General features: G+C 42.2%; 2 protein-coding genes across 3 annotated transcripts; both read right to left on the minus strand.

The window, feature by feature from the left end:
* Positions 1 to 1,931: 1,931 nt before the first annotated feature.
* POU4F1 (POU class 4 homeobox 1) lies at positions 1,932 to 3,904 on the minus strand. Of its 2 annotated transcripts, XM_073326726.1 has the most exons (3): positions 3,782 to 3,904; positions 2,687 to 2,954; positions 1,932 to 2,617 (listed from the first exon to the last, which is right to left on the minus strand). In XM_073326726.1, the coding sequence occupies exons 1-3, from the start codon at positions 3,902 to 3,904 to the stop codon at positions 1,932 to 1,934; spliced, it is 1,077 nt and encodes a 358-aa protein (XP_073182827.1). The 2 variants fall into 2 exon arrangements, with proteins under 2 accessions (XP_073182827.1, XP_073182741.1); XM_073326640.1 differs by having other exon boundaries at positions 1,932 to 2,954.
* An 11,003-nt stretch (positions 3,905 to 14,907) lies between these two features.
* On the minus strand, positions 14,908 to 47,562 carry OBI1 (ORC ubiquitin ligase 1). The gene is made up of 6 exons (XM_073326799.2): positions 47,424 to 47,562; positions 35,274 to 35,409; positions 34,454 to 34,545; positions 32,042 to 32,290; positions 29,474 to 29,562; positions 14,908 to 17,670 (listed from the first exon to the last, which is right to left on the minus strand). The coding sequence occupies exons 1-6, from the start codon at positions 47,493 to 47,495 to the stop codon at positions 16,113 to 16,115; spliced, it is 2,196 nt and encodes a 731-aa protein (XP_073182900.1). The 5' UTR covers positions 47,496 to 47,562; the 3' UTR covers positions 14,908 to 16,112.
* Positions 47,563 to 72,089: the final 24,527 nt, after the last annotated feature.

Genomic DNA, 72,089 nt, shown 5'->3' on the forward strand with positions numbered 1-72,089 from the left:
CAAACATACATGGACAGGTAGATAATTCAGTGAGACATTTCAGGATCCACACGTGGTTGCAGTTTGTAACCATTTTTTGTGTATGTGTGTGTTGCATTAACGAAAATATTTACAATCTTCTTCCTTTTAAAAAAAATCTAAATACAAGAACGGTGACAAGAATGTTTGTGTTTTCGGTGAAAACAGGCAGTAAACTGTGAAATTACACCATCCACAAAAGGTTCTACCAGAAGCTACTCTATTTTTAGTGCTCAGTTTCAAAATGCATAGAATGTTTGCGCTGCAAACAATGATACACAAAATAATTAAATAATCAAATAAATAAATAAATAAATAAATAAATAATAGCGAGACCTTATCAGGGATCTTTCTGTGCCTTTTTTAGGTCATGCATGGTTTCAGTCTTTGTTTGTTTGTTTTAAACAGCAGGGTGTTTTCTTTTCAGAAATGCCTTGTTTTTAAAGCCTTTCCAATAACACCAGACCCAGTGAATGTCTTTTGCACACAGCTGGTATTTTATCCAACGAGCTCTGGCCATCTCTCTTTCCCCCCTCGCCCCCCAATCTCCGAGATATAATGCACCTTTATCTTTAATAATACGGAATAATTGTTTTGCTTTCCAATTTGGGAGACCGTGAATAGTGCAAATGTAACCATACAAAACAATTCCTCTACCTAACGTTTATTATTTACAATAAACGATTTTTAAACCCAAACGTTTTCCCCCTCAACATGCAGACCCCGCAGAAATAAATGTCGTTTCATATCCTGCCTCTTTATAATGGTGATTTCGCTTGCCTACTTAGTAAAATAAACCCTGTTACTAACAGGAAACCTTCTACCACCGCAATCCGCTAAACCTCTCCAACAGATTTGGAAGAGATGCCAGAGGGGAAGGACACATTTAACCCCGAGACTTAATGACTCAGCGCATGTTTTCTTCTAACGTTAACAGGGCAGCCAGTGCAGTATAACAGCTAACGTCTGCATTGTATCTCTAGCTAGATGTATCTCTATAGAGATATGGATCTCTCTCTAGACATAAACACAAAGCACATACAGGGAGGAAAAGGAACAAAGGAGCAAGTAACTTTTTATATAGCTCGTTATAAAAATGGTTGGCTTCCCTAGCAGAGGGAGGGCAGAAGAAGGGGGAAATTTCCCGGAGTATAAAGCCAGTGATTGAGCATTCACTCTTAGCTAGCTAATGTTTGTGAAACAAGGGCCAGAATCTCTTTCTCTTTCCCCCTACCACATCCCCCCAGGCACCGAACCGACTTGGGAACTGCAAAAACACCCCTCTCCAAACCCGCAGTCACACAGAGAAGAACCATCACGAAGCCTCATAAAAAACATAGTTAAAAACAAAAGAACAAAAAGAGACCCAAACAAAAACAACGAGCATCATCACCAATAGTTTCACCTTCTGGGTTGTGGTTTGGTTTTTTTCCTTTTAAAATTGGTGACTTAGGGTTTGTTTGTTTTTTTTAAATCTATTTATTTGTAAGTTTTGTGTGTGTCTCTGTGTGTTTACGCTTGGGTTGTTCTCGCGCTCTCTTCCTGTAAAGGGGGCGATCAGCCTGCAGAAGTGCCCCCCATGGATTTCTAGAGCATTTACTTTTGCTCTTCTTCTTGTTGTTCTCGTTTCTTTTCCTTTAGAAGTTTGTTGTTTTTGTTGTTGTTGTTTTCTCTCCCCAACATTGTTCCTTGGTCCCCAGGAGATTTTGAGAGTGTCTCTGGTCAAACAAGAAGTCCACTGGTTCCTCCAGCCCGCTCGTCCTTTCCACAATCTCCCCTCCCACTCGCACCCCCCCCCGCCCCGCAATCTCCCTCCCTTCACTCCCAGCCCCCCAACAGTCCCCCCCTCGGTCCCCTCCCTTGGCCCACACTCCAGGGGATGGAAACTTGGCGCGTTGGTTTTGTTGGTTTGCTTAGTAGGTGGCGGAAAATTTCATCCTTTTTTGCTTCTGTCTCTGGTTGCAAAACCAAACCCGCACCACGTTCTTTTTCAGGTCCAATTTCTCGGCGATGGCGGCGATCTTCTCGGAGGAGGGCCGGGGCTGCACGGCGAAGTACGCCTCCAGGGAGCGCTTCTCCGGGGCGGCGATGGAAGTCCGCTTGCGCTTCTTCTCGCCCCCGTTGAAGAGCTCGGGCTTGTTCATTTTCTCGCGCTGGGCGCCCTCGGCCTCCTCCAGCCAGGCCTGCAGGATGGGCTTGAGCGCGATCATGTTGTTGTGGGACAGGGTGAGCGACTCGAAGCGGCAGATGGTGCTCTGGCTCAGCGAGCCCACGCCGGGGATCTTCAGGTTGGCCAGGGCCGAGCCCACGTCGGCCTGGGTCACGCCCAGCTTGATCCGCCGCTGCTTGAAGCGCTCGGCGAAGGCCTCCAGCTCGCGGGGGTCCGTGTCCGAGTCGCAGATGGAGGCCAGGCCGGCCGCCCCCACCACCGCCGAGGCCACCTGCCCCGCCGCGCCGTGGTGAGCGGCCACCAGCCCCGGGTGGGGCAGGCCCGAGGGCATGTTCATGGCGGCCGGGTGCGACAGGTGGCCCAGGCCGTGCATGTGCGAGTGGGGGTGGGCCGAGGTGGAGATCAACCCCCCCCCGCCGCCGCCGCCGCCTCCCCCTCCACCTCCGCCGCCGCCGCCACCGCCTCCGCCCCCGCCGGCCCCTTCGTGCCCCCCGCCGCCGGCCATGAGCGCCAGCGACGGGGAGGTGATGTGGTCCAGCAGGTCCCCGGGCTCCAGCGCCTGGTGGTGGTGGTGGTGGTGGTGGTGGTGGTGCGCCAGCGGCACGGTGGAGGTGGAAGTGCACGGCACGCTGTTCATGGTGTGGTAGGTGGCGTCCGGCTTGAAGGGGTGGCTCTTGCCCTGGGACACGGCGATGTCGACGGCCGCCAGAGCCTCGGCCCGGGCCAGCAGGGTCTCATCCAGGCTGGCGAAGATATTGCTCTGCAACTGCAATCGACAGAAAAGGGGGGGCATAGGGGGGCAGAAAGGGGGGCAGAGAGGAGGGGAGTGGGGTGGGAGAGAGACGCGGGAGGGGGTAAACGCCGAGGAGAGAGGGGAGGCGAAGTGGGGCAGAGAGAAGAGAGGAAAGTGGAGGGTGGGGAAAGCAGGGGCAGATGGGGGGATATAGTGGGGGAAGACCGGGCAGGAGGGAACGGAAAGGGGGGAGCAAGCCAGGGAGGGAGGGAGAAGAGAGGGGAGCCCACAGGGGAGCCCAAGGAGAGGGGGAGTGAGGAAATGGGGGAGCCGAGAGAGGGGCGAATAAAAGGGAGCAGACCCGGGAGTGGGAGTAGAAGAGAAAATAAAGAGAGGAGGAAGGTGGGAAAAAAGAGAGGAGGAAGCCGGGCAAGGAGTGGAGGAGAGCAGCAAAGAAGGGAGCAGAGAGAGGAGGGAACCAGAAAGCGGGGGGAGGGGGCAAAGAAAAAGAAAAGAAGGGAGAAGAAGAAATGGATATGTAACTCTCAGCTGGGGAATTGTGTCAAACACCAGCGCGCATACAGAACATTCCTTTCAGAGGCCGAGTCATAAAAATTAATACCGAAAGTGGAGGAAGTCGGAGACTCGTGTGAACACCGCTTTCAAAAAAGATCACAGGCGCTCAGATGATTGCAGAGGAGGACATGAAAAAAACATTAAGCGCCGCTTGTCAAAATGTGCCTCGCAGCGGTTTTTTTATTAGTGCACATACATGCAGTGTACAGGGGGAGAGAGAGAGAGAGAGAGAGAGAAAGAGACAGAGAGAGAGAGAGAGAGAGATGCAGCGGCTTGCCCCTTACCGGCGGAGTTGGTAGACAGGCTCTTCTTATTGCTTCCGAGCTGGAGTGCAGCGAGGGGTACTTGTGTTCGGGGAGGGTGGGATGCATGGCAAAATGCGGCTGTTTGCTGTTCATGGACATCATCTTGAAGGCTTGGCATGTAAATCCACAAACACTCCTGAAGTAAGGGGAAAAGTGCTCTCCGGGCGCTCTCCTCCTGCGGGGGATGAGGGTGCAGCGGCAGCTCCCACTGCTGGTACCGCTGTTTCTTGGAGCTCCCTAGGACCGCGCAGTGAGACTCCCTCCAGCCCTCTCGGTCTCACTTATCTGTCTGCTCTATCCTAGCGCTGGGCTGAGATGCGCTCCGCTTACACCTGAGCCCCACATCTCGTGGCTACGGACCCTCTCGCGAGAGCTGGGCGCTCCGGCTTTGAGAGACATCAGCTGTCTCCCCCTGCCTCCTCCTCCTCCCCCCCCCCTCCTCCCGCCCTCCCGCTCTCTCCCTCCCTGCGCCTTGTTGCATCTCCTTGCGCGCCTGCACGGCGAGGCGGTGCCGGAGTTTGAGAGCTGCTCTTATAATGACCACCAGGATGGAAGGGCAGTGCAGGTGCTACACCTGTAGCTGCAACACACGCGCATTGCTCGCCTTTCTAATCGGACACAGGGCCACCAACGCGCGCATCTGCGTACTCTGGGCCTGCACGTGCACCTGCGTCTAATGCACGTACATGTATACACGCCCAGATCTCACACGCAGTACAATGCAGTGTGCATGGCTATACAGCTCTCTCTGGGTTTGTGCATGCTTAGGTGCTGGTACTTGTAATGCCCATATCTGATTTCCTACTTGGCTTATACATGGTGTCTAGTTACATATAGTTATCATTATTTAAAATAATAACTGGATTGTAGCGAAAGAGGTGTTAATTCCCTGTGCTCCTGTGTAGTCCTTCAGAGAGACGTGTGTGTCCCTGTGCTGAGGATTCTCAACACAGAAAGGGACAGTTTTCCAGCCTAAGCCTGTTACTTTTAAGAATTCTAAATAGGCTCCTTGAGAATAATCATTGTGACAGACATTGGTTTGAAGCAGTCAGGGTCTATTGATTTCCATATAATTTCATTCCCCCCTCCCCATCTAGTTTTGTTGCAAATATTATTGTGTCAGGCACCGCTAGTGACAGCCACTTAGCCCACAAGGAGCAGGTGCTTTCTACATGGGAAACACTGTTGAAATGAAATTGTGCGTTTCCTTTTTTGCAGCCTGTAAAATCTCTCTTCTTAGTCGTGTGAAAACCCACGTCTCACTCCGGCATGACTTGAAGCATCAAATAATCACAAAGCCTTTTTATTTTTAAAACTACGGGTAGTTTGGTTTCTTTTATGAAGAGAGAACACAGGGAAGCTAGTCTGAATCGCCTTTATAGACATTACTGCAGAAAGGAAAAGGAGGAAGAGGCTGGAAAATAACATTGTTGCAATTATTTTTGTCTGTGTTTCTTCCCAGTTTTAGTGTTGCATTTAGATGAAACGGTTAGGAAGAAAGAATAGAGTAAAGATTCACAAATATATTGATGACTAATATTTTGGGTTATGGCCCGATCTTTTTTAGAGTGGAATTCTCAAATTAACTGCATGTAGTTAAAACCGGTGGCAGCCAAACCCCTTAATTAATCAACCTGTAAATGTGTCTCTCACGTTTATGATCAACAACTGGGATTAATTTGAATCCGAAGGGAACAACACAGGTGAAGCCAGTCCACTGGGGCACTCTAATGATAACCCTGGGTGATAGCCCAGATGTTATCACGTCTGCTCCAGGAGTGCTAAAGACAGGCACCAGGAAAAAGCAGCCGGGTGTTTGTTTGAGGCAGTGATCTGATAACCGATCTGCCATGTGCCACCCTTAAAGAGTGTCGGAATAGCTGTATCTCTCATTCATTGAGATTCGTCTATGTACATATATACATATTCATATACTATGCATATATACATATACCCCCCTCAAACACACACATATACAAAGTACTTATTAAAATCCCAAGTAAAGTCCACATTTGTCATCATATGGCTTTCTCCAGTTTCTCATCCAGCCAGGAAGGAAGGAAGAAAGAAAGAAAGAAAGAAAGAAAGAAAGAAAGAAAGAAAGAAAGAAAGAAAGAAAGAAAGAAAGAAAGAAAGAAAGAAAGAAAGAAAGAAAGAAAGAAAGAAAAGGATGCGAGAGGGAGCCGGTCTCCATCCATTATTGTCTCCCCAGGGATTGCTGAATGCAACTTTATCTAGGAGGGGGATGAACTAGAAACTGACACATTCTGGTTTTAAGGGGGGAAACCTGTATCGAAATCATTGTTTAAGAGGAACAAAATGATAACTAACATGCTTTTATTAACGATTCATGAATTACCGTAGCTTTTTGAGCTGCTATGTTTTATAAATTGAGGATCAGCACCCGGGGAAATGGTGCATTTGATACATTGTTTTGAGGTGAAAATGCGTGCTGGAGCCTGATGCAAAACAACCCACATTCCTTTGCCAATAGAATAGATATAACGGTAAACCAATCAGCCATACAAAGACAATGGGCTTCTGACCTGACGCTGAAGATGGAGACACTCAGAGCTGGACAAATGTATCTGGTTAGCCAGAACGCTGGCCAAGTAAACTCACCAGTGTACATTGGTAGATGGAAGGCTCAGTGTTAATGAAGATTGTTAAAGTGATGATAAAAGAAGGAGAAAATGGCATGTTTTGTCTATGGATTATTCCATGGGCTTACTTTTTCCCCTTCTCGCAAGCCAAGATATCATGTAGTATGTTCTCCAGATCCGACCGCATACACAAATGGATATAGTGACAAACAGGTAGATATGCTTGGCCCACACGTGTTTAGTGGTTCTATTTCTTATACTCATCAGTTACAGTGGCTTTTTTTAAGGGCGTGCAGGAGAAAGGAGAGAACCTGTGCCTAGAGGAAGGTGGTGGTGGCGGTTAGGAATTGGCACACTAGGCGAGAGTCCACTAGAAATGATGAAATCTGTACATGAGCCAGAGCCACGGACTCTCCTCTCTCCGGCTACAAATTCTGAGGCTGCTCATCACACCGCGGATTCCGGGCTCCTCTTTGTAAACCCTTAACTTCTTACCTCTACAGCAGCCTTTCGTGAGCTTTCGACCTTTAGTCAGAAGGCCCGTAGTGTCAATAATATCACCCTTCGGTTTTAGCTGGTTGGGAAAGACTGACACGTGGTAGCGATTGCACCACTTCTAGATGGCGCCTGCATTGTAGCAGGCCAACTTGGGTTGCCACAAACCAATACGTTTATTCCCAGTTATAAGTAGAGAATGTAGCCTTGGGTATATCTGCCCTGGGTGAAAAAGTATATAGAAGACGTTGATTTAGGGCAGCCTTTGCTTTAAAGTTTACCAGGTAGACCAGCAATTCAAGTTCCTTTTGGTTCATTTATTTCCCTTTACTTTGGAAAGCTCAGCCTTGACTTTGTATTCCTGCAACTTCATCATCTCACTCTTTTTAGCCCCAGAGGAATATTATTAAGGGTTTTAATGTTAGGATTGGTTTTCATAGACTCATAGAATATCAGTGTTGGAAGGGACCTCAGGAGGTCATCTAGTCCTATACCCTGCTCAAACCAGGGCCAATCCCCAATTTTTGCCCCAGATCCCTAAATGGCCCCCTCAAGGATTGAACTCACAACCCTGGGTTTAGCAGGCCAATGCTCAAACCACTGAGCTATTCCTCCGCCACCGCTGCCATCGCCACCTGTAACATCTGTTGGAAGCCAATGGTTTGTGTTCTCCCTGTAACAGGTCTTCCTGGAGCGGTAACAACCTAGCGCAGGAGCAGGGGAAATGGACAGTATGTCTGGGCAGTATGTCAGTATAACGCCTGTTGGTTTACTCAGATTGGCAAACACCAATGGAAGTACAACTTCTACCTGGCTGTAGATGTATCCACATGCATTGCAGGCTAGTTATAGTGCACTCTTTTGTTACAAATAGTCTTGGGCATATTTATTGTGCAAAAATCCCATGCAGTAGGTGGGGAGTGTGTTAAGAGCAAATATCTCGCAGGTACTCGACATCATGTTTTTCAGGAGCTTTTTTGTGCTGGACAGTTCCCCATTGATACGGGGCCCCATGCTGCCTCATGCCCCATTCACTCAAGTTTGTCGGTTCCCGAATCTGTAAAAGACCATTGAATTTAGGACTGATACCCCGGCCCTGCCTGCTAATGTACATTCGGTAACTCGGGTTTGGATAATGTTCTGTGGCCAGTTTTTTGTCCTGCCCTTCTTTTTATTCTGTTGGAGTCTTCAGGCATTGAACATAGTTTCAAAGTTTAAGACTCAATCAACTCTTTCTTCTCTGATCTTTCTCTAACAGAGGCCAAGAACGGGAGTGGAAGGTAGAGAGAGGCGAGGACTTTCACACTTGTTTTAGTCTCAGCAATTATTTGAGTCTCCGGGGCTCCTCGGGTATAATCAAAAAACAAATGGCTGACTCAAAAGATAAACCAAACCTCGTTCGCAGTACTTTGGACACGTTTGTGAAGAGCGGGGCGGGGGGTGGAGGGCGGGGAGGAAGAGAAAACGTTTCAAAGGGATGGTTTTAAAGCACAATCCTCTTTCGGTCCTTCAGATACTTTTTAAAAGAGAAAGCCTGTAATGAGCCCGATCCTGCTTCCACTGAGATAAATGGCAAAAACTATCATTTTTTTCAGTGGGCGCAGGATCCAGCCGACTGTGGTGTTTTGCACTTCAGATTTCACTCCTCTCTCTGCTGGCTTTGTGAGCAAATACGTCTAGGCTGAGTTGTTGTTCAGTCCTCAGTGCACCTCTTTCTCTTCTTCGTTTTCCAGTTTCTCTGACAGTCACCAATACAGCCCCAGGCTACACCTGCAAATACACATACCTAACCACACACAAAGTCAGTCAGTCAGTCAGTCTCTCTCGGGTCGCAGAGGTATGGACATCTCAGGGGCCTGGCAATATATTTTATTTTATTGTAATATTCGCTGTTATTCCTATTCCTAGTGGGTACTTCCAGTCTCATGAATACTGATGGTAATAAACTTGCAAGCTCCGAGCATGAGTTCACTGGCGATATGACCATGTTGTAGCTCCACTTTTATGGACAAACATACTCGCTAAAGGGACGCACATATATCTATCTATAGCTATAGAATGCATTGACTTGTCTCCGGTAGTTTTCTCCTGTTTCAAAAGTAAGAAATAGGCAGATTTCATTAATTGACTCCACTGCCTATCACGAGAGCTAATAAAGTAAACCCCTTATTCCCACAGTAAAACGATTGATAAATTAATTACTGTAACCCATTGTGTTTGATTTCCCTTTTTAGGATTCCCAAAAGATGAATATACTAAAGCTTGGGATATTAAACTGTAACGTCGCATCATACTTTGCTGTATATTCTGACTTTTTAAAAAAGTCATTTAGGGGTTTATAGAGCAGCCTGTATTAATCTCTGGTGTAGTTTTACTTCAAGAATTAGACTGACTTTTTATTTGGTCCCCCCTAAAATTTCCCTGCGTGTTGGTGGTAGCACTAAAAGAAAGCCCAGGGCACCTGTTTTTTGGTAAAGTTTACTGAAAGTCAATATCCCATTTAGTAGAAAAGCTATTCTCCCTTTAGACGATTAAACTAACCTACCTTTCTTTTAAAAAAAGCCCTATGGGTGGATGCACAAAAAGTATTTCCATGTCCTAATGAGGATTTTTCTTACATCAGCAAAGACCTGCTAATTACTGATGTACAAGCTGCCGTAATTGCTTTTGCAGCCAAAGTGTAGAATGTTGTCATATTAAAAATGGAAACTCTTGATTATGAGTTAGGTCCCGAGGTAATTCAGAACGTCCCCTTTCGGGAGAACAACGGGGCTGGAGCAGCGAGCTCGGGGTCCAGTAGCAAATACTGCCGTTCTAGCTGACTCTGGCAAAGTTTCTGGTTCCTATTCTTAAGTGATATACGCTAATTCAAAAGCACACCGGGAAGGGCCTGCAGCAGAAGTCTCCAGATCACATTACACTTCAGCATCATTTAAGCACCGTCGGTAAATGTATTGCTAATTTTTTAATATATATATTACATACACATATATAATACATACAGACAATGGAACACTGTCTGCTCCATCTCCCTTTGATTGCGCTCCCTGACAGCATACCTACTGTGTCTGTCCCTAGCTACCCTTACATAAGAAACGACCCAGAGAGGGGCTTGTAGCGGAGGAGAAGGTCGATCGGAAGTTAAATCTAAAGGCGCTCTGAGATCTGTTCAATTGCCAAAATACAGAGCGATGCGCTCGCCTCCCAGTCTCTGCACAAATCAAAGCACGTTCCGAAGGGCTGGGAAATAGTTGCCTTGTCATGTAACACATTGCCCTGATTTATTATAAAATTTTAACGAAATCATGCATATTTTAACAGCCTTTAATCACTGCATGAAAATTTAATTCATGAACTGGAGCGCGTTTAAATAAATGAAGTGTTAATTCATTAGGATTAATTAATTTGTTAAAGGTTTGTGTGCAAGGTTAAGGTGGAAGAAAAACTCTTTGTTAGTTTCGTGTCTTAATCACCAGGTTTTGTTAGCAGTTAAAAAAAAAAACGGTTTCTGTGCTGCTCATGAGGCTGGGGAGGGATGGGGACCAGAGGCGAAAGAACCGAGGTCTCATTGAGTCAGTGAAAGCATCCTACAGAGGGAAGTTTACTGCAAATACAAGGGGTGAAGAGTGTAACTTTCAGCCCAAACCTAGACATGGCGGGACTATAAGGTGTAGACAGCTGGGCTGGCTTTAGTGACATTATTGGTTTGGGGATGGGGACGGAGAATAAAGGAACTCCTTCCTATTTGCCTGAGTGCTGATGAAAGAATCTACTCCAGACTAGTCCAAGGCTACAGCTAGACCAGCTTTGATGTCCTGTTTTGAAGGGAGAAACTAAATACCAGGAACAGTACTCAAGGAAAGGGGAAATTATATTTAAAAGACAGAGAGCTATGGCCCTACCGGCATTCATCCTTGATCCCTGTTAGTTCTTTCAAAAGAAACACCCCTGTAATTTTAGGGGGCACATTTAAAAGGGCTTATTTAAAATTGTGTTTTTACACAATTTAAGCTCATTGGAAAATATTACCAAAGCTTTTGGCTTTGCAGTTCTAAGGGAATTAAAATACCCCAACAAATTTCTTGAGGGGCTGTAACCCAGATTAAGGCACTAAAATGTGTGTAAAAATAAAACTGACTAGAAATAAAAGTGAACCCTACTCCTCTCTCTTCATTCTAGCCCAGGTGTTAAACAAACAAACAAACAAACAAAAAAAAAAGGGGAAACACTGCCCTCAGTTTAAGCTAATAGGAAGTTATTACAATTGACATTTGATTGTCCTATAATTTGCTGCTCTCCTTAAGCATTCTGGTATTTGCTAGGCAGCAGGCACACAGCCACCTGAAAGCAACCTGCTAAAGTAGGAGGTACCAGAATCCTGAAAATAATTCTAATAAACTTCATTTGCTTCTCTGGGGTTGCTCTCTCCCAGCACCTCTCTCCCCACCCCACTCCCTTTTCCACCATACCCAACCCTATCTCACACACAGGTCTTGCCCAGCTATCTTTCTCCCCTCCCTTCCATCACTAAAACTCTTTATCTGAAGAGCCGTCTGTAAAAATGTATTCAAGTGAAGGGCTTGATACAACCACCCCAACAGTGGAGGGAAATCTATAATTTATTAAACTGTTTGAATTACATCACTTGTACTGTATATTAGTGTACTCACTCTTTTGCGCAGGCCTATAACAGTATGTAGGCCAAGAGAACAATTGGGACCTTGCCCGTGAAGTTCTTTGGTTTTGGTTTTTTTTTACACTGAAGTTACAGCCCTACACGAGGAGTTTAGGTCACCAAGTTTCTAACACACCCTGCCCTTCACCAAGATTATCTGTGCAGGTGTTCTAAAGTGCTTCTGGGCATATAGCAGATATTTGAAGGCTGCACTTTTGACCCTAATGTTAAGAAGCCAGTTGGGCAACTCTCATCCCCAGCCAACACCATCTTTTAATCTACTACTCTGACTGGTACAAATTATTTTAAAGAATCTTATTTTATAAGCGAAACACTTGCAAAATTAAACAAAACAAAATTTTTTTTAAAAAAACCTTGGAGAGCGCTTCCCCCAGTAGCAGGACATAGTGTAAGCAGTTGACTACAGGAGTCAATGTGCAGCTTTGATTTAGTGATAAGTAGCAGTAAAAGCAGGTTCCCTTAGGTACAGGGGACATTCACTTTTGAAAAGAAGAGGGAGGAAATAGGTTTCTTCTTATATTGACTAGGGAAAGGATTGGTGCTAATGATGCTCTCTGGCCTTCTCTTCTCTGAAGACCATATTGCCATGTATGGTCTATACACCAGAAGAGGAAAAGGGAACAGGGATATCTCCATCACTGCCATTGAAAATTTGAAAGTTACATGTCTTGTGCAATAAGCCAAACCACATAGTAAATTTACTTGTAACTGCCTATTTACTGACTGCTATTATACACAGTAGAATTAAAGATTTTAATGGAGCTTGTTTCAGCAGGACCTAGCCTGACTTTGGAAAAAACTTTGTAGAACTTGAGAAAGACAATATTTTCCTAGTAAGCTTCAGGCTGCCTATTTTCTTGTTATTAGATCAAAGCCTGCAACAGTTTAATTTGTATTATATTTTGTGAAAGAGATAGAGCCTACAAGTTCTACATAACTATATGTAAGAACAGTTTAACAAAGATTAACTTGTATTTAAATACATTTATTTGTGAAACATTAAATACAGCCAAAGATTAGAAGAGAGCACCAATAAAAAGCCTGAAGAATACAAAACCTATAAACACATTTTATGGGGTTTTTTACTATTGGAAAAGTTGATTCACTGTATAGGCTGTACATTTCACCAATCCTTTCTGTAAACTTTAAATCAAAAGGAGTGGCTTACATATTACTCAAAAAGAACAGGAGTACTTGTGGCACCTTAGAGACTAACAAATTTATTGGAGCATAAGCTTTCGTGGGCTACAGCTCACTTCATGGGATGCATAGAATGGAACATATAGTAAGAGGATTATAATATATATATATATATATACATACATACATACACACACAGAGAGATAAATTGGAAGTTACCATACAAACCATGAGCGGCTAATTAGTTAAGATGAGCTATTAACAGCAGGAGAAAAAAAAACTTTTGTAGTGATAATCAAGATGGCCCGTTTAGACAGTTGACAAGAAGGTGTGAGGATACTTAAGGAAATAGATTCAGTATGTGTAATGACCCAGCCACTCCCAGTCTCTATTCAAACCCAAGTTAATGGAATCTAGTTTGCATATTAATTCAAACTCAGCAGTTTCTCCTTGGAGTCTGTTTTTGAAACTTTTCTGTTGCAAAATTGCCATCCTTAAATGTTTTACTGAGTGGCCAACAGGTTGAAGTGTTCTCCTACCAGTTGTTGAACATTATGATTCCTGATGTCCGATTTGTGTCCATTTATTCTTTTGTGTAGAGACTGTCCGGTTTGGACAATGTACATGGCAGAGGGGCATTGCTGACACATGATGGCATATATCACATTGGTAGATATGCAGGTGAACGAGCCCCTGATGGCGTGGCTAATGTGATTAGGTCCTGTGGTGATGTCACTTGAATAAATATGTGGACAGAGCTGGCATCGGGCTTTGTTGCAAAGGTAGGTTCCTGGGTTAGTGTTTTTGTTGTGTGGTTGCTGGAGCATCCGATGAAGTGGGCTGTAGTCTCTAAATGTGTTAGTCTCTAAGGTGCCACAAGTACTCCTGTTCGTTTTGTGGATACAGACTAACACTGCTACTACTCTGAAACCTTACACATTACTATTTATTGATATAGTACCCTTTAGTGTGTTAGGTGTTTTACAGAGACAAGGTGGGTGAAGTAATATCTTTTGTTGGACCAAACTCTGTTGGTGAGAGAGACAAGCTGAGTCCAGGCTCCAGCCTGAGCCCAAATGTCTACACCACAGTTAAACAGGGGCCAGCAGCAGGAGTTTAATTGCAGTGCAGACATACCCTATGACTACTAAGTGCATAAAAGTTAAGCAGGTACTTCAGTTTGCAGAGTATAAGGGGCTGAGGTAGATGAGACAGACAGGGATACAAGTTTAAACCTTTGCCCGTTTACCACTTCTTTTTAGTTCTTAATGTTTTTTCCATTTGCATGACTAAAATTAAACAATGTCTATCAAAAATGCTGCTTAAAGATAAAATCACCAGGATTACCTACACAATATATATTTTCATATATTCCGACTTGATTTAGATAAGACACCAGCAACAATTCGTGGTGTTACTTAACCCTCTCAACGAAAGTTAAAATGACATGGTGTAAAATAAACTGAATGATTATGAAGTATAAAATATGCACAATTTACATTTCAAAGGCCCAAGAGCTTGGCCACACAACTACAAAGAATCAAAATAAAAATTAACTCCAGCATTTGGCAATTGCATGTGTGCTTGCACGATTTACTATCAGTGCAATGGTATTTTAAACAGAAGGTAAATATGGTCTCTGAAAAAGTGCTAACACAAAGTAATCCTCTGATTTACATAATTAACTAGGGACACTCAGAATTAGTGTCCAGAACAGGATGGCCCCTTAATTTTTGAACAGTATAAATTAAAATTGTACATTGACAAACATACCTGTTCTTGGGGGATTGACCCAGCATCAGCTACAGTAAGAGGTGCTATGGAATAGGTTGGTGTCTAGTACTGGGGCTTGTAGCTGTGGCTGGGATACTGTGTTTGTGGCATTGGTGAACATTTTGGAACAGATATTTGTACAAAAGTAAAGCCACACTTGTTGCTGAACATGTACACAGAAAATGCAAAATATATTCTAGGTCCAACTGTTGACAGAACCACAATCTTTTTATTAAAGTGTTAGTCCAAAGAGTTTCCAGCTGCATATCCCTCTAATCAGGTGGGCTAAAGACAGTTTATGGATTTCTTGTCCTTGATCCATCGATAGACATGATCTGCCCATTTGTAAGAAATGCCATCATGGGGTCCGTTTAGAATGACAATTCCACGTCTAAGATAAAAAGCATATTTAATTTTAAACACAATAAAGTACATTGTAATGCACAGAGACCAATCTTGCTTTGCTGCTTAATTGGGTCTCCTGTCTGTAACAGATCATCAGATTATGTTGACCTATTCAGTACTTAGTGGAAAAGTCACCTCCAGAAAGGCTGAAACCCATTTCCATCAACTGCATTGACTCTGACACCAGAATGGCAATGCATCCAACAGGGAGGGGGAAGATAATGTGAATTTATTCAAAAATTGCAACTTAAGTCTTATAAAAGTTTTACACCGTTTTCAAAATTACAAAAAAAAAAAAGGAAAAAAAACTTTCCCAATTCTTCCTGTGCTAGTCCAATATCTGAGGCAACATCAAAGATTATGGTGCTTATGACATCTTTTATTCAATTCACATAGAAAAGCATGCAGTATTAATGTAAAACAGTACAGTATTAATGTAAAATGTTCAGTGCACATTAGGTAAACAAGTCATTAGCATACAAACCCATTTTTATGGTCTACACAGGCGTACTGAACATGTTCTGAATAACAATGCTTTGTGGAAACTAAATTAAAAATTGTGCTTAACGTCAAAAAAAAAAGCGCCTTGTTTTCAGTCTTAAGGAAGAGAGGTTTTCTAACTGAAATGCTGAAACACTGAAATGAGAGAGGCTGCTGCGTTATATACACACTTTAATTACAGTTTCAGTATAGAACAGTGCCATGCAAATAGGTCTAAGCAGCAGTAGCAGTTTCCTCTGGAAGCAAAGTTTTACAACAAGATTTTACAGTGTTTTATGGCAAGTGAACAATTAATACCAGTAGCAGCATTACAAGAATTACCATTACCATGTAGCATAGGAAATTAAACTTTTAAAAGCAAGTTCTTTCCCACATAAAGGATTGGTTTAAACAAGAACATTTAAAATTGGTCATATTCAAGGAGGACATAACTGCTGCTCAAAGAGAACTTCACATAACCTGACCATTAAAAAAAAAAAATAAGGATTTACAAAACAAAATCTTCTATCAAAGAAGAAAGCTCTGAATGGTTCTTTAAGTGAAACAATTTGGGGTGCTGACAGAACATTCAGCTTTCACTTGGTCAAAAGGGACTGAATCAGGTCACATGGAACTCACCAGAAATCAAGTTCATTTGGGCATTTTTAAATGTTCTTATGTTGGCACTAAGACTACTAACTTCAATTTAACAAGAGAGTTAGTTTTTAGTAGTTTTTGAGGGACTGGCACTAGAAAGGCTGCTCTGAATTTTTCTTTTGGTTGACTGATTGACACTCTTAGGTTTCTTTTCAGGAATAAAGGAAGAAGCCCAAGGAGACTGAAGTTGGTTGTGAAGATTATGAATCTCAGATGACATCTTAAAAATAGAGGAACCAAACTTTTGTTCTTCAAATAGCCTTTGCGAGTTACTGAAAAGAAAACTTTGGGAAAACTCTCTTTGAAATAAACAGTTCTGAGATTTGTTTTCCCTAGTTTCCGAATTTCGGCCTGAAAACAATGGGAAGTGTTCACTCATATCTAGTCCAGCTGGAGAGAGGATTGAAAATGTAGCAGGTTTCCAATCTACCAATTGGTCACTTGACTCAGGGCATTTTACACTGTTTTGTTTGTTCCTTTCTTCCAGCTTCTTATCTGATTCACTCAGGAGTTCAGAACACTGTGTTGACTTTGAAGGATTCTCAAGCTCAGAGGACTTAAAGTTGTAGTAGGGACTCTTACTATTGTCAGATTCGGACATCATGGAGTCCAGCTCAGAAATTTTATCAAGGTAAGCAGCATCCATGGATGCTTCACTGGATGTTCTCGTGCGGTTCATTTCTGAAGAGCGGATAGTATGTAATCTTTTAGATAAAAGAAGTTCATGCCTATCGCTGGACTTTGCTGATGGGTCTCCCGAATGACTAGTGATTGCGTTTTGCTCTGAACCTTCAAAATCTAAGTTCTCAGCATAGTTTGTTGAGCAGCTATTCCAAAACACTGGCTTTGCTGAAGTAAAACAAGAAGTCACCTTCTTCTGGCTGTTGCAGGGGCTTGCACTATATTCTGGAGAACCTTTGTTGCAATCATCTGAAGTGTCACAAAAACCATCAAACTCCAGTTTCCTTAGGAAGGCAGATGGCTTCCCTGTACTCTCTTGTTTAACTACAGGACTCTCTTTGATATCAGGGGTGTTCAACTGGAGACAACTGAGAGACAAAGAAGGTGTACATGGTGCTGGAAGCTCATAAAGTTCTTCATCTTTATATGGTGCACAATCCTCACCTTTATCCCACTGTCGTTCTAAGCAGGCATCCATATTTGTAGCAGCTATATCCAGGAGAACTTCCTGACACCCTGAAAATAGTTCTTTGTTTGTTGGACGACTGTGTGTGTCTGGCCCATTTGAACTGTCTTGACTAGCAGAGTTTGAGCAAGTGCCATCGCTATCCAAGAGTCCATTACCTGTCAATTGCTCAAGATGGTCAGGACTTTGGCTGGTAGTTAAAGTCTTTCTCTCTAGTCTTTCTACTTGGCTTTTCAATGATGCAATGTCTTCTTCACTGCTTTCATTTCCTTTATTATCTGTGAAAAGTGCTCTCTCACTAACAGTACTCACATTTTGGGTTTCTCCACTTGATCCTTTCAGCTGTGTAAGCTGACCCTCCAGTTCTTCTATGTACTTGTCACTTCTTTCCAGTGCTTTTTTCAGACGGTTCGTTTCACGTTCACACTGCTCTACTTTGGACTGCAGCGCAGCTGCCGTAAACCTACCAAACCTGCAAGAAATGTGGAGAGAGAAAATATTATGTTGAAAGAATTGGATGTGCTATGTTTTTTCAAATCTTGACAAATAAATTTCCTAATCTAGTTTCAAGAAGACACAGTACTGTCAACACACACCATGTTAATTTGAAAGTAAAAATATAGTCCCATTCAGGATTGTAGTTACTGGCTAGTAATGAAAAAAAATCATATTGTATAGGTGGAGGTGAATACATGAAACACATCTACCACTCAAAGTTATAGTGAAGCAATAACAAGCAGAAGATTACCCTTCCAGGGGCTGGATCTATCAATTCAACTCAAATATGCATGAAGAATTATCCCCTAAAACAATGGCAAAGATTTATGGGAACATTTGAACAGTGGTCCACATCTTGAAATATTTACATTCAATCATTTTCCTACAGTATAGCAGAGTTTTACAATACATTTCTTACACAATGTCACCTTGTCAAATATAAAATGCCCATATGAAATTCAGAAATTGCAACAATCCTTAGAGGTGGTTTTAAATACTTATTTGGACCATTTCAATTACATTCATCTTAGCCTCTCCTTGGGCTTCACATGTACTTTAACTTAGTTCAGTGCTACCTGGTTTTATAGGCTTTACTATTGTAATGTCAACCTAATTACACTTCCTGGATTCCAATATATAAAATTGGCATTTGTGATTGCAAGAGTTGCATATAATGTGTTCACACAATTTCTAGCTAGAGCATATTTTCATTTGCAAAGTTACAGAAGAAAGTGTAGATACCCACCTTCCCACCCACCCACCCACACTTGAAAGCTTCACCTGCCCTCTGGGAAAGGTCATCTATATACCCTACCCAATTCTAACCTACTTCTGACAGGTAGGCATGAGGGAATCTCCTGCTCCATCTCAGACTTTCAATTTACAGAAAGAAAACAAATTAAGTTCGGATATTATGAGGAGGGAAAAACCTGCAGCCACATTAAAACCACATCTATTTATACTGGGATACTTACCTTCCCCCTATGCACAAGCACTGATTTACATTCACTCTTACAGCAGACTATTACCAGGCACAGAGACTGTGCCTATAAGGCCTCTTTGGCACCACAAGAAACCTCTTTCCCATCCCCGAACTTTTGTTTCCTAGCCCTACATATCACAACCCTCAGGCCATTGAATGCATGGTCCCCAGCCTGCGAATATCATCTCTGAAACAGCAAGAGGCATTGCTACAGAGCAATATGTGTGTTGCCAACAAAGGACGGAGTCAGATTTTGATTCTTGAATTCTGATCCCTGAACACCAGCTGACTGTTTTTCCAGAGGTGGCGTATGCTAACAATTACCACCAAAGCCTATGGAAGCCTGAGGTGCTCAGAACCCCTGAAGAAGTTGGATATAGCAACTACCATATTGGTGCTACGAGAGGGAGGAAACAGTGGTTTACACCCACCTACGGAATTGGCTACAAATCTCATTTTCAGGTCAAAGTGGCAAACCAGTACAAGACAAGCTTTCCATATTTAGCCATGCATTGCTTTGTAAATAAGGAATAACTTTACTATTACATGTGTTTAAAGGGAGACAGTCAACCTAGAATAACACTATCTGAATTTTGTTTACTTTGTGTATAGTCAGTTTTACCATTTTCCCGGTATAGTTAATCAGTTTCTCCCCATGGTGTGGGTCTTTCATATGTAGTAGCATGGGAGGGAAAAATGTTTTAAAAAAAGAAATATTAACACAGATTGTAAATCCACATATATTGGCAGGTGACGCAGATACGTAGAATACCCAATGCCACTTTTCACTCATTGTTTTTTAAACAGACTAGATTTAAAGTTCACTATGTTCCATTAAATACAATATGTCAACATATCTTGGCTTGTTTTATCCCTTAATTTCAAAACTCAAATAGAGATAATCAGATATGCCATAGTGAGTTATCGGAGCACTGCAAGGATCATGAAAGATTTTTCCCTGCTTCCCAGGTCAGGGGGCCTGTGCTGTATTTATTTTTACTTCCTCTGAAGACTTTGGTAGAGGCCACTGTATAAGGTAGCACAGTAGATGCAGTGTCTCATCTGATATGGCAACACACACACACTCACTCTAAAGTGTAATCACCAGAGAGAAATAAAAATTGCTTATGCAGAGTGAGCAAAATTTTCCAGAGATTGTTGCAACAGACACTTTAACATAGAAATTAAACATGTTTTACATTTATATGCATACCTGGCAATTTTTTTAAATGGAAGAACGGTGTAATATGTTTATTTAATGCAAATGGCATTAGCGACAACTTCAGATTTGCTTACCAAGAGAAAGCACTGTATTCTCAAGTGCAAGTTTTAAAACACGTGTCCTCAGGAAAAAATGAAGTTTGTCATTCAAAAGCAAGCAGCATTGCTAATATGTTAATTGTTGTAGGGAGATGTGACTGGGAATTTTTTTTTCTTTTTTAGAAAAAGGAGCATCATACAGACCACCTACAAATAGTGACATCCGCAATGAAACATCAAAGTAATAGAGCAACTTTCCATCTCTACTTTGAGACTGGTGTGCATTTAAAATCCAAATTTTCGAGGCTTCCATACTATTTTTTCCTCCCCCAGCCAGCCATATTAGTTCAAATATTTAAGTAAATTACTCCATGGCCAGGAAAAGTTCTACATGGTTCTAGTGACTGTCCACACAATAAATAAAATAAAACTTTTCTTAATAAAAAAGTTGTGATCTGAAGATTAAAAAAAAAAACAAACAAGTCTGACATCCGAGCTGTAAGGCAGTGTGCCAAGTATATAGATAGGTTTGAACGCTTTCAGGAGAATCACTTTCCAGCTTGTGGATATCATGAGAAACTCATCAACAGAACTGCAGATATGCAATGTGAATGTTTTGGGGGCAAGTACTTGATAATGCTTGTTGAGAGACTCTGTCTCCAATATTTTCAATGTTAAAAAAACCAACAGTAATAACATAAAGGAATCCTGTATCTTCACTATTCCTATGTCTCAAATTCATCCTTTGACCCCCCGCAGACGTAGAAGGCTGACAGCCTAACGAGGTCCATGCACATGGTCCCACACAACAGAAATATAGAAAGTCACTGCCTCTCTCAAGTTCTCTCTTCAGTCAAGTTTTATCCCCCAAAAATATTTCAAGTCAAAGTTGGCAATGAGAAGTTAAACAGCCAGTTCCTCACCTACCTCTGCAAAAAGCTACCAGCTGTAAGTATTTCTGTTGAGTAACAAGAACTGACATTCCTTTGCAGATATTACTGCAACTTATACTTCAGTAGTCCTGTCATATTTAAATCAAAGTGAGATTCAAACATGTGTTCTCACTCCGAAAAGTGACAATTAAAAGTAAAGGCAATTCGGACTCACGTTTACTGTCTATCACTAACTCCAGATCAAGTCTGTTTTGTTTCAAGTCAATAAAATTTATTCTTTTCTAACTACCAGTCCAGCAAACTCATCTTAAATTCTTTCCTTCCCAAATCACCTCAGTAATAATTGTTCTGCAAACCAAATTATGCCCTTAGCTCTGTACGTGCATAGTTTAAACTTGTACAGAGTAAGTATAATAAACTACTAAAGTAAACAAGCCATTTGTATTTTAACCATATACAAAGCACTAAAATAACATGGAGTACTTGTGGCACCTTAGAGACTAACCAATTTATTTGAGCATAAGCTTTCGTGAGCTACAGCTCACTTCATCGGATGCATCCGATGAAGTGAGCTGTAGCTCACGAAAGCTTATGCTCAAATAAATTGGTTAGTCTCTAAGGTGCCACAAAGTACTCCTTTTCTTTTTGTGAATACAGACTAACACGGCTGCTACTCTGAAACCTAAAATAACATGGAGGTTTTGATTTCAAGGCGACAAGCCAGGAATACAAGATCAAAATAGCAACTAGTCCCACAGCCCTCTAGTATATACACCCATGAAACACAGGGATCTCTCACAGGGTGTGGAGTGAGGGAGGGGATGTGGTGCATATGCTACAAAAGCCCGCAGAGCCCATGACAATAGACTTAAACCACACTGGAATTATTAATATCATAGCAGCTGTTCAGGGGCTAGCTATCAGGGCCTCTGAAGCATGTGGGCTCCTAGATTTTGAGGGGGTCCATGAACTGATTCATGGGGGGGATGAGAGGAGAAGAGGCTTAATTGGGCTGCTGTGAACTCTCTGAAGGCAGGTGAGGCAGCTCCTCTGCTCAAACTGTCCTCTAGTCACAGAGGGTGAGGGGCAGGAGAGAGGAGAAGAGCTGCTCTGTGGCAGAAAGCAGCCATGGGTGGGGGGGGGGGAGCAGAGCACAAAGAGATGTAACACTATCCCCCTCATCTCAGCAGCAGCACCTCCTCCCCGAAGACGGAAGGCTACATTGCCACAGCTCTAGACAGCAGCAGCTCCTCTTCTGTCCCTGGCAGAGAGGAAGAGAAGGAAACGGAGAGGGAAGTAAGCAGGGAGACACTGGAATGCAGGGAGAAAAAAATAGAATATGGGTGACAGAAGGGGCTAAACAACACAAGACCAACAGAAGACAGGGTGTAACCAGAAGTGAGCGAGTGGGGCAGGCAATGGAAAGTGGGATGAACATGAAAGATACAGAATAAGAGGAAAGGGGATGCTACGTTTGAAAGAATAAGACTCCTTAGAGCATCACAGGACCAAGTGGCATGGAGGCTAGTGAAAGCAAGGTTAGTGCTCTGCACTGACCAGTCCTTAATAGCTGGGTATTGACATTTTAACACATAAATGTGAAAAATGGGCCAAATGTTCTTCTTCAAAGGTAAATTGGTCTAATTACTAACTCCTGAAACCACTCTTGATCGTTACAGGGCGAGTCTCATCCTTATATGATTAAGCTACACCAGCTCTGGCTGAATGCTTTTGGGCACTGGAACGCTTTACTATAAGAGGACTGGGGAATGGGAACAGAGGAATTTCCCTTTCCCAGAGGAGGGTCCAAGGTTTGAAGCTGAACAAGAATGTTCACTTTTTAGGGAGGATCTTCAGTGTAGGGGTTGAGCATATTAGAAGTGTATTAGCAAAATGAGAGTTGGCAGATAGGAAAGGGAGTAGTCTCATTTTCATGCACTGATATTCCATCACTGTGGATGACTACTGGGAATCTGCAAGCAAGAAGGAGAAAAAATTAGAACTTGGGAAAGATAAGATAATAAGCAACCGCAGTGTATCGGTCCCAGTGACCAAAAGCAGCAATCCATCCACACTGTGAATGGCTGAAGCAAGGACCATACTTGGGAGTAATCTCTCTGCCCACTGTGTTGATATAGATATTATAAAGCGATCCCTATGATGTCCAGGAGAAATTTATTACAACTTCTGAGATTGCCATTCTGACCCTGTATGTAGGTACGAATGTTCCAGCAGGTATCATGTTGTACGTAGCAACACAACACCAGCTGTAAGAGAAATACTAAAGGACTCATGTTAAAACATGCAGAAAACAGGATTATCTTTGAATTTTTTTTTTTTTTTTGGTCTGGGGAAAAAACCCATGCACCTCGAACAAAGATATTCAGTGGACAGGAGGCACCTGGAAAGCAATGACACCAAACAACACTTGCACTGGCTTTTTAATAATAGTGCACAGTAAATAAGAAATGCATGCAGTGCAATAAGGAAACAAAAACAAAAAAAAGCCAGTGCATCCATTGGTAGGCTGGGCTGCATACACGTGTAGGCCACATCGTTAGGGAGTTAACGGTCTCTATAGGACATAGATACAACTGTTTTTGGAACACAGTAAGATGTTGAGAAATTGGAGGGAGCTCTGGTAAGAGCTATAACAAAATACTGGAGGCCAGAGGAACTGATTTACAAGGAAAGGTTTTAAAAGTGACATACGTAGCTTGGGTATGAATGACTAACTGATGAGAAGGAATATATACTTTTGCTACCCTCATCACAGGGGGTTCCGAAAAGGAATTTCACCATCTAGGCCAGGGGTCGGCAACCTTTCAGACGTGGTGTGCCGAGTCTTCATTTATTCACTTTAATTTAAGGTTTCGCATGCCAGTTATACATTTTAACGTTTTTTAGAAGGTCTCTCTCTCTAAGTCTACATATTATATAACTATTGTCGTATGTAAAGTAAACTAAGGTTTTCAAAATGTTTAGGAAGCTTCATTTAAAATTAAATTAAAATGCTGATCTTATGCCGCCGGCCCGCTCAGCCCGCTGACGGCCTGGGGTTCCGTTCACCTTCACCTAGGCCGGCAGCGGGCTGAGCGGGGCCTGCGGCCGGGACCCTGGTTGGCAAGGGGCAGGCAGCCAGAACCCCAGACCGGCAGTGGGCTGAGCGGGGCCGATGGCCGGGACCCCAGACTGGCAGTGGGCTGAGCGGCTCAGCCCGCTGCTGCTCAGCCCACTGTCGGTCTGAGATTCCGTCCACCAGCTCCTGCCAGCCAGGGTTCTGGCTGCTGGCCCTGCTCAGCCTGCTGCTGGTCTGGGATCCCAGCCCTGCCCACACAGAGTGGGTACCTACCCTCTCCCTGGTTCTAGCCCATTCTCTTTCTCTCTCTCTGCACTAAGCTGAGGGTGGGAGTGCACTGAGCATAGGGCTGGGGGGTGAAGGAGCAGGCTTGGGGTTGGGGTGTAGGGTCTGGCCAGGAGCTAGAATGAGGGAGGGGACTCAGGGTTGGGGCAGGAGGTTTGGGTGTGAAGTGCTTACAAGGGCAGCTCTCATTTGGTGCTCAGGGTGGGGGTGGGAATGTGGGGGGGGGTGCAGGAGCTCCCATTTGGTGCTCAGGGTGGGGGTGGGAATGTGGGGGGTGCAAGGGTCAGGGCAGGAGGCTGGGGTGTGTGTGTAGGGAGGTGCAAGGGTCAGGGAAGAGGGCTGGGAGTGTGGGCTAGGGTCCTGGGGGTGCTCCTAGCCCCCTGCCCAGAGTGGCTCACAGCCCTGATTCCACCCCCCTTCCCCAAGATCCCATCCCCACCTCTTCTCCGCCTCCTCCCCGGAGCGTGCTGCGGCTCTGCTTCTCCCCCTCCCTTGCAAGGGCCATCAGCTGATCTGCAGCAGGGAGGGAGAGGAGGAGGCGGGGCAGGAACCCAGCGCCCTGGGGGAAAGAGGTGGGGGAGGGGGGAGCTTGCCTGCCCTGCAGCAGCAGCTGGCAGGACCAAGCTTCTTCATCCTGCCCCCACGGGGGGCAGAGAAGAGTGGGCCGGGGCAGGCAGGATTTTTAATGGCACGCTGCTGCCTGCCGGGATCCCGGCCTGGGTTCGGCAACAGGCTGAGCAGGGCCGGTGGCTGGGACCTGGCAGGCAGCAGCATGCCAAAAAAAAAAAAAAAAAAAATCGGCTCGCGTGCCGTCTTTGGCACACGTGCCATAGGTTGCCGACCCCTGATCTAGGAGATTATATTTCCAACAGCCACCTCAACAAGGAATGGATGAAGCTGCCAGAAGAGCAGGTGAGCAGGTACCTGGACTCTTCTTAATGGTTCTCAAACATGGAGGAGCAGTTCTCCAGAGGACTGGAGTTTAGGTAAACCCAATAACTGTGCCTGAATAATCTGAAGAATTGAGAGATGAAAACTGTTGGTCTGGAGATTAAACAGGGGAAATTAAACACGGTACCTCTCCTCCAGTATGTCTAGGCTGGTGGATTAGGAAAACAGCTCTGAAGTGAGGCAAATATAGTGTGCGAACCAGTGAAATTTTGTCCAGCTTCAACAAGCAACTGTGATGCTGAAACATCAGCAACATCCTGCAAGTTTCCCCAGACAGTCTCCTGGAAGGACAGAGCCCTGATGAGATCATGCAGGAAGTGATTCCCAAGTGGATCCCCTCCTCCTATGGGTTGCTCAGCCTGGAGAAGACCACTAGGATCAAGGACAGGCCAAGAAACAATAGCCCTCAAGCATGTGGCTTTATGAAATCTGAAGCAAGAGTAGTTGCACAGATGTTGAAACCTTGCCCCAGTGAGGAACATTTGGGGTAGAGCCTATCATTCATTGCTTTCCATTAACAGACACTGACGGTTCACAGCAGAAAGTCTGGAAGAGCAGTGTTCAACCTCTAGTCCATCTAACCTAGAAGAGAAATACATGCTTATAGATTTTACACAGTGAACTTGTGCAAAAATCAATATATTGCCATAATATTGGAAAGTAGCCCCTTTCATCTACTGCAGTCAACCACATAACATACACACGCCTCTTCCCCACATGATCAAGAGGAGTGTCGGTCTTCCTTAGGCCACGAAGGATGGCTGAGCCTTATTTGTTGCACGAAGTGGAGTTGTTTTTCTCTGAGCTATAGAAGTAGGATTTAAACAGAATCCAGAGAGAAGCAAAAAAGGCTGCTAGCTGGATTCCAAGAACCACCTGGACGTCATCTGACAAGAACCCTCCTTTTCGGCCTAAGAGGGTTGGAGAGGCCAAAACAACTGTGTGTGCAAAGCCTCTCCAAAAAATTAAGTGACAAAGTCAGTTTGCATCCAAGGATGGAGAGTATCACAAGGCAAGAAGAATGAGGTCTTCTGAGGCATCCCATAAAACTGACCATAAGGTTTGCAAGTCCTGACTCAGCTGCTGGAGATTAAAACCTTTGCACCTAGAGCACTGACATTTTCCTCAGAACTTTGTCCCACCACACAGAAGCTCAGGAGATAATTATACTGGAGACCTCTGGTCTCAGGGCTGTTGAAGAAGGGTGTCTTTCCTGGAAGCAGACAGCAGTTGGTCTCGGAGTACTCTTCCAAGAACACTCTTGCTGTAAAAGTCTGAGAGATGGGAGTCCAGTTTTGAAACTATAGAAAGGACATGTATTCTCCACTGTATACTGTGCATAATGCAACCTGTCATACTTCCTTTTACTAGGAGTCTTCCATTCATTCACAAGGCCACTTGGTTCTCCAGCAACTGAACTAGGAAAACAATATTTCCTTTTCCAACTTCTTTGGGGGCAGGGAGGGGGAAGAGGATGCTGCAGAGGTAGAGAATCTATAGGAATAAGGAACAATCTTGCCGTATTTGAAGACAAATTCCTACCAATTTTGGAAAAAAAAAAAGTCCACTGCTGACATGAGTTTCTATCTTTAATCAAGTTAGCCAAAGCAAAGAACATTTTGAAGTTCTCAGTGAAATTTGTTTAGAGAAGTTGGAATGCTACTTCAAACAACAATGAACAATTTTGATTTTTCTACAGGACATATCAAGACTCTTCCTGACACATTACAGATGTAATTTCATGATTGCTCTGTGGGAAACCAATCCAACTGACCTTAGAAAGACTCAAAGCAGTTTTGGTTTTGTTTATAATAATTAAAATATTTCCAAGTTTTGTTATAGATAGATAGATAGGAAGAAAACAGTGAAAAAAATTGTTTTAGAGTTAAAACAAAATAATATTTTTTACCCAAAGTTCAGAGGTTACAATGTCCAAATTTTAAAAATAAATGGCAAGATTAACCACAAGATAAAAATGGCCGGGGGGGGGGGGGGGGGGCGGGAGAAGGGCAGGAAATCAGTGTTAATGCCACTATCTTCTGGATGCTACTGAAAGCTTCTCAGACTGGAATTTTAACTGGCAGGAGAAGGAATTAAATATTCAGTACCTAGGATACCGAATAAGCTGACATAGAGCCGGTCAAAACAAATTTGAATCTAACTAATCATAAAATACAGAATACTCTGGATAGCCAGCTCCATCTCTCGCTTTGGGTAGAAAGTAAATACGGTCAAGATGAATTTCTCCCAAGACTACTTTTAGATCCTTGGAGCTTAGCCAGTGGAGTTTACCAGTTTACTCTTTTTAAGGCCATTAGTAAGATTCCTCAGCAGGACTTGTGAGTTGCAAAAAAGGACGTTAATATCATCACTACAAGAAATGCTTTATATTAACCAATGAAGAGGCAGGTTGTGTTTTCCCATAAAGTTACAGGCACAAAGTAAACATTGCAAATGGATCTTTCCAAAAAAAGATCTCCAATGCAGCTGCCATCAATGGTTCCTTTGCTGAAAACTTAAGCAAGTTGAGATGACTTGGGGTGCAATATTTAGATAAAACACTCACTAGTGAGAGGAAAAGGAATACTTGTGGCACCTTCGAGACCAACAAATTTATTTGAGCATAAGCTTTCATGAGTTACAGCTCACTTCATCGGATATGAAGTGAGCTGTAGCTCACGAAAGCTTATGCTCAAATAAATGTGTTTGTCTCTAAGGTGCCACAAGTACTCCTTTTCTTTTTGCGAATACAGACCAACACGGCTGCTACTCTGAAACCTGTCACTAGTGAGAGTTTCACAAGGTGACCTCTACTTCGGGATAATGCAAATCTTTTTGTGGGCAAATTAACTATAAAAGGTATTAACTGCATAAACTAATCATTTACATTCCATGCTCTGCTTCCGTCAGTGTGATTTAAAAGGAGAAACAACAGTAATACTGCAAGATAAGGAACAGATTCAAGCAGATATTTAGTTAAGATTGGAATGAGACACCATTACAGGCAACAATAGCTGGCTTCCCACATTTCTTACTGTTTTCTGAGGATTCAGCATACAAAAAAAAAAAAAAAGAAAGAAAAAATCTATGTACACACTGAAAGTAATTGCTCAGATAAATCACTGTACTGGATACAAAAACAAAGAAAAGAACCCCTAAAGTGGCACTGTGGGGTCCAGTGTTTCGAATCTCAATTATTTCTCCAGGATTTGCTCAGAAAACCATATTTTTAGTTGCAGCTGACTACCAGCCCTGAAAACTCATCTTGAGACCTTCGGGGATAGGGAGAGGAGCGGCAGAAAGAGGGACCCCCTCCCTAAACATAAAAACCCATCTCACGAACTGTGTTCTGTGTCCCACACATTATCAGACTTTTGGCCAAAATTCACCTTTGTGCATGCAGAAGTCCATTCTCAGGCTTTAGTGACATATAGGCTTTGTGCAGGCTCTCTACCTAGAGGAGGATTTCATCCTGGTGAATAATTTAGTTGATGTGTGAGCCACAATGGAAACCAGCTCACTCACCTATCCTGTACCACCACAAAGCCAGGAAAGGGGAAGAAAAAACAAACCAAAACACAGTACTGAAAGTGTCTCTGGCCTGAGTCTTAGTTATCCTGAACATGAAATCAGGAATAGCTTCACTGTGGTCAATGGAGTTACACTGGTGTCAAACTTGTCAGAATTGGACTTAAAGAATCAAAGAGATCAGAACCGGAAGAAACGCTTCCTGTAGTGCCTCCGTGATGAGCATGGGATAGACACCTCAGCAGAGAAGCGCAGTCTGCCTGACAATCTCTACCTTTTGATGTCATTGTCCTCAACTTTTAATGGTTTAAAATGGTAAATTTACAGTGGAAGTCAGCGACAAGTTGCTACTTAAGAGGCCTAATCCTGCGCAGTTTACTCACATGGAAAACTTTCATTGACTTGCAGAGTTTTGACTGAACAAAAAACTCAGGCACATGCTATAGAAACCAAAAGAAACTACCTGGTGCTGCAGGGCACTTGGTAATAATCCCGCCCCCTCTGCGAAAGAGTCTGATGCCAGCTTGAAAGAGAAGTGAAATTTCTTGAAAAGGAAAGCTGACATTGAGTCCTACAGTACCGCCCAGGTAACACAATGGTGATACTACAGAGATCGTACATTACATGTATTTGCTAAGATTGAAGTGGACACCCAGGTCTGTCGACAGGGAAACTCCAAATTCATATTCAAGCCATATACACAACACTAAATACATTACTTTAATTTTAAGCTAAGGCTGTACAACAGTTAAAGATGGTCTATGAATAAAATATTGTAGCTTTTAAAACGTTTACATACTTTTGAGGTGATCTACTATCAACTTCAGCCTTCAGTCGTAAATTCTCTCTCACAAGGCCACCATTTTCCAGACTCAGTTTCTTATTTGTCTTTAAAAAAAAACAAAAACAAAAAAAGGTAAAAAATAATTAAGTATAGAGTAAAACAGAACTGGCTTATAATATTTATATGACAAGCTGTTTCCGCTTTTTAAAGAGACAGCATTAGAAAACTGCAGCTAGGAAATAGCCTTAAGACAGGGACACCACTTAAAAATTACCCGGGGAAATGGTTCACAAAACTGAATAGAGAACAGACATTTTTTATTTATATCCCCAAAATACACTGCAAGGCTCCTATCTAGGGAAATAAACAGAGCTATGTTCGTTAGTAGAGAGAGTCATTAAGCGGATGTACTAATGGCAATTCCATGTTTTTTTTTCACATGACTAAATACTTTAAGTACATTAACATTACAATGTGCAGGTATCAGCAAAACTAATGCTGAACAGCTTTTCTCCCCTCCAAACTAGAGTAAGATTGCTCTGATTCTAAAAAAAAAAAAAAAAAAAAAAGCTTAGTTATCCTATGGATGTAAATCCTTTATGACAAACTACTTGCCGTCTTCCTTCTGCATAGCTGCCATGATGTTAAGTTTAAGACTCTTGATTTATTGCCTCGCTCACTCTTTGAATTGAGGTCAATGTCTTCTTCTCAGTTCAGTGGACAGTCTTGTTAACAAGATACTTCATGTCAAGAGAAGTTTTCCTGCTGCAATGTTTTTAGACCAACTACATCCCCCCACAACCCCCAAGTCTCCAAACTAAGGCTAAGGCCTAAAAACATGGAGAAGAAACTCCTTGCACTTTGAAAACTGCTCAATCTTGATAAATTGGAAAGAACGCTGAGAACCCAGCAGACTTATGATTCACAACCTTAAATCAAGGGTTCCCAAAACTTGGTTCACAGCTTCTTCAGGGTAAGCCCCTGGCGGCCCACAAGAAGCTTTGTTTACCTGAGCGTCCGCAGGTACAGCTGCTCACAGCTCCCAGTGGCCGCAGTTCGCAGACCCTGGACACTGGGAGCTGTGAGTGGCCGTACCTGCGGACGCTCAGGTAAACAAAATGTCTCGTGGCCCGCCAGGGCTTACCCTGAACAAGCCGCGAACCAAGTTTGGGAACCTTAAATGGAGGTATTTACACAGTTTAAATAATGCTAAAATCGTGACTGAAATAAATAAAGTTTGTGATCAAAGCCCTTCTTCCTCCGTTCCTTGTGTTATGCACCAGACTCTGAACAATCTGCTACTTTTTTGTTTGTTTTCTTTCAATATTAGTACTAAGCATTGATGCCTTCTAAATACTGCAAAGACTCCAAACGCCAAATTCTGCTGTTACACCAGTTTGACTCTAAGGCAGTTCCATTGCCATTAATGGAGTTGTTCTGGATTTGCATCAGCGGAACTGAAAGCAGAATTTGGCTCTGATTAAATATGCTTTCAATTACACTGATGCAAATCCAGAACAACTCCATCAATGGCGATGGAACTGTCCTGGATTTATACTGGTATAACAGCAGAATTTGGCCCTGGGAATCTTTGTAGCATTTAGAAGGTATAAATCTTTCGTAATAATACCATAAAAAATGATAATATGTCCTAAATATGCTAAAGCTTCAATTTCCAGGAGGCAATGCAAGATTAAAAACAGAAGAAATTAAAGGTAGCATCTTTAATAAATGCAAGTTAAGTTTCCTCAATTTGTCCTTCAAGTTAACTTTGAAATTTCATTCTTATTCAAACTGCTTTAGGCAAATTTCCTTGCCCTTGAGAGTGTGTTTTACAAGATTTCAATATTTAAGTTTGTTTTCACCTGATTTTTAGTCTCTCTTCCCCTCCAAATCACAAGTTTTGTTTTACGCTGTAGTCAAGAAACCTAAAAAGCATCAACAAAATAAGTCCCAAATACTGCAGGGAGTGCAGAGTAAGTTTAAAAAAGTTTCCAGTACAGGATCTTTTGGTCCTAAACATGCTAAGGCTGGTCTATTTTAGCTCCAAGGGCCAATGTGGGTGAAGTCATATCTTTTATTGGACCAACTTCTGTCGGTGAATGAGACGAGCATTTGAACTACAGAGAGCTCTTCTTCAGGTCTTTATATCAAAGGGTCAAGTTACTCTGTCTCAGCAAACTGCATCGAAAACATGAGCTAGCAAGGAGGGCAACAGTGCAAAATCGGTTTAAGGCAACTGGGCTGTTTTTGGCAAAATAGATATATTCTATAAATTGTTGCAAGCCGGAAGACTCTGGTCCTCAATACCGAAAACAAGTGCTAGTATAATCCAATTAGTGAGCCATGGGATGACAGACAAGTTGAAAAAGTCACATGTGAGATGGACTACAACAAGCAAAAGCATCAGGCACCTGCTATGCAGAAATACTACGATACGCCAATAGTCACAAGAATTCAACTTTTCTCTCTCTTCCTTTTGGAGCTATGAAGTACTCAAAAGGTTAGACTGCCCCAGGCCCCTATTTGAATAACATGAAACAATTACACGGCTATGTGAGTAGAGAAGCAGACATTTGGTACCTCCTTTAACTTTTCCACATCATCTTTCACTTTCTCATATAGATCATTAGCAGCTTTAAGTTTCTTGGTCCATTCTTCTACAGTTTCTGGGCCAGCGCGGCTCGCCTCATCTGTAGGCTGATGACTTTCTTCATCTGTGTTACACAGAGCCAAGGCCCCAGGATCCAGAACCGTTTTCAGCTGCGCTTCCAAGGCAAGGTTTTTACCTCTTAGTTCTTCCACTTCTTTCTGCAAGGATTCTATTTCATCCTGAAAGTGTTACAAACCCAGGAAGCACAAGAATGCAACAAACCAGAAAAAGATAAAAAATTAACTGCTATTACCTCGGGACTTAATTCTCTAAGTGCTTTATGTATACAGATCCTCTGGGCACCAGCATGGGTGCCCTGCCTGCAAGGAATTCATTACAGAGTTTTTCAAAGTGCACCGATGGATTGACGCCCGGGCAGGTTTTGGAAGGCTGCATTCTGGAGTGTAGCTTTGGATTTCAGCTATGGGCAGAGGAATTCCCTCTGACTATATATAGCAAACGCATAAGACTATATGTGAACTGGACACTTTACATAGCAAAGCGTTCTTATAGTGCACATTTTGGGAGGCCCGGCCTCTACACAGTGCGCTCACATGGACTGTTGCTGCCTCATTTGCTGTTGTTAAAGAATGAGAAATGTGGAAGAGATCTTATGAGAGACCAAGGTATAGAAAAAGGTCTTGAGCTGCATGTTTGGAGACAAGAATGTGTGTGTGTGGGGGAAAAAATCTCAACTTCCATAAGCTGCCAAAAACAAACACTTGGAGGGGTGGGGGAAGGAAGAGGGTTATGGGAAAGCCTGTTTGTGCCTGATCCCTTGGCAATAACTGTTCATGTGCTCTCTATACTGCTGACCACACACATGCTTGCATGGCCTAACTGCTGTAGAAAGTAAGGCTACAGGAGGACACAGACTTATAAAAACCTAGGTCTTACAGGGATTCATAAATGAAAAAAAAAAAATGTAACTTGATCTTCTGCATTGAATCCTCCGTGTTTTAGACAGATAAACTATTCATTGAGTTTTGGAGATTTATTCCCTTCAGTTCTCAAGTGTAATGACATTTGGGGGTGATCCGACAGGCATATTAGGGATCTCCTGGCTAGAGGTCTGCTCGGACCTAACTTTCAGGCTCGATCCAGGCCCAAGCCCACCCGACCCAAGAAGGTTACGTCATCTTCTGACCAAACTTGCCTTCGACCCTTCCCTCCCAAACCTGAGTAACTGCCACTGCTTCCTACCTGGGGTCAGCGCAGGAACAGCTCCATACCCTGCTCCTGCTGGCTGCCAGTCCCTGCTGCACTGCGTGGGCTGCAGAGTGAGAGGCTCCTCAGCATGCAGCAACCCCTGCGCTGACCCCAGGGGCAGGAAAAGGAGAGCTGACCTGACCCAAAAAGGTCCAGTTGATTTCCCACCTGACACGGACCCAATGCTTGTAGTCGAGTGCCAACAAGTTGCAGGGCTCCACTGGGAGCAGGGCTCTTCCAAAGACCTTGGGAGCTGATGAAGCACACCTGTTTCTGCCTCCTCTTATTCCCTCATGAGGACAAAACCACAGGTCTCAGGGAAGAGTTTAGAACTTGGAGCATTTATCTCTGCACCCCTCCTACCAGGTTCACAAAATCTGAAGAGGAGGCAGTAGGCAACCATGTGAACAGAGGCGGGCAGAGAAAGCGTAGGCCCAGGCATACCTGGTGTTGCTCTCAGACCTGCCGACTCTCCCCTGTTCACAGGAGGTCTTTCACGCAGCAGGGGAGCAGAGAGATCTGCTGAGTGTTTTGTCATTTTAGAAGAACTCTGTACATTTTTTCAAAAAAATTAGTCCATGTCAAAAATGCAAGTTGACAGTGTTTCTCCAAGAAATGTTTTTCTTTCATAGCCAAGAGGGATTTCTTTAGAAGAAGCCCACTTTCTTGCGCCTCGAGGCACAGACACGCTTGTTTGGGTGCAGCAGCAGGAAGAGACAAGTTAAGAATAATGCATTAAAAATACTATAAGTCACATGAAGGTGCGTGCGTGCGGAGAAGGGACTAAAGTCTATGGGAAGGATTTTTTAAGTGCTTGGCCTAAATCCTGCTCTCACTGAAGTTATTAATAAAACTCCTATTGACTTCAGTGGGAGCAGGGTAAGCCTCAATGCCAAGTTCTTCTGAACTCCCACCTTGAAGTCTAGATTAGGAAATGAATCCACACTGAAATTCAAATTATGTCCTAATCTTAAATCCACACTGATTTCCACACTAAAATCCACACTAAAAAAAAATATTAAGAGATAAATTCGAGTTTTAGTGTGTATTCAAAATGAAACTTTTCTTAAAAAGAAAGTGTAGAAATTAAAGAGAAGAGTTGTACATAACAAGCTGTTCATCTTTGCTGTTACCTCATATTCTTTGTGGAGCAGTTCAAGTCTGGTTTTACGAAGATGTTTTCTGACTGTAGGATTAAATATGGGCTCACTTTCACTTGTTCCTCCTACAGCAATGCAAGATAAACAGCGTTATTAATGGGTTTGTTTTTCAGTCCAAATCCAAAGTCAATAAAATACATCATTTTTCTCCATGTGACTTTAGATTCCTATTTTTGTTTTAAAGAAAACTGTACCACTAGAATCCACTGGGGATGGGGAAATCAAACCTACAATTACCTAGAAAGATTACTTATTTTGAGAGAGGATTAGTAATCAAGCCTACTTTATTTATTAAGTACGCTTGCTAAATATTGAAACATGTAGAGATGAGTCTCAACAAAAAACCCAGATGAGAACGTTAAATTTTGGGAGGTGCAGGTCCCTCATTCAAATTTTGCAACTCAGACTCAACTTCAGGAGAGTTTTCCGGAAAAACAGTGTCTAGTCAGCCTCTGTATGGAACTAGTTGGCATTCCTGCTAGGTGTTCTCTCCTTGGGTTAGGGGGTTGCAATACATGGACAGAACCATTGTACATCCTACCTATTTCCAATAATTACACTCTCTTGCCAAGACTTTCAAAGACAGTTATTGAAGCCCACGGAAGCTCATTGAAAAGTCAGACCACCTGTTTAGTCACTGTGTTTTAAAACGTGTTGCCCCATATCTATAAATAATTATTCCAAACGTGCCTAAGAAATGGTATGGAAAACATTAGGGCATGTTTTCACCAAGGAAGAGTCTCATCTATGAGCAAATATTGGAACATTATTTCAGTGGCTAACAGGCCCTTACCTATAATCTCCTTGCAGGGATTGTCAGGGGTGATAGGGATCCTGCAAGCTGGACACTGACTATTGTTCTTCAGCCACATATCGATACAAATGGAGCAGAATACATGGTTGTTGACACAGATGACCGGATGGCGGACCTTTTTCAAAAAAGAGATTGTAAAATATTTTAAAGCTATTTTAAGTTTATTTGGTTTTAGTCTATTATATGTAACAACCGTCATTCAGGAGATATTTTGGATGGATCCCAAAGAACTTCATAAACTAACAAACAGATAGCCCCGCTGAAATGCGGCCACGTCTAGGTCAAGGATCACCTAGAGACAGGCAATAACTGATTCACACATGGAGGGAATAGGAAAGGGTTTTGGCACAAGTCAAAAACGTGTTCTTGCAAGAACTGCCACTGGAGTATCTAGGGTTAAGGTCTCACCTGCGCTGCCTGGAAATAGACTTTGGAAGGATGGGGAGCTAAATCTACCCAGCTAGGATTTCAACGAGTGAGTCCATGGATCACTAACCCATTTCTCTTTCTAAAGGTGTGATACCGGTGTGCAATATACTGCAAAATAGCACAGGGTGGCGAACTGAAAGCTTATGCAACATTTATGTAAAAACTTTCACTTAAATTCTTGGATCACAAATGCATTGAGTTCAACAAGATGTTTATGTTTTCCCTTCCAAAGCAACAAAGTGCCAGGTTTACAGAAATAAGTGTTTAGAAAAACATTTCACTCTCTCTCTCTGACTAATTTTAAATTCTGTTTGGAAACAAACAGGCATCAGGACTCAAAACCAACTATGCAAGGAAGATTCTGCACTTCACTACGATATTTACCAGTTACAGAAAGTAGGGGTATATTTCAGAAAATTAATTCATGCTCTCAAATCTCTTAAACAGCAGCTCTGATTCCTATGCTTCTAAGAAGACTTTCAACACATGTAACAGTAGAAACGCAACAAAACAAAACCACCCTCCATCTCCATCCAAAATATCTACTTTGGAAACAGACAAATAACACTAGATATAACTTTAGGTACTAAAATGCCTCAGTTAGGAAATAATTAAAACCAAAGTTCAAACAAAACAAGAACTTAAGAAACATGGTACCTTTTTAAATAAAACTGTTCATTTTCAAGATTTTTCCTTTGCTGCATTAAGAAGGAAGTCATAACACAGATGGAAATGGGAGAGAGGGGAGAATGAAAAAGAAAAAAAAAATAAAGAGGATAGCCAGTAATTTATTTGAAAGCCAGAATGGATGTGTTTTGTAGTAATCATACCTATAAACTCAATCCTATACAAATTGAAAACAACGGACACAGATGGAATAGAATCAAGCCCCCACTACTGTCAGTCCATCCACCAATTCACCTCTCATGTCCCTATTGTATTACAGGTTTAATATTGTTTTAAGAATTTCCGAAGTGACACTTCTGAAAACCTAATAACCTATCTATGAACAAAGTGGAATCCAAATAATCAAATTATTTTAATTCACACCTTTAAAATGTAGACACGGATTTCAGATTAAGAGGGTCTTTTGCCATTTAACCTAATTTATTCTCATTATTCAATTAAGTTATTTCAAATTGTATTATTTGATTGAAGTGTCCATACACAAACTTGCACCAAAGAAGCGTTACACTGATTTATTCCATTGTTTGCAGTGTTGTTGGTCCCAGGATATTAGCAAGACAAAAATGGGTGAGGTAGTATTTTTCATTGGACCAATTTGTTAGCCCAGGCCAGAAGAAGAGCTCCGTGTAGCTTGAGAGCCTGCCTGTTTCACCAAAAGAAGTTGGTCCAATAAAATATATTGACTAACCAACCTTGTGTCTTCAAACTAATTTAGTTATTTTGGTTCCAGATTGTATTTAAACCAGCCCTATGACTCCCTGGTTACAACAGAAGTTCTAAAATTATGAATCTTAATCTTAAAGTACTCTGGTTGCTTAGTACATCTCTTTACAAACAGTCTTGCCTTATTTTCCCACACATCAGCCAGAAGAGTAGCTTTTTTTTTTTGCTTTCATAGAACCATAGGACTGGCAAGGACTGCGAGAGGACATCATCTCCAGCGCCCTGCACTGAGGCAGGACCAAAGAAGCCTAGACCAACCCTGACAGGTGTTTGTCCAACCTGTTCTTAAACACCTCCTATAATGGGGATTCCACAACCTGGAAGCCTATTCCAGATCTTAACTACCCTTACAGTTAGAAAGTTTTTCCTAATATCGAACCTAAAATTTTCTTTCCTGCATATTAAGCCCATTTCTTCTTGTCCTATCTCCAGTGGTCAAGGAGAACAATTAATCAGTCTTCTTTATAACAGCTCTTAACATATTTGAAGATTTAAACAGATCCCCCCTCAATCTTCTTTTTTCAAGACTAAATATGCCCAGTTGGTTTTTTTTTTTTTTTTTTTAACTTTCCTCAGAGGTCAGATGTTCTAATCTGAACCTCTTTTTGTTGCTCTCCTCTGGACTCTTTCTAATTTATCCACATCTCTCCTAAAGTGTGATGCCCGGAACTGGACACAGTACTCCAGCTGAGGCCTCACCAGTGCCAAGTAGAGTGGGACAATTACCTCCTGTCAGCAGCGTATTATCGCCTAGGCCACCAAGGCCTAGGCTTAGGGTGGCAAATTTGCAGGGGAGGCAAATTTATAATAGCAGCCAGAGGCTGCTTCCCCTGGTGCCGGTTCGAGGCCTCCACTCCCGGCCCCGCCCCTTCCCTGCCCCATTGGTCCCCTTCCCTAAATCCCAGCCCCAGTCCTGCCTCCTCTCCTGAGCGTGCCACGTCCCCCTCCCTCCCTTCCCCCCTCCTTCGTGAAGCTGTGAAGCACTGGCAGGGAGTGGGGAGAAGCAGGACCCGGAGGCGTGCTCAGGGGAGGAGGTGGAGTCGGAGCGGAGGTGAGCTTGGCGGGGGGGGGTGGGGGGCGGGGCTGCAATTATTTCTGGGCCTAGGGGCGGCAAAATCATTAATCCACCACAGCCTCCTGTGTCTTAGATACAATACTCCTGTTAATACACCCCTATTCCTGCTCACTCAGAAGCAGCCTTAGAATGGTTGCACAGCTACCAAAGACTGAAAACTAAAAACAACAGAGCACAGTACACACCCACACACACACCCCCACCCCTCAATGGCAAGATTTATTTCAAGACCTCAAGATACCAAAAACCTGAAGTGGGAGCACACTTATAAAGAGTCAACATTCACATCACAATACCTGGAGCAAAACATCAAATTACATTTTATTACTGTCTAGGGCAGTGTTTCCCAAACTCGAGACACCGCTTGTTCAGGGAAAGCTCCTGGCGGGCCGGGCCGGTTTGTTTACCTGCCGTGTCCGCAGGTTTGGCCGATCGCGGCTCCCACTGGCCGCGGTTCGCCGCTCCAGGCCAATGGGGGCTGCGGGAAGCAGCGCGGGCCGAGGGACGTACCGGCCACCACTTCCTGCAGCCCCCATCGGCCTGGAGCAGCGAATCGCGGCCAGTGGGAGCCGCGATCGGCCGAACCTGCAGACACGGCAGGTAAACAAACCGGCCCGGCCTGCCAGGGGCTTTCCCTGAACAAGCGGAGTCCCAAGTTTGGGAAACACTGATCTAGGGTATCGTGCTCCTGATTAACACTACTTTCATTTCAAGGTTTTTTAAGAAGTACTTTGGTATCTAAACGAAGTGATATGCGCAACAATAAAAGCTCTATTACAATATCAAGATCTGTTATCCAAAAACATTTTTTGTATAACACTATTTGGCATTGTTAAAATGTATAATTCAAATACTACTTGTAGCTTAAACCTCGTTGGGCAGAGGTCCAGTGCCTCAATCTGTTCAATTATTAATATTATTTTTTAATATACCTATCTGGGTTTAAGATAGATAGGTGATCCTACCATTCTTTCATGCAAAATGTCTGTTGATTACCTTGTTAGACAGGCTTTTTGCACAGCTAACTGGAAGGGTCTAATCCTGTGCACATTCAGGTCACTTTGAAACCAGTGTAGCAATGAAGAGCCCGAAGTCTGAGTCACTATTATGAATTTTCCAGGCAACAAGGCTGTTTAGAATAGACAGGACAGAGGAATCAGAGAAAAAGCTCCAGGTCTAACAGGCATGATTTCTTCAGATAGCCTGAGGAAACTTGGAGTTGCTGCAGCTTTTTACAAGAACATACTGGTGAGGCAACTGGGGGGGCGGGGGGAGTTTCACCATCTTTGAATGAACAAAAAATGAATACGAAACATTAAGATATATGATGTTGCCAGATACAGTATTGAAAAACAGGGAACTTGATGGACTCTAATATTCTGATTAAAAGTTATACACATAAAGGGAAGTCGGCTATAAATGATACAGGTTTGGGCAAAATATTGTAAACTTTAATGACAGGGTTTATCTCATGAGCAATCCTATTAGGGAGAAAAAGGGGTTGCAATCATACTGATTCCTAAGCTTAGTGACGAAGTGAACAAGTAGGGTGAATATCTGCACTCAAGCATGCTTAAACTATCAAGTTAGTGAAATATACCTGTCCTGAAAGAGGGAGCAAATAAAAGGAACTGAAACCAAAAATTGTGTTTGTAAGCACACTTGATCACAGAATGGAATAATCAGAAATGTAACTGTTTGGTTAATAATGCATGGCATCAACTCATTCATATAAAAGTGGCCCCATCGCTGTTGTTAAAACAAGAAGAGAAATGGAAAAGTTATACAGCTGTTCTGCCCTGCTAGAAAACAACAGTTCTTGAAGTGATTTTTCCATTACGCAATAGACTGCTAAAACAAATTAAAAGAGCATCAAAGAATATAGAGGCTCTTTGTATAACTATATGAACTTTAAACTGGATATTTTAGCAGCTAGCAGAGCACGGATGTAGAAACTGCAACTTGAGCAAGCATAACTGCAAAGGTGGCCAAAGGATGCACAGCAGGCAGCGGGACCCATGGAAAGCGATTTGAAGAGGTAAGTTGCTGACTGGAGCAATTTAGCTGGTGTTCACAGTATGTCCCAAGATGGTTGTAGCAACAGCTATGGCCTAACTTGTCTTACACAAGCTGGTGTGAGAAGATGTGCTGCACAGAGAGACTGGAAAATTCCAGTCCTAGCTGCAAGAACTCTAAAGGTGATAACTATACAGGGAGAGAGGACACCTCTCATTTTGGTTGCTGAAGATTCAAAATGTCCAGAGGCCTGGATCAACATCTGATTGGTCCACACCAGCATCTCCAAGAAAAGGAACCAAGCTGAAACACCCAGCAGAAATGGGAGAAAATGGCCATCTCCTGCATCACACTGCTTTCCGAAAGCTGAAGACACCTGGAAGGGAGTCAACTGAGATCCTGAGCTGGCCACCTGGGAGTCCTCTGGTGACATCAAGTAACTATGTTGGATCGGTATCTTTAACTGTCTCTTTCTATTTTCCAGAAGTTTGGGTTGCCCGCTACTAGGCGGGGAAAAAACTATAGTTGAGTCTGTCCTTTGCTTCATCTGCATTTGCAGCGTTAACTTCCGCGGCGAACATTACCAATAACTGAGCTGAAAGCTGCTAATGTTGGAGCAAAGATCTGGTGATAAGCAGCCCACAGATTTTTCCCTTGGATTACGACCCAAATCAATATACCCTTTCCTGAAACTGGATAGCTAATTAGTAGGAAGTGTACTTGTATGTTTGCGTATGTACTTTAAAGGTTGTCACAGAGTTACGGTTCATGTCCTTGTTTTGCAAAAGGTTCCAATCAAGATTGTCCACGAGTAGCTTTGAAACCGAACAACTTTTTTAACTGAGATTGCAGAACACTACAGTACAAGTGTCTACCCTAGTTAACAGTTTCATACAGACATGAATACAGATCAAGTGTACAAGCCTTTTGAACTGCACTCAGTCTATACAGTCTGTCATAAATGTAAGAATATGTGCTAGACAGTTAGGAAGATTAGTCAGGTTCTGGGGCTAATATAATTTGTGGGAAAGTAGGTTAGAGCTAGCTATATTTTAAAGAATCTTTATTGAGGTTACAGGGACAAACCATCCTGATGTGTAGAAAGAATAGTAAATATGGCAGGCGACCAGCTTGGCTTAACAGTGAAATCCTTGCTGATCTTGAACACAAAAAAGAAGCTTACAAGAAGAGGAAGATTGGACAAATGACCAGGGAAGAGTATAAAAATATTGCTCAGGCATGCAGGAATGAAATCAGGAAGGCCAAATCACACCTGGAGTTGCAGCTAGCAAGAGATGTTAAGAGTAACAAGAAAGTTTCTTCAGGTATGTTAGCAACAAGAAGAAAGTCAAGGAAAGTGTGGGCCCCTTACTGAATGAGGGAGGCAACCTAGTGACAGAGAATGTGGAAAAAGCTAATGTACTCAATGCTTTTTTTGCCTCTGTCTTCACGAACAAGGTCAGCTCCCAGACTACTGCACTGGGCAGCACAGCCTGGGGAGGAGGTGACCAGCCCTCTGTGGAGAAAGAAGTGTTTCGGGACTATTTAGAAAAGCTGGACAAGCACAAGTCCATGGGGCTGGATGCGCTGCATCCGAGACTGCTAAAGGAGTTGGCGGATGTGATTGCAGAGCCATTGGCCCTTATCTTTGAAAACTCATGGCGATCCAGGGAAGTCCCGGATGACTGGAAAAAGGCTAATGTAGTGCCCATCTTTAAAAAAGGGAAGAAGGAGGATCCTGGGAACTACAGGCCAGTCAGCCTCACTTCAGTCCCTGGAAAAATCATGGAGCAGGTCCTCAAGGAATCAATTCTGAAGCACTTAGAGGAGAAGAAAGTGATCAGGAACAGTCAGCATGGATTCACCAAGGGCAAGTCATGCCTGACTAATCTAATTGCCTTCTATGATGAGATAACTGGCTCTGTGGATGAGGGGAAAGTGGTGGACGTGTTGTTCCTTGACTTTAGCAAAGCTTTTGACACGGTCTCCCACAGTATTCTTGCCAACAAGTTAAAGAAGTATGGGCTGGATGAATGGACTATAAGGTGGACAGAAAGTTGGCTAGATTTGGCTCCATGTCTAGTTGGCAGCTGGTATCAAGTGGAGTGCCCCAAGGGTCAGTCCTCGGGCCGGTTTTGTTCAATATCTTCATAAATGATCTGGAGGATGGTGTGGATTGCACCCTCAGCAAGTTTGCAGATGACACTAAACTGGGAGGGGAGGTGGATACGCTGGAGGTTAGGGATAGGATACAGAGGAACCTAGACAAATTAGAGGATTGGGCCAAAAGAAATCTGATGAGGTTCAACAAGGACAAGTGCAGAGTCCTGCACTTAGGATGGAAGAATCTCATGCACCGCTACAGACTAGGGACCAAATGGCTCGGCAGCAGTTCTGCTGAAAAGGAGCTAGGGGTTACAGTGGACGAGAAGCTGGATATGAGTCAACAGTGTGCCCTTCATTAGCCAAGAAGGCTAATGGCATTTTGGGATGTATACATAGGGGCATTGCCAGCAGATCGAGGGACATGATCATTCCCCTCTATTAGACATTTGTGAGGTCTCATCTGGAGTACTATGTCTAGTTTTGGGCCCCACACTACAAGAAAGATGTGGAAAAATTGGAAAGAGTCCAGCGGAGGGCAACAAAAATGATTAGGGGACTGGAACACATGACTTATGAGGAGAAGCTGAGGAACTGGGATTGTTTAGTCTGCAGAAGAGAAGAATGAGGGGGGATCTGATAGTTGCTTTCAACTACCTGAAAGGGGGTTCCAAAGAGGATGGATCTAGACTGGTCTCTGTGGTAGCTGATGACAGAACAAGAAGTAACGGCCTCAAATTGCAGTGGGGGAGGTTTAGATTGGATATTAGGGAAAACTTTTTCACTAGGAGGGTGGTGAAACACTGGAATACATTACCTAGGGAGGTGGTGGAATCTCCTTCCTTAGATATTTTTAAGGTCAGGCTTGACAAAGCCGTGGCTAGGATGACTTAGTTGGGGATTGGTCCTGCTTTGAGCAGGCGGTCGGACTAGATGACCTCCTTAGGTCCCTTCCAACCCTGATATTCTATGAATGGTTGACCACCATAGATCCATCAGGAAGGAGATCTTGGTGAAATGGCATGAAAGTGATTGACCAAACTGCCTTCTGCTTTAGCTTTGGATTGTCCCTCCAGCATTCCTCTCTTGTGTTAGCCACACCTGAGTTGATAACCAATTGGCACAAGTGAGGCTCCAATCTGAGAAACAATCAAAAATCTAAACAAAGTAATCTTCTCAAGCTTGTGGTTGAGTGCAAGTATTATTTTTTATTGTGAGTTGATCTTGAAAATGTGAATGGTTATATCCACCAATTTTCTAGCTTTTGTTGATTAAGTCACAGCCCAATACAATTTTTTGTTTTCTTATATCCTATACTATTACTTGCTGTTAAGGATATTTAACAAAACTCTACAAAGCTAAATGCAACTCCTGAGTTCTTTTCTTTAATTAAAGAATCAGAATTAAAAAGAACCCTAAGAAACACGTATGGGTAATCAGTTAAGCAGTTGCTTAATTAAGGTTTGTTTAACACTCTGCTTTCTTACAGCAACAATGTGTTTGAACATTTTTTTTAACAAAAAATTAGCTGAGTACCAAATGTACGGAGGCCATTGGTCATATCTTCAGAAGTCTATAGAAAACTTATTATAGACCTCAATGAGTGCAGGATTGAGCAAGCTGTCAACCCTTCAGATAATAAAAATGGAAACAATGTTCTGGATGCCTTGCCCATAAAACTCAAGTAATGATGCTCAGTATTCTTTAAGAAGGGTGGTCAAGAAAAAGTCTTCAAGAGCTAAAGTCGTGCAGCTGGCAATACATTCAAGAACCATCAATATACAGTATAACTGCTGCACCTCAGAGCCCTAGTCTGAAGACCGCATTGTGCTAGGCACTGTACAAACACAGACCAAAAAGACAGCCCATGACCCACAGAGCTCACAGTTAAAATAAAACAAATATACTAAAACATTCAGGTTAAAACAATATTAAGGTTGCAATGTCAGGTATTCAAAACTTATGAAATTCCAGAATTAAAGTCACCTGCACAATTTTAATTCATTTCCTACCCCACCCCCTGTGCATATATATTATGATTCAATCTTTAATTGCTTGATCACACACTATTTATTCGCCACAGGACTTCTGCCTCACTCAGTGCACAGAACGGATGGCCTTCAGTTAATGAGTAGCTATTCATTCAATATTTCTTTTTACCTTCACCACTGAATGTGTGGCTCCATGTCTTATTTATCACATACCATCCAAACCCTGCACAATTTTCATGGGACAGCAAAAGGCACCTCTCTGACTCCAGGGTGACTCCCCTGCCAAATTTCAAGCACATGCTTAAAAGCATGCAGACACAAGAACTTTTCAACAAAAAACAGCTGTACTACAAGAATTTGTACTACATTAGCAAGAGAACATATTTCCGCCTTAATCCTGCTTTTGGTTCCGAACTGTTTTTGTTGAAAAGTTTTCCAAAAAATTTCAGCTAAGAGCAAACACTTAGTATGGAAAGTTTCACCGAGAATGGCTAAAGTTTGGTAAAGTTACAAACAACTGAATATCCTCAACCGCAAGAGTTACTACCGGGTCCATTTATAATGTCAACACATTTATCTTGATGTAATATGTACTGAACTTAAAGTATCGTGGAAACCTTCTAAAAGCAGAGGTCCTCAAACTGTGGTCCATGGCCCACCAGTGATCTGCGAGCTCTGTTCAGGTGGTCCACAGATAGTTCCCTCTAAGGTGAGCGCCTGGGTGGCCACAAACAAGAGAATGAAGGGCTCCAATAATTAGATGCCTGGACCCTGGAGAAGACACACATGTGAGGTGGTGGCCCTGGGGGGAATAGAGGGTTGGTGGGCGGGGCCAGTGGGGTGAGAAGAGGGTGTGGGGGGCTGAATTTGGAATGTGCAGGGCTGTGGCAGCCAGGGAAAGAGGCGACTTTTCCAGGGCCGCAGCTGCTGGGGAGAGACAGCCCTCCTTCCCATCCCCAGCTTGGGGGCTGCTGTGGAGGGGGAGAGAGGGAAAGACCCCCCTGTCCTTCCCAGCCCCAACTTGGAGGCTGCCACGGCGGGGGAGAGAGGGCACATCCATTGAATTCGAAAGGTAAAACTACGGATATTAAAATCAGAGTTGTGTTCTTTTATTTGTAGAACACATTAATTAAGGGTTTTTTTTAAATATAGCACTTATCCAAAGTGCTTTACAATAGTTAGCTAATGGTACAAACAACATTTGGAAATATCATTAAATGGTCCATCAAGACCCTCAGCAATTTTTAAGAACAAAGCACAGATTTTGAAGAACAGCCATTCTGTACCATGGCCTTCAAAATTGTTGACGGTCTCCTTCAGTTAATTGCAAGCAGGCATCCATAGAATCAGAAGCAAGATCGTAAACCAACAAAACCTTGTTGAGTCTCAGCGGAAAAGCCAAGAAATGAATAGTCAACATGGGCCACATCTATACTATCCGCCGGATTGGCGGGTAGTGATCGATCTATTGGAGATCGATTTATCTTGTCTAGTGTAGATGCGATAAATCAATCCCCGATCGCTCTATCGTCGACCCCACACCGCGAGGACGCGAAGTAAGTGATTCTAAGTTGATCTAAGATACGTCGACGTCAGCTACGCTATTTTCGTAGCTGAAGTTGCGTATCTTAGATCGATCCCCACCCCCAGTGTAGACCAGGCCAGGGACACTGAATGAACTACTCTCTTCTCCCTCCAGATCAGAATTGAGACACTTAACAAGTGTGAGCAGTTGGAGAATGGGCATCCGCTATGCCAGGACTGTCCAAACTTACTGACTCTCCAAGCTGTAGACAATAATTTTCAGACATTCAAGAGCCACAAGACACATACAACCTGCCCGTCGGGGCGGTGCCTGCCAGGGCACCTGCCCCAAGGTGTCCCCCCTCCCCCCCATGGGGCTAAGGCTCTTTAGACTCCCTTCCCTGCAGGACAGAAACACCTAGACCCACCATCTCGTCACAGGGCAGAAGTCCCAAGCTCCCCTCTCTCCCGCCTGCCTGCTCCCCAGTCTGGTAGGCATAGAATGGGGAGGTGTGTGTGGGGATCTCCATGAGCCACACTTTAACTGTAAAAGAGCTGTATGCGGCTCAGGACCACGCCTGCCCTATGCTGTACCTACTTTGTGTGTCAGGCATCTCCCCCTCCTAACACCTTGCAAAAAAAAAATCATTTTGTCACTTAGCAAAGGGGACCCCCCCCCCACTAACCAACAAGTCCAGAGCACAAAAACTATTTCCTAGTGGTAGTCTCTCTTCACAAAGTCTTTTATTTATTTTGGGGTGGAGAAGAGGAAATAGAAAAGAAAGTGAATTTGGAAAGCAACCAGTCATGAAAATGAGTTCTTGAAGAACTATACCAACTTTCAGTAGTAGCCCTCCCCAATCTCGAGGGCCAAGGGAAGAGATTCTGGCCCAAGAGAACTTCAATTAGGAAAACAGAACATGTTTCAGCTGCATGGAGTAGAATTTGGTTCCACATTGTTTGATCTACTCTGTTCCACATCCAGCACCTGAAATGTTTCTTCCAGTCATTCTTTAACATGTAGTTCCCTGCTTCAAAGAACACATTACTCACCACTCATCCTAATAGCTCAAAAGACACGAAAAACAAAGCTTTTTTATCCACATTCAGGGGGAGGGATAAACCGCGTCTAGGAGCCACTCAGCCGAAAGGCCATTTCCCCTTTCACTCTCTCTGTTAACGCGCAGCGCTGGAAATTATTTATTTTAACGAGCGCAGCGCATGTTTCCCATAATCCAAAAGGTGGCAATAAAACTTGCTAGCAGTAAAATGCCACCAGTCACGATCCCGGCTCGGCATACACCACCCCGCGTGGGTCCTCCCTCCCCGCCCTGGCACGATCACCCATCCCCAACTTTTTCCCTGGGTCCCTCTCCGGCGCCACTTCAGGAGCTGCAGCCTGTTTAAAGGGACAACGCTAAATCCAGGCAGACGCCCAATCCCTGATCGCGGCTGCACTTGTTGGCAGGCTCCTTAGAGCAGCAGTCCCCCACCCCAGCCTCCGAGCACCTTTGGGGGAGGCGGTGCAAGCCGGCTCCCCCTACCCCCGCTCGCTTTGCCCAGCGGCGGCAGCTCCATTACCTTTCCCAGGCAAATGTGGCAGGTGATGGGCAGCGTCAGCGACAATGTCACATTCTGAACGTTCTGAGCCATTGTGGCGTTTCGAATCCCGCGAGCGCGGTAGTTCCACAGGCGGCGGCGGCGGCAACAGCAGCAAGAGAGGCAGCCCCCCCCCTCGCTAGCTCCGAGTACGGCAAGCCAGCGAGTCCAACCCGCAACGCAACAAAGGAAACCGAAATCGCGCTTTTGAAATGTTCCCCTGGAGGAGAAGGGAGGCGGAACTGGGGGCTTGGGCCTTCTGAGTGCAGCGCGTTCACAGCTGGATGCTGCTGCCGTCCCGAGGGTTAACCTGTCCCCCCCCCCCCACCTTTAAACAAGGGCTGGTTTATTGGGCTAGGAAGCTGCAGGCTGTCCCCTCCTGTTAATGTACCAGCATTCACTGAGCAGTGGCCTCTTCTCCCTGTCTCCTAGGGAGGATTCATTTCTCCTCCCTCTGTTGTTCCTTGTGGGGTCTCTCAGCATCTTGCCCCGCCCTCCCCCCGGCCCAGGCGTATATAGAAAGCCAGAGCATTAGAAAACCTGTTCAGCGAGACAGCAGTCTCTTTCCAATCCCACAGAAGGGCAGCAGTAAGGTGGAGAGGCTTCCACCCTCCCAAGTATAAAGCGCATTCCTGGCCAACTCTCAGGACTCTGCTGTGGTGGTATGGGATTTCTCTCTAAAATGTCTGGTTTTAACCTGCTCTTTGAGGGGAGTTGAAGAAGGAACCTTTGGAAAAAGTTAGTTACCCCACCTTTCCATAACTCTCAGAAGATGGAACAACTAAGATCAAGGAGAATGAAAATCATAGTCAATTAATGGGGTTTAAAATGGTATAGCAATGTAGTGTAGGACCCGTTTCACCCTATAATTATTTAATGAATTATTGTTATTACTATTATTAGTACAGTAGTATTATAAACAACTATTATTATTTTCTTTATTTTATTTTAGTTATTAATATTAGTTGCCCAGAGGGTGCTCAGCTCAAGGTACAGAAGAAGACATGATCCCTGTCCTGAAGGGTTTACAGTCTAAGGATCTGATCTGACAAACATCACCAAGAATAATCAGTGGGATAATTTAGGGCTTGTGTACATACAAAAGTTTAGTTTAGTTAAAGCAGTACAGTTCCTCTTCCCCCACACCCGTAATGCATACACAGTTATGTTAGTATACAGGTGCTTTACAGCGGTATAGCTAGTAAAGTGAAGGTGCTTTATACTGGTATAGCTGTTCCCATATGGGAAAGGGGAATACGTTTTACTGGTATAGGGCACCTTTATAATTTCATCCACACTATAATTTGTACTCATATAGCTATTTTGAAAAAAAAAAGATCACCCCTGACCCCTAATTCAAATAGTTATACTGATACAAAAACTGCATGTAGAGCAGGCTTTAGAATAATAAACAGTTATGCCTAATAGTAAGTGTCTGTAGGATTAGACCTAAGAGAAGTGAACAGGGCCAGATCCTTAACCACTCCCACTTGTGGTTGATTTGCAATGCTCGGTGTAAATCTCCTAGAAACCTTTTTTAACTGGGAATTTTCCTGGCCAAAGGGAATCCCCAGGTGTCACAAAGTCAACACAGGTGGTTCTAAACTATCTGTTTGTGGTCCCCTCTCTAATATAAGAGGGGTGCATTAAGGAGAGGCTGGCAATCTGGCTAGAGCTGCTTGTGCTCTGGTGCTCCACGGCATCTGAAAGTATGTATGGGACTGTTAATGCTAGCATACTTCAGGGTGCTCTAAATTAAGATGAGATAATCCCCCAGCCAGCCTCTGGATCAGGGGAGGAGAAGGGTGGTTTAGAGCCACGTTCCTCCCCCACCAGTTTCTACTCCAAGTGCAGCACAGCTGGACTCAAGGATGTGGGCCACAATCTCCAAAATACAGATTCCCTACCAGAAAAAACTGTAGGAGCAACTCTGCAAAAGAGAGAGAAAACAGCCTACATCACAACACTCAGATCAAAATCTCAACTTTCCCCAGAAGTAGGATTGGTTGGATTTGGGTTCTGGTTTGTGCCCATTACTAGAGGGATAGGCCCACGCCATAAAATCAAGATCTAGATGTAAACTTTCCCCAGATTTTGGGAAGTGTGATTTTTCTAGATTAGGTCTGCCTCTAATTAAAACTAATAGAGGCGGATTGCCATCTTCTAGGAGAATACACTGCTGCTACCCCTGACCTGTATACCTAAGACCTGGAAGAAAATAGGAAAAGACTCTGATAATCATCACAGCACAGACTATATAAACCTAAAGGTTATTATTACAGTTAAACCAGCTTTAAATATAACAGCCGAAATAAGAGATCTGTTAAATTACTGAATTTACCATGCACCAAACAAAATCACAGACTGGCAGAGAAACCCTTTTATTTATCTTTCTTATTTTTATTATATATTGATTTTTATTGAAACAGCGTTAACAGATGACACAAAGAACAAAAAGGCCAAAACACATGAGAGTGAAATCAAATATAAAGAAATGTGTCTTAGAACTGACATGTGAGACCTTTTTAAACAAATACCTGATAATGCAGTAAATCTTTCAAAGGAATAAAATTCCTCCACTTTCAAGAAGTATATGTAAGAGGAAACTGATCTGTTAAAGGAACACATTAGTCTGAAGATGAATATCGTGTCTTTAAAGCAAAAGTAGCTCCTAAAACAAGCAAGCTATTCTTTCTGAATACCTGCTAAAAGGAATACATTTTCTATGCAGAGGTTAAACTTATTTGGTTAGCAGATTTCTGCTGTAGTTGGAAGCTTAGATAGTGAACAAATACTTCAAAAATTATTTGTGATCTAATAATACCTGAGGTTTAGTTGAAATGTATGGAATGATGTTACCAACTCTTCTGGGGCATGGAAAATATTTAATTCTGTAGTGTGAGAGAGTGAAAAGAAGAAGGAAGTTAGAGGGTTAGCAATCTGCCTGTGCTAAGGGGAGATGAGAAATGTTGCAGGAGGTAACAAGAATTGAAAGGGTCCAGGCCCAGAAAAGTTGGTTCACATGGGTCAATGGGAGTTGGGTCAATGATTTGTCAATGAGCACAGGGTTGGTGGGAAAGAAAAGAAAAGTTCTAGGAATGGTTGGAATGGCTGTTGAACTACTCCAGCATGAGAACTCGAGGTGGTGAACTGTGAAAGTTCATCTGATCTGGAGAGTGGCATTAATATACCCACAGCTAAAAAATGGAGAAAGAGGGGTATCAAAAAAAGCAATGACTGGGGTCTTACTTGTTAACTTTATCACTTAGTTTATAAAATGCAGTTGGAGTCCCTGAAGCCTTTTTGGCACATTACCCCAAAAATATCAAAAGTATTATTTGTGACATGATTCCAAGGTTTTTTTGAAAGCTCTAAGAAAAACCAGCACAAGAAGTGCTGATCAGCCATTCAGGTGGAGACAACTAAATCTTTTCACATTTAGGTAATTGAGAGGGGCAAGGAATATAGACGAGTTCTGTTGGTAGAATTTGTAGCTCTTAAACAGTCACACCTTTCTTCAAGGATTTTTTAAAAATACTTCTTTCTGGACTGCTTCTTGCTGTAGCAGCCAGGCACTTATATTTCAGAAAATTAAAACAGGATCAAAACAGAAGCAATTATTCAAATACTAAGCAAAACAGATGTACCTTGTCTTGTGCCCTAAGAGCTTCTTAGGGTCATGATCTGAGGGACCCCCAAAGGGAGTGAATTCCAAAGATAGGGCTCCTGGAATGAGAAAACCCTGCTTACAGACACAGAGGGCCTGATTATCCGCTACCCACCACCTGTGCAAAGTAGGTGCAAGATGCTGATTTGTTACGGTGCACGGGTAGAAATGACTACATTTGCTTCTTCATATGGCTGATGTAAATATAGAGCAACAACTATAGTTTTACATTCAGATGGTTAAGCCAGTTAATTGCATCTGGAGTAGCAGGGTGTATCACTGTGATGCTTCTTTGTATTTGTGAATCAGGCATTGAGTTGTTATATGTTCCATGATCTGTTCTGGGTGACCACAGTCATACACTGGAGAGTCTTTAATTTTCCATTTGTGCAGTGAGTATCCGCATCTGCCATGGTTTGTACGGATGTGGTTTAGGGTTGCCCAGGAGCTCCGTGGGAGATTGAAGCCAGGGATCTCTGTGTCGGGTCTTTTACGAGATATTTATTTGTAACTTCTTGTAAACTCCATTTGGCTTTCATCAGGGTTGAAGTTGCATTGTTGAAGGTTAAACCTGTGGGTCCAAAAGGGTTTATGCGACTTCAAGCAGTGGTGAGGGACACTGTTAAGGTCCTGGTGGATGGGAAGATGTTCGTTTTCCACAATCCTCTGAAATTCCCAAAGGGTTGCAGCATCACAGCAAATGAATGGGGAAGCGATGTGCAACAGCACCAGAAGCCAAGGTGTTGGGTTGACTTTAGGGTTCCAGTGATGCACCTAATTGCACTGTTCAGTTGGACATCAGCAAGTCACATATGACAACTTCTGGTCCATACCGGTGCACAGTACTCAGCTACGGAGTACATGAGGGCCATCGCTGATGTCCATAACACTGATGCTGATGCTCCCCAGCTTGTGCTTGCCGGTTTCTGGACCAGGTTGATCCTTGTCTTTGTCTTGTCAGCTACCTTCTTCAGATCGTCATAGAAGGCTAGCTTGTGATCCAGCTTCACTCTGAGACTACATTCGCTGCCAGGGAGTGAAGAATCAGGCCCGATGTATTCAGAGATAGAATTGAGTTCTGCAACACTATAGTTAATGCAAGCTTTTCCATTAACATCAATAGGAACAAGATTGGGTCCTAGGCTTCTAACAAGTGCCTCCCAGATAAATTTATATGCCTTGACTGGGTAGAGTGGGGGACCCATCTAAGTGCAGAATACATCAGAGAAAGCAACGGTAGTTTGGGCCAGATCCTGCCTAGCTTGTGTACCTAAACCTCCCACTGAAGTCAATGGGAGTTTTGAGTATGCAAGGTATGTAGGATTGAACCCTTTATGTGAGAATAGAAGGAAAAATATGTTGATACAAAATGACAACAGGAGCTGTACACAACCTCTGTAGCATCATCTGTATTGTTCAACATTGTCAGGGGGCATTCTAAAAATAAGGCAGGATAGAGTCTAAAATGTATAGCTGGTCAAAAGGTGGGAAAGTGATTTCATGAAATGATTTTAAATTTTTGAAGTTGTTTCCATTTCACCAGGTTCAGAATGAACGCATTATCTGTTTGTTTCTTGTGGATTTTTCAAAACACCTTTTATTAAGATTGTTATGGAAATTTTCAACGAAGTTATCAAAATCTCTGTCAAAAGTTTTCATTTACTAAAACCATGTCTTTTAACTGGTTTCAGAGTGGTAGCCGTGTTAGTCTGTATCAGCAAAACACAATGAGGAGTCCTTCTGGCACCTTCAAGACTAACAAATTTATTTGGGCATAAGCTTTCATGGGCTAAAATCCACTTCATCAGATGCATGGAGTGGAAAATCCGCGAAAGCTTATGCCCAAATAAATTTGTTAGTCTCTAAGGTGCCACAAGGACTTCTCAATGTCTTTTAACTGAAAGCCAGGTTTTTGGCAAATGAAATTTTTCAAAATGATTTTGATAATTTTTTTGATAAAACCATCAATTAAAAATGTTGTTGAGCTCTTTGCAAAAACCGAAACATTCCAAAAGTCTGCAATTTTTCACAAAAACTTTAAATGTTGAGAAAAGTCCATTTTTTCCACACCTAGACCCCCAAAAACTTTTCATGCATAAAGTTTCAACCAGCTTGACTAAAAATGTAACCATTGGTCAGTACCTGAATCATTAAATAATTTATCCTCAATACAGCTCTGTAAAGTGGGGAGGGATTATTGACCCCATTTTACGGATGGGAAAATTGAGACACACAGAGGTACTGTGACTTGCTCAAGGCCAGAGCGAGTCACTGATAGGGCAAGGATTAGACCTCAGCAATTTCTGGCTCATATGCTGCTGTGCTTTCCACTAATGCATGCTTCTTCTGAGTAGTAAGTCCCACATTTTTGTTTAAAAGCTTTGCATTACACAAAACTAGATATTTAAGAATTATCAGTGTTCCATTGCACATAGGAAATACCTTTCCAATAAAAATCAACCTTTTAAACAGATAAAAGTGAGTTGATAACATTGTCTCTTCAGGGAAGGATGGCAGGTGTCTCTATTTCAGCTAGCATTTGATTAAATGTTTTTATTTGGTCCTAGTTTGTGTTTTAATTTATTTTTGTTTATTTATTGTAATGAAAGTGCCTGACCCACTGTGGTAGATGCAATAAGAAATTAGTGAAATAATAATGACATGCTTGTATATAACATAAGAATAATTATCATGATAAATATTCATACTACGAGTCATTAATACTAAGTGATAATGCAAACATGCTAATCTTTAGCAGAGATTAGGGTGGTTTGAGATGCAGAAGGAGGAATAGGAACATAGATTTAGGGGAGGGGAGGGAGAACTACAAGGAAACCATAGGGCAAATCATATTCCATTTTTACTCTTCACTAAAACCAAACAAATGTTGCCCTCAGACGGAATTTGACTTGATTAAGTAGGGTCCCATTCTCTTTGTTCTTGTGCAGAGGAGTCACAGGAATTCTTCCATGGGTGGTGGTATTGGGAGGGCCCATGTTCTCCACCCTATCCCCCACAGAAGAAGTAGGAAATTCCAGTTAACCTAAAAATCCCCTGAGATCTCTGCAGATCTCAAGTGGATTCATAAGCGATAAGGGCATACGTTTTTGTGGGTAAAAAACTCACTTCTTCAGATGCTTGGAGTGAAAATTACAGGTACAGACATAAATATATATTGGCACATGAAGAGAAGGGAGTTACCTTACAAGTGGAGAACCAATGCTGAAGGCCAATTCAGTCAGGGTGGATGTGGTCCACTCCCAATAATTGATGAGGAGGTGTCAATACCAAGACAGGGAAAATTGCTTTTGTAGCGAGCCAGCCAGTTCCTATTCAAGCCCAAATTGATGGTGTTAAGTTTGCAAATGAATTCTAGCTCTGCAGCTTCTCTTTGAAGTCTGTTTTTGAAGTTTTTTTGTTGAAGAGTGGCTACTTTTAAATCTGTTCTTGAGAGTCCAGGGAGATTGAAATGTTCTCCTACTGCCTTTTGTATGTTACCACGGCACACCTGGTGGCTGAGCTTTGTGACTTTGTCCTCACCCACAACCATTTCAGATTTGGGGACAACCTTCGAGTCAGTACCACTGCTATGGGTACCCACATGGCCACACAGCATACCAACATTTTTACGGCTGACTTAGAACAACGCTTCCTCAGCTCTCATCCCCTAGCATTCCCCCCCCCACTTACGCTACACTGATGACACCCACAGGAAGGAGGCCCTTGAAGAATTCCACCTGGATTTCAACAGTTTCCACCCCACCATCAACCTCAGCCTGGACCAGTCCACACAAGAGATCCACTTCCTGGACACTACGGTGCAAATAGGTGATGGTCACATAAACGCCACCCTATACCGGAAACCTACTGACCGCTATACTTACCTACATGCCTCCAGTTTCCATCCAGGACATATCACATAATCCATTGTCTACAGCCAAGCCCTAAGATACAACCGCATTTGCTCCAACCCCTCAGACAGAGACCAACGCCTACAAGATCTCTATCAAGCATTCTTAAAACTACAATACCCACCTGGGAAAGTGAGGAAACAGATTGACAGAGAGAGACGGGTACCCAGAAGTCACCTACTACAGCACAGGCCCAACGAGGAAAATAACAGAACACCACTGGCCATCACGTACAGCCCCTAGCTAAAACCTCTCCAGTGCATCATCAACAATCTACAATCTATCCTGAAAAACGATGCCCCACTCACACAGGCCTTGGGAGGCAGGCCAATCTTTGCTTACAGACAGCCCCACAACCTGAAGCAAATACTCACCAGCAACTATACACCACACCACAGAAACCCTAACCCAAGAACCAATCCCTGGAACAAATCCTGTTGCCTTCTCTGTCCCCATATCTACTCTAGCAACACCATCATAGGACCCAACCACACCATCTGACGCTCATTCACCTGAAAATCTACTAATGTGATATATTCGAGTCAGTACCCACAGTACCAGTGGGTTATTTACCCATGAAAGCTTATGCCCAAATAAATCTGTTAGTCTTTAAGGTGCCTCTGGACTCCTCATTGTTCTTGTGGATACAGACTAACATGGCTACCCCTCTGATAAGAGATAAGGGGCATTTGTGCAATGCTTTTGCCTCTGCTCAGCTGTGTTAGCCTCCTAGCTGCCCATGAATGGGGGATCTGCAGAGCAATGGGGTAGGGTGACCAGGTGTCCCGATTTTCTAGGGACAGCCCCGATATTTGGGGCTTTGTCTTATATAGGTGCCTATTACCCCTCACCCCATCCCAATTTTTCACACTTGGTGTCTGGTCACCCTAGATGGGGGAAGCAGCACAGACGGATAAAGCCTGGGGCTATAGACAGAATTTGCATTGCATTGCAGAAATGCATGTATCCGATTTAGTAATTTGTGATAGTCTCTTTCACAGGTAATTTGTTTGGCAGGGGGAATTGGGAGGAGTCCAGCTGTCTCCCCAGTCCTAATTCCTCCTGTCCCCTCCTTTTCCATGTCTGTGAAGGCAGAACTTCCTCTTCCATGGACACAGGTACACAGGTGAGCAGAAAGCCCAAAGTCAGGACTTCAGAATTTATCTTTGTCTTCATAAACATGTCATCTAGTGTTGCCAACTCTTGTGATTTGGTCATTGGTTTTACACTCTTTGCTGTTTTTCATAGAGGCCTAGCTCCTGTGATCAAATTATTACCTGTGAGTATCAGCTTCCTTTTAAAAACAAAAGTACATTTCTAGCTTTATGGCTATGGAAAAAAGCTTGAAAATATGAACTCTAAATGTTGGATTACCAACAGGCAAATAAAAAGACCCATGAGTGCATTACATTTTAAATCTTATAAATATAGTAGAAAGAGGGCCTGAGACATAAGGCCTTGTATCAAAGGTCTGGTATGAGGCCTGAGGCCTGGACTAAATTAAGGGCCAAAGCTTTGCTGCTATAAAGCAAGTTAAGTTGTGAGCAAGAGGCAGGCCCTGTTCACAGTATCTGGAAAGAACAGGGCTGATATTGCAGAAACACATATTCCTAAATAGTGCGAGGTACAAGAATATATATGCAAACACATTCCAAAAAGGTGGTACCAGAACACCTCGTTACTAGCACATTTCCCCAAAGATATCAGGAACATGCTGACCCATCTTAAAGATAAGGTCACGATGACAGCATGATGGATAGAGATGTTTTGATTAAACCAACAGGCACAAGGCAATGGGTGGCACCTAGATACGTCAGAGGGGCAATATGTTACTTGTTTGTATCAGTATATAAAGAGGTGTGTCTTTGGCCACCTGAGGGGATAGTGGAAAGTCCTGCCACTAACTGAGCTGTGTCCATTGTCACAGGCATACATGCACTGAGTGTACCTGTAGCAAGTATAAGGCACCAATACCATGCTTTGTCGACAATAAACCTGACTAAGGTCTTTTGCTACGAACCGAGTCTGTGGTTATTGGGCATTCGATCGCAGACTACTGTACAAGCTATCTGACCAGAGTCAGTACAGCATGCAGAAAGAACATACGCAGCAAACATCTGACCACAATAAGAACATGTCATGATTTTGAGGGGCCGAACTCATGAGTTTATAATACTTGGGGTTGGCAACACAGTGTAAGTATTGGTGCGTTTCACCCGGTGCTGCAAGAAAAAAAATGTAGGGAAACAAATGCAAATTGGCTTACATTTTATGACCTTCTTTAGATATTTTGATTCTATCCTTGTGATGTATTTTCATTTTTCTTGCTATAAATAAGATTTTAATCTTAAAAGTAATAAAAGGTACAGGATTATGAGTGAAATCAGTGGGACTATGTGTGGGTGTGAGAGTTCAATCTAGCCCTACAAGTGGAGGGGCAAGGAGTTGGTTCCCTTTATTCATATCTGGTTTTGTGCGTGTGTCAAAGCCTGCCCTAGAAGTAGATGTTACATTAAAAGAAGGAGTGGATGTAAGATCCTTATTTATTTGGGGGAAAGGAAATTCCAGAAATAATTACAAGCGATGGGGCAAATTCTGCCATTATTTCACAGACAAATAGTTCCACTGAAGAAAATGGATCTACTCATGGAATAGGGTGACCAGACATTCCGATTTTATCAGGACTGTCCTGATATTAGGGGCTTTGTCTTCTATAGGACTCTTACCCTCCCCTCCCATCCTGATTTTTGACCCTTGCTATTTGGTCACCCTATCCTGGAATAAGGTAATACTCAGTGTGAGTCAGGGTGGCAAAATCTGCCCCTATTTTCTTCTTTTTCAGGTAGAGTACTTATAGGTTTCAGAGTGGTAGCCATGTTAGTCTGTATCAGCAAAAAGACTGAGGAGTCCTTGTGGCACCTTAGAGACTAACAAATTTATTTGGGCATAAGCTTTCGTGGGCTTTCATCAGATGCATGCAGTGGAAAATACAGTAGGAAGATATATATAGATATAGATCTATACAGAGAACATGAATAAATGGACACAAATCAGACGTCAAGAACTATAACATTCAAAAACCTTCGGAGAACACTTCAATCTCTTTGGTCACTTGATTACAGACCTAAAAGTCGCAATTCTTCAAAAAACAAAACAAAACTTCAAAAATAGACTCCAACGAGAAACTGTAGAACTGGAATTAATTTGAAAACTGGACAACATTAAATTAGGCTTGAATAAAGACTGGGAGTGGATGGGTCATTGCACAAACTGAAAACTATTTCCCCATGCTAATTTTTCCCCCTACTGTTACTCACACCTTCTTGTCAGCTGTTTGAAATGGGCCATCCTGATGATCACTACAAATGTTTTTTTTCTCCTGCTGATAATAGTCCACCTTAATTGATTAGTCTCATTAGAGTTGGTATGGCAACACCCATTTTTTCATGTTCTCTCTGTGTGTATATATATCTATATCTATATCTATATCTATATATATATCTATATATCTTCCTACTGTATTTTCCACTGCTTTCATCTGATGAAGTGGGTTTTGGCCCACGAAAGCTTATGCCCAAATAAATTTGTTAGTCTCTAAGGTGCCACAAGTACTCCTCATTCATCTTGCTTATAGTTTTTCTTGGTGTAATAGGCAATACAACACAGAAGAAGGCCAGCTTCTGATACCATTATTCATGCAGAATAATGGTTTAGGCCTTGATCCTACAAAGACTAACTTCACTTCAGTAAACTACTCGCATGCTTATGTATTGTAGGTTTGGGGCCTTACTCTGCAAGTAATGCCATTATTGGACTATTGGTGGAGTAAGGTGCTGTTCACTGTATGAGCATCAGAATCCAGCCCAAAGAATGTAGGGTTATCATGAAATAATCATGCTCTTGGTGTAAAGTGTCAGAGCTCCACGGAAGTCAATAAAGCTTTGACAATTTTCAGCAGCTGAAGGTCTGCCCCTTGGGATTTACTGAGCACCATACAAAGCACCATGACACTCAAAAAAACTTCTGCAAAAGTTAGTAAGAACATGTGCATTTTTCTGAGCTACAGAAAGATGAAGTTAGCAGCACAGAATCTTAACGAGACAGTTGCACCGCGTTGTGTGGTTCACCTCACTTATTCGGCAGGTCTCAAATGTCTATCAGCCAATCAGAATGCTCCATCTAACCAAACCGATTTATAATAAAAAGCCAACCCTAATTGAATTTCTTCATTAAGGACACCATCAAACAGATACAGAACACCTTCTACCACCTTGTTTAAATTAGATTCATTTTTTGGATTAATTATTAAAAGAAAATTTTAAAAAAATCATAAAATCTTAAGTGCTATTAAAAATTGATTAGGAATGCACTTTTTCATTGACCCAGTTTGTATTTTTTCTATTTTTTTTTTCATCAAAGCTAATACATTTGAGTAGATGTCTCAGACAGAGGTTTGTAATCATTTGGTCATCAGTCAGTTAATCACAGCTTCATAAATATTGATCTCAGATTACATTTATTTTTCATTCCTGAAAGAGAGTTTTCTATCAGTTTACACTCACTCACATACATTGTGGTTTATGGGGAAATTATTTTTAAAAGTTCTATTAAAATTAATTTGAGTAGCTAGCCAGGGATGCAGACACACTGCCCTGTGCCACCTTTTGGCAGATTTATTGCCCAATCCTGAGAGGTGCTTGCCCACCACTCCGATTGATCAGGTTCAGAAATCGAAGCCTATAACCTGGCTGATCCTGTTTCATGGGAAATGCAGGCTGCTCTCATCACAATTCTCAGGTGAAAGAAGTTATCAGAGAACACCTTTCGAGTCCGAGCCTGCCACCCTGAGTCATGTGAATAATCCCACCGCTTGAATATGCAATATTTGCATGTGTAAGGAATACTCACGTAAGTAAAGAGTCAGGCCCTAAATTCACAGCTGGTAGTTGAGCTATTTTGTTATTTCATCCATTGATTATACTTCAATAAGGAGAAGAGATATTTTAGCATAAAGTGTGAAACAGCCAGCTGATAGCACATCCTGCTGGTTCTTAGTGATAGTGCAACACAAGCAATTGTATTTAAATCAGCTCACACATTGTTGATTAACCCTTTCTCCTCTTTTTTGGTTTTCATTTAATTTAATCAACCTTAAAAGAGATTGGACAGAAACCAGCTGAAGGACATAGCACGGAACTGATTGGAGGTTTACACTCATCAGCCTGGACTCTTATCTGTCCCTTCTGTTGCAGAGCACATGTTTTGTTTCAGGCTGGTGAGGATACAGCTACTGTTCCAGCCCCAAACCTATGGGGGGGAGGATGTGAGATCCCTTATTCAGCTTGTTTGGCTCCTCTCTCCTCCTCTCTAGTTGGATGTCTTTCTAAAAGACCTGCGTTAGGAATTTAGGGAAGTTCTATGGCCTGTGTTATACAGAAGGTCAGACTAGACCATCACAGTGCTCCCTTCTGGCCTTCATTCCTATTAATCTATATGAATCTAAAAGCATGTGATACTGCCAAATCATGATTCTATGAAATCTGACTTGAACAGTCAATTCACACTTGGGCGTGCAGTGACTATATCTTCTGCATCTCTGAAAAATACCTAGGCTTACCTACATTACCTGAAATAAAGATTAGTTACCCCCTGTTTACATTAAGACATATTTATTCTGACACAAACCTCTGTCCAGAAAAACTAAGATACAGTTTCAAATTGTCTGCAACCATATGTCCTTGAGCCCCTCACACCTTTAATGTAAAGTTGAGTCATATAGACCCACAACAGCATTTCATACTTTCACTGGGACTGGTGGGTGTAATACAGAGAATGAATCATTTTCTGATTAATATTTGTGTTTCTAAGATTTAAAGATACTGTTCCAGGTCCTTGGATCCAAATTAATTTTCAGAGTCTTAATCCCCAAACCATATAACCGATTCACATACCGTGCATTTTACCCAAATGTCTCTAGGGAACTTCCTCATCTCAGCATAACTGCAATCCTGATATTTTAAAACAGAGAGTGGAAGAGCACTGCTACAGCAGAGCTCAGACTTGTTTTTTTCCTAAACACCCACCGTGAGTACGGCTTAATCTCAAACGGTGCTAGTCCCTCAGTGCTGTCTCAAGAAAGGAGTCCTGTAATGGTTAGGTCTGATGTATTAGAGACAGTATGTGCAAGGGGTATCACTGTGTGTGAGAGAGAGTGTGTGAAGCATCAGAGACCGTATACTCAGAGAGTATCAGTATTGCCTATATGGGAGTGTGTGTGGGTGGGAGGCGGGGGTGGCGAAGCATCAGAGATCAACTGAAAGCATCCCTCCTCCTACCAGGCAGACTTAGAATTGGATTCTGTGCCTTGGTTCCATCTAATCTGAGGGTGAGAAAAATCCCCTCCAACTAAGAAGAATACTAAGGACATCTGGTATGTTTATTGAGTTCATTGCGCCTGACTGAGAAAAGTGAACCAGCTGTCTGTCCATCCTGGGTTTCGATTGGCGTTAATTAAAAAAAAAAAAGCAGAGGTATATTCACTTTTGCTCTAAAATGAGTAGCCTTGCCTGTGTACATGTATTTTCTGGCAGACAAAAGACTAAGCAGACAAGCTGTGCAGCAATGGAGAGACTTATTCAAACGATGCCTCCAGTTCTCCTGGGCTTTCTGTTACAGGCACCTGCAAAACAGCCCAGCTGGAGTTTTCACACTGAAGTATTGTGTCGATAACTCAGCCATTTGTGGAAGCTGACCGATGACCTTCTGCAGCTCTGAGACTTCAACCTTTAGTTGAATATTAAACTGTTAGTTTAGGTTATATGACGACACATTAAACATTTGAAGGGTTACACTTATTTTAATTCACTGTCCTTTATATACGATATTATAAACTTTACTGCAGTAACCTTTAACTACATAGAATGTATTCATTTTCTACTTTTGTAATTCATGAAGCAAATGTGTCCATGCCTGCGCATGGATTGTATTGGCCTGATTTAATATCAATTTCTGCAGCTTTCTGAAGGGTTTTACAGTTGATTTCATAATAAAAATGTAAAAGGGTTTTGTCCGAATACATCCTCACCCTCAGCTCAGAGTCAGAAACCTCTGGTAAGCAGTGACCATTGGGGTTGCAGAACCAAGCCTTCGGCCTGAAGATATATAAGGAGCTAGGGACCCAAATTAATTCCAGTTCCCATCTGCCTGTTGCGACCCTGAGCTCTGCTGCTTCAGACTCTCCTCACCCTCCTGTGTGGTACTGTTTAGCACAGGATTTTGTACTGAAGTCATGTTTCTTCTTAATTGCTATGGTCAATATACTGGATTAAACAGACACAACCTTCCCTCATTCCTATAAGGAGTTTAATAGTTAATATGGAATGTTAGACTCAATGCTTATTGTGCATTAGTACTAGCTAGTTCTCTCATTTCTCCAGTTCCAGTTAGCTGTGTATCCTGTGTCATGGTGATGACAGATTTGAAGAAGGTGGGCTTTAAGAGGTGTGCTACATTTGAAATGAAAACATCCATTACAGACTATTTTTTAAATCATGTTTCCTATGGTAGCACCGAAGGGCTAATCATTATAAGGACCCCATTGTGTTAGGTGCTTTGCAAATATAGAATAAGAGACAATCCCTGTCCCCAAAAGCTTATGATCTGAACAGACAAGACATAAGAAACATACAGAGCAGTGGCTTGCAAACATCATGTTAGTTCCATGTTTTTGTTGTTGTTGTTTACATCTTTCTAGTGGGGTTATACTGAAAGGGGACTAGCTTGATGGAAAAACAAAGGACAAGAGGCTGGCAAAAACAGCCAATCAGCAGAGGGGAGAGACTGTCCAGCATGAAAACTGTAGAAGATACTATGAGTTGGTCTATGCTATAAAGTTAGGTTGACATAAGTAACCTTGTGCATGTGTATACACAAAAATTTGTCTCCAGCCAACATAAGTGCCCCATTATGGTTACACAGTAAAACCACATCCCTAAATTGCGTTAAGCCATGATTGACCTATGGAGGTTAACCCAGTGCGAGTGTAGATGCTGTGTGACCTATGTTGACCCTACCAGTCCTCCAGCGGTTGTCCCTCAATGCCCCATTCCCTGCAACAGTGACTGTTCTGGTCATGGTTGTAAACTCCACTGCCCAGGGCTCATGGAGACTGGAAGCCAAAGCCTACTTAAAACACCCTGCGTGTTTTTGAAATGCCTCTTCCTGATTGCTCACCTTGGTGATCACACCTAGCGGCTCTCCCTTGCTGTGTGCTACTCCCCAACCAGCCATGCCAGCTCCACTAGAGGGGTGCCTGCCAGGAATAGACTGGAGGTGATGGAACTCCTGGGCCTGCGGGGAGAACAACACAGAGAATGCAGAGCGCAGGCACAGCTACCAGACCAGCTGTAGAAATGTGAACATCTCTGAAAACATTGCACGGGGGATGCAGGCAAAGGGGAACAAAGGGATCAGCAACAGTACTGCATGAAAGTGAAGGAACTGCATCAGGCATACCATAAGGCCAACAATCAAACGAGTTCTGAACGACAGACCTGTCACTTTTACAATGAGTTGCTTGCCATGCTCGGCGGAAACCCCACCAGCACGTTGCAGACCACCATGGTACCTTGGAGGAGCCCAAGACAGAGATTTCTGCCATGGACAGTGAGGAGGAGGAGGAGAAAGAAGGCAGAGATGTGTGCGAGGGTCAAGCTATTCCATGAGCCAGGACCTTTTCACGACTCCACTGCAGTCTAGCCAGTCCTGTCAGCTGAGCACAGACAAGCATGATGAAAGGGAAGGAACCTCAGGTGTGTGTATGCATTTTCCCTTACAATGGTTAAATGTAGAGAGATCTTTCCCATCCCTAAGTTAACAAGACACAGGTTGTTGTGACGCTGGCAGACCAGGTTGTGCCAGAGTGTATTCAGACCAATTCGTTTGTGTATTAGTATAAATCAAAGTGACTGTTGAAGGTAAAAGAGTGTATTGGTGTTTAGACTTCATAATGGGACATTACTTGCATTGTTTTCTCTTATCTATATCCTGTTATGATGCAGCAGCAAACATTTACATTGTGTATACCCCTGCAACTAACCCACCAAAGAAGCCTTGTGGAATGCTAATGGAGGACTTGATCAGAAAAAGTGCTAATTTCAAAGCAAATGGCCTTTGTGTGTGATGACCGGAGGTCAGAGACTCAAAGTGCATTACTCACTCATGTTCATCAAAGAAAAAGCCTACATGGGTAGAGACGCTGTCCACTTGCTTTCTGTCTGAAATTGTTTTCAGTGGGAGCTGCTGGATGCTGAGCACTTTTGTAAGCCTGGCTAGCTCATTGTAAATCCGGATGAACGTAGCTATAAGGTATGTGCAGGACTTGTATCACTGTATATACTAAATCTCTGGCCTGCAAAGACAACTATGGGTGAATTTAGGGCTCCATATAGACACAGGGTCTGCTTCTGTCTCTTTATCTAAGTACTTATATGGTCCTTGATCCTGTAATATCTGAGTGCCTCACACACTTTAATGGATTTTATTCTTACAACTCCCCCTTGATATATGGAAGAATTAGCCTCACTTTACAGGTGAAAAGTAGGTGAATTAAATGACTTGCCTAATATTGTATAAAGTGTGTGGCTGACCCTGGAATCGGACTCTGGTCTTTTTAGTCCAAGTCTAGTGTCCTGTCCACTAGACCTCCTTCCTCCCTTGCCTAGTTCATTTTGCAGGATTGGAACCTAAAACTGCACCAGACCAAGTGATTGTGATGATATACATAGCATTTGATTTAAAGCCCATTGTAGTCAATGGGAGTCTTTCCATGGACTTCAATGGGCTTCGGATGAGGCCATTTATCAGTTGGGAAGAGAAGGACAGAGATGTGTATGTTACAACCCTTTCTAAAAGTGGCCAGGCGCATGCTTATTTATAATTCTGCAGAGATTGAAATCCAGAAATGAGGCCCACTGCAAAAGATGCTCTGCTACCCCACCCGTTAGCATCACCTAGTACATAGCATTTTTTTAAAAGAAACACACATCAGATGGTAAAACAGCTTTTTGGAGTTTTTCCTCTATGTAAAGGCACTAAATGTTTTCCAAAGGCCATATTTTTAAAAATTCAGATGTGTTGTGGTTTGTATTCCATTATTCCTCCCCTTTTTTTTCTCATGCAACTTTTTGAAAAGAAAAGAGTCTATGGCAGGCAAAGGGAGAATAATAGCAGCTGTTCTGTGTGCATATTGTTATGAGATTGGGTGTCAGGAAGCTGAAATAAGGGAGACTTCTATGCTCAAATGCATGGATGATTCATCTGTATAAATGTGATCAGTTTAGAGATCAGCAAAGAGCGGGGGCTTCTGTCAATTATGTTTGGCTTCTGCGTGCATTAGCTTGTCAAAACCTATCTGTACTCAGCTAACCAAGAGCCTTGATCTTATCAGGTTTCAGAGTAACAGCCGTGTTAGTCTGTATTCGCAGCGCTGTAGCTCACGAAAGTTTATGCTCAAATAAATTGGTTAGTCTCTAAGGTGCCACAAGTACTCCTTTTCTTTTTGATCTTATCAGGTTCTCCTGAGAAGTCCAATAATTCCACTTGGAACTGAGAGTACTCAGCACCTCACAGGAGGTGCAGGTTGCAGAATCAGTCCCCATGGGACTTATTCAGCCCTCCATACTCAAACTTCTGCTGTTTTCAATGAGAATTTTGTCTGAATATGGACAGTTGAATAGGGCAGAGACAAGGTTGCAGATTCAAATAATAATAATTAATAATAACTGAATATGAACATTGTAGTTTTGAATTTGCAGCTTGACCCCTTCATAAAACTGCAGGGGAACCATACCTACATTGAGAACCAAACGGCATGTCCTTTAAAATACTTCAACTCACCTATTGAGACCCACTAGACTGTCTGTTAATTTGACAAAATATCTATGTTCCCTGAACTTAGGGCTATAAAAATTGTTCATCTGTTCAGTCACAGACCATTTAATTTTGGATGCATCATTGCCAGTTGGTTACAGTAATTAGCATTCTCTGTGTTGTGGCAGCTTCCCTGAAGCTATGCTAAGCACGGTTGCACTTTTGCATGGAAACATAAGCAGCGTTTTGCAAATTAGCCTGGCCACCCATCTTACAGACAGAAGCCCTAGCTACAGCTTCTTGGCTCAGGGTGCCTTATATGCCCACCTGCAGGTCTTATTTACTGATTATTAATGACAAAAACTGTAGGCAGCTGTGAAAAACACAGCATGGCAACTTGAAGCCTCGTCTCTAAACTATCCTCCATAGAACTGTAATTTCCTTGAGTGACATCTGACTTCATTTTCCTCTTCTTTTCTCTCTTAATAAAGTTCGCAGTATAGAAATTCACTGTAAGAAGAGTACTGTATTTTGAACATAGACACACAATTTGTTTGTGCAGTTCATCGCCTCTCAACTGATGGAGTTTCATAAAAAAAATGTGATCAATTGACTCTCCCATTATAAAAATAGTTTGCAGTTATTTTGGTGAAAATTTCCTTTTTTGGCTCATTGTCTAAAGTAATATTGAGTTTTCTTTTAATTGAAACACCATCTTTCAACACAGGGATATCTGATGTATTCCTTTATAAATTCAGGAATAAACAGTATAATAGGTCAATCCCTAAATAAGTTAAATATAGATTAAAATTTTGGAAGTTGTTCTGCAGACTATGCACTGATCTATGCTGAACATCTGCAAATCTTTTTTGTTTCCTGGGAAACAAATGAGTGGTTGTGTACAGTGCAAGAAATAAAATGTTTCTTGATATTTAATCCATACTTTATATTTTACTCCTTAGTATACTAGAAGGTAACTAATATTTAACAATGAAATGTATCTGCATATTTCATGATTTAATTAATCGGCGAAACCTTGCTTATAATTAAATATAGATAGGCTATAGCCTTTTCCTTTCATTGACTGATGGTACTGAGAATAAGGGTTAAGAATAATATTATACTATTATTCTGTTTGCTTTTTATTAGGACTCTGTAGTGCTTAGATGAATAAAGTCCAGCATATAAACACACTTTTTGTAAGTGATGCATTCTGCAGTTTATACATTCCATAAAAGTATAGCTATTTTATTTTAGCTACTAATTCTACAAGGATTTATGCACGTGCTTCACTTTAAGCACAGGAGTAATGCCATTAAGGTCAATGGGACTACTCACAAGCTCAGTGTTAAGGAAGTGCGTAAGTAAAGAGCCTTGCAAAATGAGACCATGATTTGTCTGGGTCCTTTAGCCACCACTGTAATATAAAGAAAAAATAATAATTTTGTAAGTTTAATCACAGGCCTCTTTTGACTGTTACTTAAAGAAAGGATCTATACCATCATGTTGCAATTTGTGTTTATTTGTCTGAGTTTTGGCACAGACTTAAATAGATATATGATTAAAAAGAGGGGAACTGTCGTTCGTAGAGTATGCAGATACTGTGCCTATATAGGCAAGTTAATAAAGTAAGGTAATGATGTACACACAAGTGGATTTAAATAGGGAAATGGGGATTTCCTGCTTTTTGACTTCGTATAAATTGTTGAATATATTTATTTAATGATTTAATGATATATATGGAGTCTCCAGCAATAGCAACTAGGTACTGTTTACAAAAATTAATACAGAAATTACAAAGACAAAGGGTTGCATTAAATGACCACTACTGCTGCCAAGGATACCATATGTTAACAGGTAGGTTGTGAGACCACATCTATCTTTATAAGTATAGATAAGGATACTGTATTTTGCTAACATGCCAACATATAGAAAAGGAGTACTTGTGGCACCTTAGAGACTAACCAATTAATTTGAGCATAAGCTTTTGTGAGCTGCATCTGATGAAGTGAGCTGTAACTCATGAAAGCTTATGCTCAAATAAATTGGTTAGTCTCTAAGGTGCCACAAGTACTCCTTTTCTTTTTGCGAATACAGACTAACACGACTGTTACTCTGAAACATGCCAACATATGTACAGTACCTACATATTGTAAATGATACAATTCCTCTAGTTTTCTTTTTTTTTTTAAAATAAGTGTGGTTGGTGTGTGTGTAACATCTACTATAGACACACTGACTAATAGTTAGAATTAGTTTGTTTCCAAGGAGTAAAATCTTGACATTTTCATATACTCATTAAGTATGGGCTAGTAAGTACAGAAAAAAATCTCAGATTTGATCATTTGACCTTTCCGTCCGAGGTCACAAAATGTCATAAATTGTTTTACAACCATTCATATATTATTTCAATATATTTCATAGATTTAAAGATGCATATTTGTCTGTTTGTCCAGGTGAATATATGGCCCTCATCACCACAGTAGCAATTTACAAAAATTATACATGTTTTCTTCGTTAGCTGGTTATATTGGGAGATGAAGTGTCCAGTTTGGAGAATGTCCAAGAAACTGTCCAAAAACATGTTTTTAATTAAGTGATTACAAAAAGTACATTAATTTTAGTGTTACACACCGCTGTCGTTGGCCCTAATCCAGCAAAGCAAGTGTTTTCCTGCAATGGGTCCTTGGGAACTAATCCAAAACCCACTGAATTTAATATAAAGATTTCCACTGAGCTTTGAAACTATGGATTTGCCATTGACTTCAATGGGATCTGGATTTCACTCTGATTTCCTGACAGGCAGTTATATGTTGCACTAGAGCAGGGATCGGCAACCTTTGGCACGTGGCCTGTCAGGGAAATCCGCTGGCGGCCCGGGCCGGTTTGTTACCTGCAGTGTCTGCAGGTTTGGCCAATCACAGCTCCCACTGGCCAAGGTTCACCGTTCCAGTCCAATGGGGGCTGCGGGAAGCAGCGTGGGCTGAGGGATGTGCTGGCTGCTGCTTCCCACAGCCCCCATTGGCCTGGAATGGTGAACCACAGCCAGTGAGAGCTGCGATTGGCCGAACCTGTGGATGCTGCAGATAAACAAACTGTCCCGGCCTGCCAGCGGATTTCCCTGATGAGCCGCATGCCAAAGGTTGCCAATCCCTGCACTAGGGTGTGTTTGATAATAGGGAAATGTTAAAGTTAGTTGAAAAGCATCACGAGAAGGAAAGTGAATTCAGTCCACGCAATGTCAGTATAGCTCTTTCACAGCATTTAAACCAGCAGAAACTATACTATGTTCTGGTGATGTTAATGTAACCTGCCTATCAGCTGTACAGTGTTTAAGGTCTGTTGCAATGGCTTCATTGTGGTTTTACCATACATTGAAAAACCATAAGCTGTAATACTAGGAGCCTTAACATTTGCATATTTATGTCTAAGAGATCAACGATTAAGATAAAAGCATCCCTTTGATAACATGGTATTTCTTTGATTAAAATCATGAAACTATATAATGTTACAACATCAAAAAGTCAGACTGCTGATGGTGACGGAACATGCCACAGGTGCTGAGGCTGATAGCTATGTCTGCCCAAACTGCTGACAGCTTGGATGTATACAGAATACGTGATGACGTGGTAAAGAGGTTTGTCAGCATGCATTTAGAGTGGGCACATTACTAATGAGTGATGAGGCCCCAAGCAAGCTATGAAGGTCATCCCAAATAAGTGTTGACAAAACATTTGTACCACACAAGCAATCATGTATTCTGTATGTGCCACAGAGAAACTATTTGAGAAATGTTTTAAGAGTTGTAAACAATATTATTTGCAGTATTTTTAGAATTCCAGCACCTGTAAAGTCACATAAGATTTGTTTTTCTAGGTGTAAAATTTCCTGATATTAAAGTCCGTTGTATCATGCCATTCCTGAGCTTAGAAGCATGAACTGTGCTTCCCATTTGGAAGTTGGGAATCTCTGATAGTATAAAACTTCTGGTTTTAGCTTTACATGTATAAAAGACTTTCAGACTTCAAAATCCTGACATTTTATGCACAGAAAACCGGTCACTGGTACAAGGCAGAATTTTACCCATGCTGTGCCTTAGACAGGTATCATGTGGGGAAAAAAATCCACATTTGGGGGCTAAAGAATAGACCTTTTTCTGGCAAGTTTATTTTAAATAAATAGTAGCTGCTTAAAGCTGCTCAGGAGTTTGGAATGTTTGATTAAATCCTGTGGGAGGTGGATTGGGCATGAGAGAGTTAAAGGTACAATGAAATCATTTATCACATAGCAGTAGCATTTAACACCTTCACATATGTGGCATATTATATCTGTATGACATATTATACAGTATCCTATTAAAGACCAGGAAAAGAGGTATCCGGAATAATTTAAACAGATTTCTTGCTGGGACCTAGCCCAATAATTTCTCATGGATAACGTTCAATAAGAAAATCATACATAAAAGTACCTCACAGAATAAGCACAGCAGGAGTTGTACACAGTGAAAGGATTCTAGGGCCCTTCTCCAGATGTCCCTTTAGGTAGCATCATAGCAGATGAAAAGAAGTGGCTGAAGTTTCTATTTTATGTACTGGATACCCCTCAGAATAGACATAATTTTTTTATTTATCATGACAGAATAAAAAAAGTCTGATTCCAATTTTTTATCAATCCTATTCTTTTGTACCCAAAAGAAGGATATTGGCTTTGGGGGAAAGGAGTGTAAATACCCAGCTGAGTACATTATGGTGAATGGCTCTTTCAAAGCTTTTTAACAGATCCAGCTTCAATTATAAGCAATGCCAAAGGAAACGTGTTTGAAAGAGAGTGGTCTTTTTACTGAGGGTCTCCCAGCAGACAATTCTGGTTATGGTCCAGTATGAATCAATACAGAGAGACTGCAATGCTGTTAATGCATCTAATTTTACCCTGGCTGAGGATCCATATGTAAAATGGAAATAGTGATTGACAGTTTTTTGTATGACTTACAAAGGATCTTTTCCATCCATGAAGAAGTTGGTTGGCAGCCACTTTCAAGCCTAAATCCAATGGCACTCTGGAATAGCTCTTAGTATCAGGATAGGAAATAAATGACCAAATAGAATCTTGTCTTCAGAACTCAAGTTTGTAGTTATCTCCCACTGTCAAGGCATTTTACTTCATCATTCTGATAGAAATTCCAGTAATTTATACATTTTTTTCTCCAGTATTTTTCCTAAATAAAACCCTCTCTAGAAACTACCAAATTTGTGAGGACAAAAGATCCTTCATCTCAAAGGAAAACATTGAACAGAGGGTCAACCAACAGTCTGCAGCTTGCTTTCTCTTGTCCTAGTTGTTCTAACAACCCAAAGGACCATATTCAGAGACAGATGGAACTAATGTTTCAAATTTGGTTTTTAGTTGTGGGCACCTCAAATCTAAACTTCACCTGGAGTCATAGTGTACAGCATCTCTCCAAAACAGGGCCTAGGTGTCTCAAATTAGGCAACCAAAAAAGGAGGCACCCAAAATCACCAACCACTTTTGAAAGTGTTGGGCATGGTCAATAGACTTTTCTTCAGTGGTTCGATTTTCACAAGCTGACCAAAAAAAAAAAAAAAATCAAATTCAGTCAATTGAAATGTTTTGTTTAAATCATTTTGAAATATTTCATTTTGATTTTGACCTTTCCTCCCTTTTCTTTTCCAAGAAATTAACCTAAATTTCAAAACAAGAAGTAATTTCAAACCAAAAACCAATGGAACCCTGGTTCCTGAGTCAATTAACTGTGTAAGTTCTAAACTGAAGTCCCAAGATGGAGAAGGTTCAACATGTAGGATTTCATAATGGACATTTTTGATGCTGACCTATACAACCTTACTTGTATGTAATCCTAAATCACACAAGTAATCTCATTGACAACATATGGCTATGGGTTTTTAGGATCAGGCCCATAATTGTAGTATTTTAAGTATACTTTTGGCAATAAAAGCCATGAAAGGAGCAGAGAAAATTACTAACCTTTTTTTAACCTACAAACAAAAAATAAATGTTCTTAGGATTCTCTGGAAAAATAAGCTTTACCCACCCACCACTTTCTTCTGCCTCCCTTACTTTCTCCTTCCTCTCTTAAGTACAGCTTCTATTTCTTACCTGCCTTCTCTCTCACCTCCTTTCTTATTCCCTTTCCCTTCCTACACCTCTTTATTCCTTGATGAT

The sequence above is a fragment of the Lepidochelys kempii genome, chromosome 1 (assembly GCF_965140285.1).
Source record: "Lepidochelys kempii isolate rLepKem1 chromosome 1, rLepKem1.hap1, whole genome shotgun sequence".
In the NCBI taxonomy this organism is placed as follows: domain Eukaryota; kingdom Metazoa; phylum Chordata; order Testudines; family Cheloniidae; genus Lepidochelys; species Lepidochelys kempii.

What these genes read in the sequence shown, in the direction of transcription:
- POU4F1 (XM_073326640.1), bottom strand. Translation starts at nt 3,904, where the DNA reads ATGATGTCCATGAACAGCAAACAGCCGCATTTTGCCATGCATCCCACC. An exon ending in CCTGTCTACCAACTCCGCCG is followed by an intron (nt 2,955 to 3,781) that starts GTAAGGGGCAAG and finishes TGTCGATTGCAG; the next exon opens with TTGCAGAGCAATATCTTCGC.
- OBI1 (XM_073326799.2), bottom strand. Translation starts at nt 47,495, where the DNA reads ATGGCTCAGAACGTTCAGAATGTGACATTGTCGCTGACGCTGCCCATC. An exon ending in TCCCTGCAAGGAGATTATAG is followed by an intron (nt 34,546 to 35,273) that starts GTAAGGGCCTGT and finishes GCATTGCTGTAG; the next exon opens with GAGGAACAAGTGAAAGTGAG. An exon ending in GATAGTAGATCACCTCAAAA is followed by an intron (nt 17,671 to 29,473) that starts GTATGTAAACGT and finishes CATTTCTTGCAG; the next exon opens with GTTTGGTAGGTTTACGGCAG.